The 60,948-nt window shown below is 39.1% G+C and overlaps 5 protein-coding genes across 6 annotated transcripts; 2 read left to right on the plus strand and 3 right to left on the minus strand.

The window, feature by feature from the left end:
- The first annotated feature begins 17,487 nt into the window (after positions 1 to 17,487).
- cabp7b (calcium binding protein 7b) lies at positions 17,488 to 43,273 on the plus strand. Its single transcript, XM_072455468.1, has 5 exons — positions 17,488 to 18,346; positions 40,324 to 40,467; positions 40,536 to 40,648; positions 41,548 to 41,695; positions 41,850 to 43,273. The coding sequence occupies exons 1-5, from the start codon at positions 18,238 to 18,240 to the stop codon at positions 41,975 to 41,977; spliced, it is 642 nt and encodes a 213-aa protein (XP_072311569.1). The 5' UTR covers positions 17,488 to 18,237; the 3' UTR covers positions 41,978 to 43,273.
- A 2,324-nt stretch (positions 43,274 to 45,597) lies between these two features.
- Positions 45,598 to 47,418, minus strand: zmat5 (zinc finger, matrin-type 5). The gene is made up of 6 exons (XM_072455474.1): positions 47,272 to 47,418; positions 46,796 to 46,938; positions 46,641 to 46,703; positions 46,488 to 46,568; positions 46,109 to 46,217; positions 45,598 to 46,003 (listed from the first exon to the last, which is right to left on the minus strand). The coding sequence occupies exons 2-6, from the start codon at positions 46,920 to 46,922 to the stop codon at positions 45,862 to 45,864; spliced, it is 522 nt and encodes a 173-aa protein (XP_072311575.1). The 5' UTR covers positions 46,923 to 46,938; positions 47,272 to 47,418; the 3' UTR covers positions 45,598 to 45,861.
- A 37-nt stretch (positions 47,419 to 47,455) lies between these two features.
- uqcr10 (ubiquinol-cytochrome c reductase, complex III subunit X) lies at positions 47,456 to 48,133 on the plus strand. Its single transcript, XM_072455473.1, has 2 exons — positions 47,456 to 47,639; positions 47,826 to 48,133. The coding sequence occupies exons 1-2, from the start codon at positions 47,499 to 47,501 to the stop codon at positions 47,874 to 47,876; spliced, it is 192 nt and encodes a 63-aa protein (XP_072311574.1). The 5' UTR covers positions 47,456 to 47,498; the 3' UTR covers positions 47,877 to 48,133.
- Positions 48,134 to 48,219: 86 nt separating this feature from the next.
- gal3st1b (galactose-3-O-sulfotransferase 1b) lies at positions 48,220 to 51,144 on the minus strand. 2 transcript variants are annotated; one of them, XM_072455472.1, is made up of 3 exons: positions 51,092 to 51,144; positions 49,825 to 49,978; positions 48,220 to 49,711 (listed from the first exon to the last, which is right to left on the minus strand). In XM_072455472.1, exons 2-3 carry the CDS (start codon positions 49,944 to 49,946, stop codon positions 48,553 to 48,555), a joined length of 1,281 nt encoding a protein of 426 aa, XP_072311573.1. In that variant the 5' UTR covers positions 49,947 to 49,978; positions 51,092 to 51,144; the 3' UTR covers positions 48,220 to 48,552. The 2 variants fall into 2 exon arrangements, with proteins under 2 accessions (XP_072311573.1, XP_072311572.1); XM_072455471.1 differs by lacking the exon at positions 51,092 to 51,144 and having other exon boundaries at positions 49,825 to 50,332.
- Positions 51,145 to 52,632: 1,488 nt separating this feature from the next.
- On the minus strand, positions 52,633 to 57,924 carry prodha (proline dehydrogenase (oxidase) 1a). Its single transcript, XM_072455470.1, has 14 exons — positions 57,576 to 57,924; positions 57,250 to 57,458; positions 56,437 to 56,471; positions 55,872 to 56,021; positions 55,736 to 55,800; positions 55,529 to 55,645; positions 55,362 to 55,441; positions 55,198 to 55,279; positions 54,993 to 55,085; positions 54,770 to 54,916; positions 54,499 to 54,674; positions 54,318 to 54,416; positions 54,159 to 54,247; positions 52,633 to 53,555 (listed from the first exon to the last, which is right to left on the minus strand). Exons 1-14 carry the CDS (start codon positions 57,897 to 57,899, stop codon positions 53,365 to 53,367), a joined length of 1,857 nt encoding a protein of 618 aa, XP_072311571.1. The 5' UTR covers positions 57,900 to 57,924; the 3' UTR covers positions 52,633 to 53,364.
- Between the last annotated feature and the right edge of the window lie 3,024 nt (positions 57,925 to 60,948).

A 60,948-nucleotide genomic window follows, 5' to 3' on the forward strand; every position in this document is an offset into this window, starting at 1 on the left:
AACTAGAGTAGAGCCAAGTAACTAATAGAAAAGCCACAATAATTACACATTTAACAGTTACATGCACCATTGCCTTGGCTTGTAGAGCATTTGCCCTGTCTAGAAAAGCACTAATACAAATAATTATTAATTTTGTGTTTCCCCCGAAGACTAGTTGTCTAAAAGCAGCACTTTGTGACAACATGCAGCTAATAATAAAGATTCTTTATTTATTTTCAAAGAAAGCTGTGCACTTGTCTGAAAATGTATGCATGTGAATACAAAGGGGTTTGAGAGTTAGGGACAAGTAGATTTTAATTCAAATGTACTGCTTTTGCAAATCAGGAACCTCAGCTTTAATTTGGTGTTTATTGCCAGAATCATGACATGTTTAAAATCTTTAAAATGATTGCTACATCTAATCCAATGCACCAAATATCTCAATATAATGTATAACAAAGGTCACCTAATAGAAATATGCTGAGTGAGTTCAATCTGTGAGGCTATCTTAATAAAGCAACAAACAAAAATCCATTCATGCCTCTCACGTCCGATTACAGCTGGAGGAAATACCATTTAGCTCCACGGTCTGGCCTCTGTCTGTGCAGAGAATGACAGCATATTTAGTGTCATCGCCCATCAAGCCTTTGTCAGAGCGCGCTGCCTCTCAGGCTGATTGATGGTGAGCCACTGGAGGATCTGTGGACAGCCAGCCACCGACCACTGTGCTTCTCCTGCTGCTTAATGACTTGCTCTCAGGCTTCCACACATCAACCCTGAACTGGAGTTTACCACACATCCACACACACAGTCACAGCTACAATGTACAGACACACGCGCAACATGCTAATCAATGACTGATGGGATTAGTACACGTTTGCATGCTACTCGTGGCATTTATGTTGCAACCATAAATAATCCAAACTGTCTTGAAAAGGAAATGAGTTTCTACTTTAAAAAAGGTCTTTCAGATGCAGGGTATTTCTTCGTGGGAATATCATGACAAATGTGTGAAAACTGACAGGCATTCAGCTTTGAATATATGCAGTGACTGTGTTCAATGCATACAATAAATGCATATGATTTTTACTCAGCAGAGTATATTGTTAATGCTCAGTAAGTGGGAGGTGTGAAAATGCACTATACAGTGTTAAAAAGTTGATCACTGGAAAGGGTTTTAACAAAGTTGTGTTGAATACTCAAATGCAGAGGCAGATAGCGCGTTGACATCTAGGGACGGTCAAATCAAAAGGTAAATAATCAATCTAAAAGCGATGTGCCCATCCCGAAGATGCCTGTCATGCTGGCAATGTCAAATGAATATGTGAAAGACTGTCTGGAGTGTCTGCCAGTGTGGGCCAATAGATTTGGTTTTCCATCTGGCGGATCACTAAGCACAGACAAAATGATTCATGCCAGCAAAATAGTTAAATTTAATGAATAGAAATGAAGGTTTTGAAATTTCATGTCTTTGTGATTTTAAAGCATTTTTTTTCCCTATTGTGTGAAACATTTTGAATTGCCTTGTGAACGGATTGTGCTCTACAAATAAACTTACCTTGTTCTGTAGAAAAAGCGGTCATGCTTTTGTGCAAATTGAAACAAGAAGAATGCATGGGAATCTGTCTGGCACACACAATTCTGCTAAACAATATTATTGTCATCAACCAATATTCAGGAAATAACTGTTCTATTTTATCCAAATCTTAACAGCAACATTGAAACAACAACCAGTAGATCTCATGCTGCCTTTTCAAGTCCAATTCTTTAATTTGGTCGGCCCTGGTGCCAGTCCATCCTGCTGTGCCCAGACTGGACACACACACAGTCTAATTCTACAACTCAGAACAATTGAAAATACAAGCTGCCATGTTATATACAGCTAAAAAGAATAAGGGAAGTATGATAAATGCATAATATATCTAAGTTAATTTACCTGGTAACACGTTATAATGACATTTACTCTTAATAGCCTTAATAAAGCATGAACAAAGACTTAATATATGATGAACAAATAGTTTATTGAGAATGATTCAGACTGTTTCTACTTAATTAATATCATAACCCTGACTCCTTAGAATAAAGTAGTAGGTATGGTTATTATAGTTGTACCATTTATGTTTTTTTTGTCAAAGATGAAGTAAGCAAAACACATTTGGTTTGGAAATCGCTCCTGGAGGCTATAGGTTCTACACTGCATTTTGCACCTACGTTACGCCCAGACTATAAATTCTGGAGGACAGTTAATACTTGTTTCAAAAGTTCAGTGCAGTTGGCTTTAGATGAAATTGTTTAAGACAACATATTTCAGTATTTCTAGACACATTAATTCATGGACACCTCTAGTGATATTATTAAACATGTCTGCTTCTTCTTGCTGTCGTCTTGCTGTCGTCTCGCTGGCACCCTGAATATTTTTGTGATGCTCAGTTTAAATAGACTTGGCTAACTGTCACTGCTCGCTGCATCTTTTCCCGGTGTTTGACAGTCTGACCACACCTTGACACTTGCCGCAGCACTGATCAGGCCTTGGGACAATCAGATGTTAATTGGAACCTGTCAGCTGTATGTGCAATTTACACACCGTCCGCCTCTTTTTATGGACTGTGGGCTTTTATTTGAATTCCACTCTTTGAATGATTTACAACCTTTCAGGGTTTCATGTTTTATGTAAAGTACTGCCTTCATTTATGTCCATTGAGTGAAAAATGGTGGCTATTATGTGTGTATAACTGCTAAATTTACACTCTACATACAGCTTTAGCATGCATTGAATGGTTACAGTGGCAGTTACTCTTAATGTTTACAGTGGCAGTTACTCTTAATGTATCCAACTGAAATTTAGTTTGCTTGATTTTAAGGTCTGCTATGTCATTTGTGGCGGTCTGCCATCTAATTGTCTCCATTTCCTTCCTGGAGACAAGCCTGATGCACTTTAAGTTCATTTGATCTAAAATTGATTTATGTATTAATATTGCACTTAATATTTGGAAAAACAAATCTCAAAGTGTTGCATTTCAAAGAGTCCCATTGTGTTGCTTGTATTGGAGTCAAAGAGGTGGTGTGCCCTTGATAAATCAGTTATTATAGTGATATTTCATTGTACAGCCTGAATAGATTAAACTATTTTCAATTTTTTTTATACATGCACTTCTACTTGAACAGTGGCAGAACATGCAAACTCAAAACAGATTGTCGGCTTTTTTCCTTCAAAAAGACACTGTAGGTTTTTAACTTTTTGATTTAGCTCTATTATTATAGAATGTTTTACAAACCTCTCCTTTTTATTAATTTACAATGGTTTGTGAATAATAATGAATGGTTTCTGAGGCTTTGATCCTGGAACCCCAGACCAGTTTTGCTCAGCCATTTCTGAGTCCCAGTGCACTTTGGTTGCTATTTTTTTTTTTGCCACACCACCCAATAAAACATTACCAAAGCACACCTTTTATAAAACATCCTTTGTCACCGGTTCTGTTCATTGTTTTTATGGACAGAATTTCTAGGCTCAGTCAAGGGTCGGAGGGTGTCCGGTTTGGGAACCACAGGATCTCATCTCTGCTGTTTGCAGACGATGTTGTCCTGATGGCTCCATCAAACCCGGACCTGCAAAATGCACTGGGATGGTTTGCAGCCGAGTGTGAAGCGGCTGGGATGAGAATCAGCACCTCCAAATCCGAGGCCATGGTTCTCGACCGGAAAAAGGTAGCTTGCCCTCTCCGGGTGGGTGGGGAGTCCTTGCCCCAAGTATCACGAGTGAGGGAAGGATGGAACATGTGATTGACAGGCGGATTGCTGCATCGGACTGTTGTGGTGAAGGAGCTGTGTCAAAAGTTAACGCTCTAAATTTACCGGTCAATCTACGTTCCTACCCTCACCTATGGTCATGAGCTTTGGGGAATGACCGAAAGGACAAGATCACGGGTACAGGCGGTCGAAATGATTTTCCTCTGCCGGGTGGCTGGGCGCTCCCGTAGAGATAGGGTGAGGAGCGCAGTCACATGGGGGGAGCTTGGAGTAGAGCTGCTGCTCCTCCACGTCGAGAGGAGCCAGCTGAGGTGGCTCGGGCATCTGTTCTGGAGCATCCTGGGCGCCTCCCTGGGGAGGTGTTTCGGGCATGTCCCACCGGGAAGAGGCCCCGGTGAAGACCCAGGACACGCTGGAGGGACTATGTCTCTCGGCTGGCCTGGGAACGCCTCGGGATCCCCCCGGAGGAGTTGGAGGAAATGTCTGGGAGTTCCTGCTTAGACTGCTGCCCCCGCGACCCCGCGGATGAAGATGGATGGATGTTCCTGAGAACACTGGTTGAAAATCAAGGACTCTCTTTATCCAGTCTCATTCCTTTATTTCCAATTTACCTTATGTAAATGTGTAACCTGTTTGTTTTTACAGTCAAACTCAACAAAAACAATTGCTTTAAGGAAATGTTTACCTTGTTGACATGAAAAGGTTTTGTGACTGTTGATTTTTGCAATGATCGGCTGACGTTTCTGGGGACTAAATATTTTCTGTTGCAAAGAGGCAGAGGTCTATGAGCACTTTTGTATTGTGTATTGCAATCAATAATACGTTCACATTTTTGAGTGAAAAACCAATGAAATCTGAGGATCACTGAAGCAAGCCTAAAGACAAACTGGCAGTCACACACAGTCAGGAGACCTGCAATTAACACACTCATTATACTTTAATACATCATTTGAATATGTGATGATGTTAAAATTCAATAAGTCGTCCTGTGTGCTGCAGCATGGCCCTCTCATTTGGCCTCTACACACAGCAAAGGAAAATGAATTACATTAGCATTGGTCATGAAGGTTCATGATGAATATTTTATCGGGACGGTGGTGAGTTCTCACAGTTCCTGTTAAGGACAAAGGCTACCATCTGCCGCAGCAACAGATCATTTAAGGAATCCATCATCTTTTGTTATCAAGGATTTGAGCCCGGAGTTGAATAGAAACATGCCAAATGAGCAAGACACAAATGTCTAATTACCTTGTAGAAACGAAGAGATGGCTAAAATCACAGAACAAATCATCAGGAAGTACATAGCTTCAAGGTTCATATGGCAAACATTGTCACTAGGAAGGACACCTGAGTCATTAGGAGCAACAGTCACAAATACTTTACGACAAGATCGCTCCTTGTGCAAAGATTTCAGGTTCAAATATGACCGGGGGTCTGACGACTTCACGTGCTGTTGGATTGAGAGGAGGTCCAAAGTCAAGGAGAAGAAATCACAGTTGTGGGCTGTGCCTCATTACCTTACAATGAAAAGGTACAAATTGCAGGTAATTTATATATAATTATGAAGAAATTATGTTTTCAAATTAATCGCCAGGTTTAACTCGACCGTGTTAGACAGGCTGACCTTTAACCTGCTGTATTAATGCGGACAGTGGCCATGCCCAACTTCAACAAGGACGCTTTAGAAGGGCTATATGTCCTATTGGAAATGTGATAAGGACTTTTACTATCGAATATTCATGAATCACCCAAGTCTGCTTTGTCTAATTGGCAATTATCCCTGTGGTTCAGGAGTGAGATGGTGAATGTGATTTCGAGGCAGGATCATTTCTATCAAACACATTAATTCAGTTCAAATGATAGCTTGTGTTAAAAAGACTTCATCTCTCACACAATGCATAAACACCGTACATTTACTTGAAGGAGATGCATTAAATTCAAGGTGACCTTGGTTCTAATAGAGGTGTTGGTTTCACTGTGGCTGACATGTGAAGAGGCGCCTTTATGACACCGAAATGAGAAAAACAGCTCTCCCATGCTGTCACTATAGTGCTTTTATGTATTTCCTCCACAGCTCAGTGATTCTCATCTGCGTCTGATACATAACGCATATAGTCCATAGATTTTACAATAAATGGTTTCATGGGGTGTTATTTTACATGGGCAACCGTTTAACTGTGACAGAAATGGTATGTGTCATTTCATTTGCAAACATGTGGAAGATGCTGATAGGTGGCGTAAAAATAAACTATAGCCTCCTAAAATTATGAAACAGATAAGTTTCCAGACATTATTACTACACAAATCCAATTCAAACAACATATCATATGTCGGTTCTGAAATCATTATCACAAAAATAACTGCTTATAAAAACTCGACTATAAAGTAAAATTAACTCCTTTGCGCTTTACCAAACAAAAAAAACAACCATCAACAAGATTTTGACTGGAAAAAAAAAGGAGCCAATGGTAATATGAATAAATCAATGAATTAATTTCATTCAGACAATGAGGGGAGAAGAAAGGGGGGGGAGAAAAAATACAAACAACTATGACAACAAAGAAAAGGCAAAATATATGTTTTTCTCATCCAGTTACATGTCATCCAGTAAATGCATCTAGAGACTGATAGAAGTTTCTCTCTCTGTGTGTGTCTGGTTGCCCTTTCAACTCAATAAAACAAAATGAATTGAAACCCCCAACTCTGTATTTTCTTATATGATGCAGTCTGCACTACTGTCAAAATACTTCTTCAATTGTCAATTGTCAATCTCTGATATCATATTAAAAAATCCTTTTAAAATTTATATTTGAACGGATTTATATTTGACATGGTTTAAGTTCATGTTATTCACAGTTTAACTAATGAAATGTACAGAAGTGGATGCCGTTTTGGGGGTTTTTGGCGATGAGGGCTGAAGGCTCCCGGGCCTTGATACCCCCATTTAGGACATGAATTAGAATAATAATTAGAAGAGGGTGGGAGGGAGGGGCACGAAGTCACAAACGCTGATGTGTGTGACCTGGATGCTTAAATAGTGTAGCCACTGGAAGGGGAGTGAAAGGGGTGTGGTCCTACTCCTAAACTTAAGGTAACACACTTAGCTTAATTAGGCCCGAGCCCCAGCAGGGGGAGGGCCTATTGCTCCCGCAACGCTGCCGAAGGCAGCGTTGCAACTGTCTGACCAAACATGCGGGCACAGCCCGCATGTTTGGTACCCCGTCGCCCCTGGCAAGTACAGTGAACTAGCCCATGCCGAAGGCATGGATCATGCATACTTACTCCTGCTATGACAGAAATAGTCAACAATTAGTGAATGGGCGTAGCCCATTCACTAATTGTTGACAACAGCAGCGCGAAGCGCTGCATTCCTCCAAAAACCCTCCTGGCATCGTCCCGTATGCGAGAATCCATGCCGCAGGCATGGGCCATGCTTGTATCTGCTCAAATCAATGGAAGTCTATGGGGAGTGGGCGGGGCATCCCGACGGAATAGGGAGTGACGAGCGCGTAAGCGCTCGTAATGATAATTCCACCCCATGGCGGCATCGGGAAGGCTTAGAGCTTTCAAACGATGTATCATTTGTTGTTATAGTAAAAACGGCTATATTGTTTTTGCTAAAAATATTATTATTATTATTATTATTTTTCTTGTTCTTCTTCAGCGCTTTGATCTCTAATTTGACCCCCTGAACATGCTCAAAAACTCACCAAACTTTGCCCAAAATTCAGAATCGGTGAAAAATTTTATTTTTTCTGGGCCATTTTTTTTTTCGTTAAAAAATGGCGCGACAGCGCCACCGACAAAAGTCAAAATACATTGCGCCTATGGGAGACGCCCCGAGGTCAACTTTGGCGTAAAGCTACGAAATTCGGGACACGCATTCCTCTCGTGAGGATAAACAAAAAAAAACATTGTGGCCACGCCCCCAAACTTACCCTATGGCCGCCATCTTCCTTTGAAAATGAAAACAAGCTGAGTTAGCCATTTTGTTTACGTCAAACTTTGACGAACTCCTCCTAGGGCGTTTTGCCCACCGACTTCAAAATCGGCGTACGTCCTCTGGACAAGTGGGGCATCTAAAGTTATTCAATTTTTTGAGATACCTTTTACGGTCTGTGTGCGGCGCAGCCGCAAAGTTGGACAACTTATTTTGGAATATTGCAGGTCTAAAAATTGCTCCCATTTGATCAAAACCAGTCCGATTAGGACCAAATTTGAATCAGTTGTTAAACTTTCTAGTTTGGACCAGTTTAGGCTGACAAAATTGAAATGGCAGTGATAGCGCCCCCTACAGAGTGACCTTTAAATTAACATTGAAGGTCAAAAATTAGTTTTACCAAAATTGTCTAAACTTTACCCAAAATTCTATTTTGCCGTCCCGATCACAAAAGCCAATCACAAAAATGCCTAAATTTTTACGCCGTAGTCGTAGCGATGACAGAAACCTCCCATGTTATCCCTATGGGAAAACCACAAAATCTCTCAAATTACCACATTTTTATGTTTTACACTTTAACGAAGTCCTCCTAGTGCGTTTTGCCCACCAACCTCAAAATCGGTGTACGTCCTCTAGACAAGTGGTGTATCTAAAGTTATCCAAATTTTAAGGATAACTTTTACGGTCTTTGTGCGACGGAGCCGCAAACGTTTCCCAGAATTCTGACTATTTGGCCTTCAGAGTGGCCTATAAACAATAGAGTTTTTCCAAATGACATGATATTTTGAACAAAATTCTAATTTGCCATCCTGATCATAAAAGTATGAGAGCCAAAGTCATATTTTGTACGGCGTAACCGTAGCGTTGACAGAAACATCCCATGTTATCCTTATGGGAAAATCGTAGAATCGCTCAAATCACCACATTTTTACGCTTCACACTTTAATGAACTCCTCCTAGGGCGATTGTCCGATCAAGTTCATATTTGGAGAATATCATCTACACAAGCGGGGCATCAAAACTTACCCATATTTTGATTCTAAGTGCTACGGTCTCTGTGTGGCGGACCCGCAAATATATGTCAGAAATGGGAAAACAGCGAAATCTCTAAAATCACCACATTTTTACGCTTCACACTTTAACGAACTCCTCCTAGGGCGATTGCCCGATCAAGCTCATATTTGGGGAAAATCATCTACACAAACGGGGCATCAAAAGTTATCCATATTTTGATTTTAAGTGGTACGGTCTCTGTGCCGTGGAGCTGCAAATATACTGTCACAAATGGGAAAAACGCCAAATCCTTGAAATGTTCACATTTACGCTTCACACTTTAACAAACTCCTCCGTGGGCAATAGCTCGATCAAGCTTTACTTTGGGAAAAATCATCTACACAAGCGGGGCATCAAAAGGTATCCATATTTTTATTCCAAGTGCTACGGTCTCTGTGCGGCGGCGCAGCAAATTTGACTGACACTTGTGTTGATTTGCACTGGATTGGCCATGTCCAATGTGTCGCCGTCTGTCAAGTTCTTTTTTTATTCAAGACACAATAAGGGCGCCATCTTTATCAAGTCAAAAGCGCAGAGTCGGAAGGCCGGCGGCCCGCGAGGGCCGTTGGATGCCGCTTGCGGCTTTAATATTCTTTCTTTCTTTCTTTCTTTCTTTCTTTCTTCTTCTCGGGACCAACCCCCCTATTTTTCACCCAGTGAACATTGACGAAAAGTCACAAAAATTTGCACACCTCTAAAAATCGTGCCTCTCTACATTCTGGCTATTTCCCTTTTCTAAAATAAAAAAAATTGGCGCGTCAGCGCCACCAAATGTACCAAAAATGCATTGAGAGATGGGAAATGACCCAAAAAAAATCTGATCGTAGAATCATGAAATTTGGCGCAGAGGTAGATGGTGACAAGAGAAGTAAAAAATATTATTACGGCAATGCCGTCCGCCCAACCAAATGTCGGCCATATTGCTTCAAAAATGGCTAAACATGACTTCGGAGTTTTTCCAAACGTCGTACTTTTACGAACTCCTCCCAGGGCGTTGGCCCTAAAAAGCTGAAATTTGGTGAAAATGCTACTGAGGAGTGGGACATCAAAAGTTATCCAAATTACATTGATACCTCTCACGGTCTCTGAGCGGCGAAGCCGCAAACTGTAGCTAGAATTTCAGAAATCTCCCATATTTAAAATTTCTGCCGTTTGCGCAGATAAAGTCCGAATTGCGTCAAATTAGAATCAGTTGTTAAACTCTTTGCCCTAAACCTACTTGAAGTGAAATAAATTCATTTGGCGCCACAGCGCCCCCTACAGATTTTATATGGAGGTTAAATGTTTAGTTTTGCGAAATTATATGAAATTTGACACACAACTCAATTTTAGCATCCCCATCAAAAAAGTCAATGACTCATGTCATAATTGTTATGGCGTTGCCGTAACGATGACCGAAACCTTTCATGTTTACACTTTAGACTTTCACAAACTCCTCCCAGGGCGTCAGCCCTATTAACCTGAAATTTGGTGAGACTCATCTTCAAGACCATCAAAAGTTATCCACATTTTCATTCAAAGAGTCACGGTGTCTGTGCGGCAAAGCCGCACATTTTGCCAAGAATTCAAAATAAAATAGCTTTTTGATGGTAAAACAAAGGGGAGAAGATGTGACAGCGTCACAGATTCAGCAGTAGGCGTAATAAAAGGACAATTGGGGCTCCTCTTGCGGCGTGGCGGTGGCGTGGCGGCGGCGTGGCGAGGGCCGATCATTGCCGCTTGCGGCTATATTTCTTTCTTCTTCTTCTTCTTCTTCTTCTTCTTCTCGGGACCAACCCCCCTATTTTTCACCCAGTGAACATTGACGAAAAGTCACAAAAAATTGCACATCTCTAAAAATCGTGCCTCTCTACATTCTGGCTATTTCCCTTTTCTAAAATAAAAAAAATTGGCGCGTCAGCGCCCCCAAATGTACCAAAAATGCATTGAGAGATGGGAAATGACCCAAAAAAAATCTAATCGTAGAATCATGAAATTTGGCGCAGAGGTAGATGGTGACAAGAGAAGTAAAAAATATTATTACGGCAACGCCGTCCGCCCAACCAAATGTCGGCCATATTGCTTCAAAAATGGCTAAACATGACTTCGGAGTTTTTCCAAACGTCGTACTTTTACGAACTCCTCCCAGGGCGTTGGCCCTAAAAAGCTGAAATTTGGTGAAAATGCTACTGAGGAGTGGGACATCAAAAGTTATCCAAATTACATTGATACCTGTCACGGTCTCTGTGCGGCGAAGCCGCAAACTGTAGCTAGAATTTCAGAAATCTCCCATATTTAAAATTTCTGCCGTTTGCGCAGATAAAGTCCGAATTGCGTCAAATTAGATTCAGTTGTTAAACTCTTTGCCCTAAACCTACTTGAAGTGAAATAAATTCATTTGGCGCCACAGCGCCCCCTACAGATTTTATATGGAGGTTAAATGTTTAGTTTTGCGAAATTATATGAAATTTGACACACAACTCAATTTTAGCATCCCCATCAAAAAAGTCAATGAGACCCATGTCATAATTGTTATGGCGTTGCCGTAACGATGACCGAAACCTTTCATGTTATTCCAATGGGGAAATCGCCAGAACATGTTTACACTTTAGACTTTCACAAACTCCTCCCAGGGCGTCAGCCCTATTAACCTGAAATTTGGTGAGACTCATCTTCAGGACCATCAAAAGTTATCCACATTTTCATTCAAAGAGTCACGGTGTCTGTGCGGCAAAGCCGCACATTTTGCCAAGAATTCAAAATAAAATAGCTTTTTGATGGTAAAACAAAGGGGAGAAGATGTGACAGCGTCACAGATTCAGCAGTAGGCGTAATAAAAGGACAATTGGGGCGCGTTAGCGCCCCCTCCTCTTGCGGCGTGGCGGCGGCGTGGCGGCGGCGTGGCGAGGGCCGATCATTGCCGCTTGCGGCTATATTTGGTAATTGTTACCCCAATTTTCTGCACAACAATACCAAGGTGAAGTAAATATTTGTTAATTTCAGTGTTTTTTTTAACTAGTTTAGTAATGTCTAAGTCTAGTAATGTATCTGCATTACTTTTTTTAAGGTTTCATTTATCCTTTCTATACAAATTCAAGTTTGAATGCGTCTGCTTTGTTTGATTGTTGTATTTGCCTATCCAGCAGTTTCCACTCTAATTGAAACTTGTTTGTGCAGCGTGAAACAATTTGGATGTGCCCAATAGATCAAAGTAAAATTATTTAATAGAACCCAATGAGAGCTAGTCCCAGTTCTAATTCTGATCACACCTGCTGAAAACCACGGCACATCAGCCAGTTATAAAAGCCATCAATTACTCGAAATGAATGCGTGACGGGGGATGTTTTGAGGATTGCTTTCAGCACTTCTAGTTTTATAGATTGCTTTTTGCTATGCAGAGGTAATGCCATTTAAGTTTATTTGTTTTAAAAAAGACCCTCCTGATAAACAAGGCACCTTTTTTGAGACCTACACAACCTGCTGCAGCTAAAAAGAGTGGGTGCATTTAGGAATATGAATTGGTGGTTAGGGAATAAAGAATTATGCTATTTTAAGTGTGTCTATTTGGCACTTAAAGATTGCTGATTGTAGTGGTTTGTAACGGTCTTAACTTAAAGGTGGTATGGACGATTTTTTTCAGCAAATTTTTTGTCATATTTCCTCGTGGCGTGGATAAATCATTTGTCCTGCCACGTATCAATCATAAAACGCACCTATCGCTCACCTGCAGCCGCGTCAGGCTCGTCCCCACGTTTCCGTGTGCCTAAGCGCATGGATCTATCATAATATAGTTCCCTCAGTGTACGGGGCAAAATGAAGACGGAGAAAGACAGTTCGAGCTGACGCAGACGTGGACAGAAATCTACGGGAGACGAGAGATGCGATGCGCTCCGTTGCGCTAATAAACAAACGCACGTGTGTGTTTTTCGGCGATTTGAAAACGCAGGCGGAAGTGCGCATGCGCACTTCCGCCTGCGTTTTCAAATCGCCGAAAAATCGTCCATACCGCCTTTAAATATTGAAATTACAATGTTTTCCAACTAGAACCAACTCATTATTCTTAAGACAATCGACTATTGGCCTTGAGAAAACAAGACAAAGATCAGGTACCTGAAGCCAAAACTCCCCTGACTCAAAAAGTTCAACAAGCAGATAGCAAAAGATTCTTGAACTTGTGACAGCTGGACAAAAGTTGTTGCCATTAATCCAAGTTACTTCATTGGTTCATCTGATGAACCAATTTGCTGTGATCCCTCATTGTGATTCCCCAGGAGCCATCGTAGACAAAGTTTCAAAGGTATGTAATGTTTTAAAAATCAAGACGTAGATAAAATGGTTTCAAATCTAAAAATAAAATGAATTCTGAAATGTGATTTAATTTAATCTTTTATCTGATTACAATAATTTAGGTTTCAAAGGGCCACACTAATTATTTGCAACCCTCCATTTAGATTCCCAACCAATATTTTGAGGGCCATTCTATGTAAGATGTCAGCTGCATATACTCACATCATACCAAATCATGTTGATGGAGGTCAAGCCATGACAATAGTTCAGTTGCTCTTCAAATTGCTGTGTTAAATGTGGTTATAAATAAGGGAATGCAGTATATCATGTTACAGCTGAAACATGACATGCTAGGATAAGACAAGATAAAATAAGAGAACCTTTGTTCCCTCGACATGTGCACCATCACAGATTTTAACCTTTTTAAATCCAGGCTAAAAACATATTTATTCAGACTGGCTTTTAACACTATGTAATGTAAAGACACTTTATTTGGTACGTTGTAAAGGGCTCTATAAATAAAGGTTGATTAATTGATTGATTTTTTGTCACATAATGGAGACATTTCAGTTTGGCCCAGGATAAGCTTCAGTTTGTTCACCAGAGCACCACCAGAGTCTAAAGATGTATTTTCCCTTAACAAGTGACTCTGGCATGACTTTCATCTGCCCTTTATCACCGCTTCTAGTTTTGATTAATCGTGCAGAGGCATTTGACCACACTTTTAGACAGTCCTACAAACCATTCTTTGACCATAATCAACCATAACATGGTTAAAATAATCAAATGAGATAAATTGTGGTTTCCGTTTGTCATCTTCAACTGCTTCTGTTGTTAATTTCCTGTCCCTGGTGTATCCTTGAATTTCCTTCCTTCCTTCCTGAGTTTGACCTGTCTGAGCTTGGGATGTGCGCAGTGATGTTTGCAGCTCGTCTGGCCGCTGCGTTTCAGGTCTGCTGCCTCGATGGACACCGCTCTCCCCAGACTATTCATCTGACACAGATTGATGGTTGAAGGCAGTGCTCGCCATAGGAAGCCCCAGTTCAGTCTTCTCAGTGAGCTCCTCAGCAACAACCTGGACTCAAACCTCCAATTTTCACAAACAACATCCTCCAAATTGACAGTTTTGAGACGGAAGTGTACATGAATCTTGAATGTGGTGACATGGGTTTAATTGGCATGAGGCAAAATGAAGACATGTGAATACATTATGTTTAAGTTTGAGACATGTTGAACTAGGACGGGCATCCAGTGTAAGATACATGTAGTCATTTTTATTTAAGCAGTGATTGATAGGTATTCCAGTCCCCATTTTATTCACAATCACACAGAGAAGGAACTAAAGAGTGTGACTTATCTAGTACCTGACTTCATTGATTCACAAGAACAACACAGCAGCTCCAAAAATAGAATTCTTAATTAGTAAGTAGTAATAAAATCAGGAATAACTGTGGTAATTTTGTGTGTGTGTGTGTGTGTGTGTGTGTGTGTGTGTGCGTGCGTGTGTTTTATGTGTACAATTTTTAGTGCTCAATGGAAGAGTTTTTGTTTTCCTTCCCTCACTAAATGCTAATGTTAAAGCAGTTAGACACTCCATGTCAGGGAGGGGGACTGGGTAGTTCCTCTGATTAAATAGAGACTGGGGGATTACAGGGACTTAGTGCTCAAGGATGCTATGTGTGAAAATGCCTACTGTCGCTTTATCTCGAATGTTCCTCAGTGTGTCTTGCATTTATTTCATTACAGGTGTTTTTACTGCTCAAAATACCACAAAAAACATCTCCATGGAGATAAGAAGGTGGTGGACTCTTCACAGACTCCTCAACAGAAAAATTACATAGTGTACTTTTAAAACATTTCAATCCAATCTATTTTGTTGATTTGGGTTGGATTCTCTCAAGACAGAATCAATAATCAATTATGTAATTAAAAATAATTTCAATTGTTGAGACCTGAAGGAAGTCTCCTCTGTGTTTAAATGTAGACCATGTGCCTATTGACCTTCTAGGTATAGATTAAAAATGTTTTCCATACAAAATAATAATTTTCCATGTTATTGGTATTATAACTTAATTTGATTTACACAGTGAAAAATACAGTGCCCTATTTATTTCAACAATGCTTTAAATTACACATTAATTCATGTTCTACCACTTGTTCCCATTGGGGGTCTTTGGTAAACCCTGGACAGGGGCCAGCTCGTAGACACACAGACAAACATTCACTCTCACATTCACCTGGGGACAATTTACAGTTACCAATTTGACCTAACACATGCATGTCTTTACACTGTGGGAAGACGCTGGAGAACCCGGAGAGAACGCACAGTAACACGGGCAGGACATGCAGACTCCACCCAGAGAGATTATGTGATGTCGATCTGGCTCGGGAATTGAACCCATGATCTCCTTATTGGGAGGCGACATATCATACCAATTGTGTGGTGTTGTTTTTGTTTTTTTACACTAGGCAATTTAAGGCCCATCTTTTTGCGTGATGTAATCATCAAAACTGCAGTAAAACCTTCATTTGTTTGTTTTCTATGTCCAGATGGTGTACAAATATTAAACTCGAAGATTGTATGCCAGAAACCGGATTCCATATTGGATCAAATCTGGGGGAAATATGCTGTTATTCATTTAAGAAGTTTTTTCTGGAGCCAGCAGGAGGCTCAGGTGCAGCGCGCAGAGACAACCGCTTCACATTCAAAGGGGAACAGACCTGTCAGCGCTGTAAAACCTTCAAGAAGCAGCCAGTGGAACCACAAGCAGTGCAGGATACACACGACACACTTATCTGCTCCCGGGCAGGCTGCGGAGATATCAACACCGCGCCATCGTTGTGCAACGCTCTGAATGGAGGACGTGTGCGTATACGCCTGATGGAAAGCTTTGACAGTTTGTGCGCTTATTTGGAGGCGTCACAGGCGGCATTCAACATTTCAGCAACTCATCCAACTGATTTGTAATACAATATGGCAAGTGTGGACTAAATGTTAAAGATGGTCTTATGGCTGAAAACGTGAGGTTAAGGCAAGGCAAGGCAAGTTTATTTGTAGAGCACATTTCATACACAAGGCAATTCAAAGTGCTTCACACAGCAGGAAAAATACATTCAAATCAAATAAAGAACACCTAGTCACAAAGGGTAACGTGTTTTCTGAGTCCAACTCCTTTTTAAATCAGTCCAACTGACTGTACATACAGTCCAACTCCCTTTTAAATCAATCCAGGTTAAGATACCAAGGTTAAGATACCACAAATATCAATACAGTATGTACGGTTACTATGTTGACAAAATGCTTTACTAATTCCTGTTTATCAAATGAATAACTTTATTATATTTATATACCAATATAAATAAATATATATATATATATATATATATATATATATATATATATATATATATATATATATATATATATATATATAATTGTTATGTCATGATTTTTTTTAATCAGTCACACTTTACAAATCAGTCTGGAATCATATCTGAATGTTGTTGTTTGTAAGCATGTATGGCCCATGGCAACTCTAATAGCAAAATACAGAAACATATTTAAATTAAAAAATGACCTTCATTACTTTTCTCATCAAAGCTAAAATTCTCCACTTTTCTGTCCTTCTAATTCCTAATGACCTCTGTTGCTGCACGCGTATAACCCACAGAGCTTTTTCTGATCTTATACACAATACACTGCTCTACACTTACTTACAAGATAAATTCCACAACAAATACCTTATTTCCTTGACACATGATTGTAAAAGTATATTTTCACACCCAAAATCACAACAGCAGTTGCCTCGTCGACAGTGAGAAAAAATTAGACAATGTTCATAGGGACTTGGCAATGTCCCGTGTCCTTAGACAAAATATGTCCCAAGCTCCCCTGTCCTTACATCCTCCTTCTCAGCCAGGAAAAAATACCAAACCTTTTTGGTAAAAAGTAGAAACCTGGAGGAGTTCCACAGTGAAGAAGAGATCCGATTCCCTCAGACAGACAGGCGGACTTGAGATAGAACAGTGGAGCTGGAGCCACTCAGGAGGAGAACCAGATGCAGATGAAGAACCTCTTGCCTTGGTGCTGTTACACCAAGCTGGTCTTATTGGAGCATTACTTATGAATATATTGTTTTCTTGGACATCTGCTGACCTTCAGTGATGTGGATGAATACAATCTTTCAAGGATTGTTGATTCAAGCACTTCCCATAAAATCCCATTTAATTTATTTCAGACATGTGCTTTTCTTCTTATTTTTTCTTGTATTTATTTTTTCATCATCAGCAACATAATGTTGATTTTAGAAGCACGTTGAACTATCACAGTCGAGTGAAAATAAACTGCATCAGGAAACACGGTAAACGGCTCTTCACCTGTTGCATTTTAACCTTCATGTTGCAATCACGTGACGCTAAGCCAGCGCTTGACAGTCGTGTGGACTACACCAGCATGTGTTTGACAGAGCACTGTGGAGGCGTGAGACGCGCGCGTCTGGAGAGCGAGCGGATGAGGCGCATAGCGCGTGGTGTTTCCGAAGAAAAGGGGGTTACGAGGACTCCCTGAAGCCGCGTGAAGGCGACAACATACACGCATGAGCCGGGCTTTCCTCCGCCCCTCGTGAACTGGATACGACCAACTCCACGCGTGTCACTGATGCCTTTTCTCTTTTCTCTGATGTGTTACCGTGACATCGATTGCTTTTTTAGAAGATGCCAACACGAGGAAGAAAAGTGAGACAGACTATGCGGACAATCCACTTTTGAAAAGAACAATGCGCGGTGCAGAAGTCTGGAAATCAATAGAGAAGCGATCGAATAAGTGCGATACCTTATCCTGGTTGTTCTTTATGCAGAAGCTGGACGCGAAAGCAGCCAATTAGTCAGGCAATAGCAAAGGACGCATTGGGTTTTTAATGAGCCATTTGCTCAGTAGCTATTTTTCAATGCTTACACTGGAAAATGATTAAATCTATACAGGTTTCAAGTAGAAGTTTACCATCCCTACATATTAATTAACGCAGACTTCAATTCTAACAACTCAACGTCTACGTATCTGAACCACATATCGTACGTGATTCATACCCATTTTGACTTACACGAACTTCACAAAAGGACGTGTTGCTTAAATTTTAATTTCAAGTCAAGACTTTGTGGACAGCAGGGCTTTGTGGACAGGGTGTTTGTCTCAAACTCCGGAGAGCAAGGCTCTATGAAGAACGCCACACAGTTGTTGATTCCCCCTCGCAGAAATGCCAGTGCGTGCTGTGACCACCAGGTTCATGTACAAGGGACTTTGTACTATTCCAGATGTCCTCTCCTACCGGACCCCTGTTAACCTGCCTGAGGATGAGGTGGAAGGTATGTATGCTTTTTCCTTAATCTACATGTCTCTGACTTCATTTTAAGGAATGTGGTTCAGGGGGCATATTGGAAAGAGCAGTTCAGGACCACAGACAGCTCCAGTCACTCTCTTGGTCTTTGCAGAGAATCTGGTTTATCTTTTGAAAGTTTGCATTTATGCTTGAAACAGGTTTTTTAAAAAACAATAACATATCAACTAAACATAACAGTCTGATATTCAAACTGGTGTCTTCACAGTCATAACTATAATTACAGTTTTGTCATTTTATATTTATTGAAATGGTATTAATGCTCAATGGAGTCACAAGTTTTGACTACTTTGCATTCTTTTCCAAATACATTTCAGTTTTCATAGGCGACTTCTGTGAGAATTATTTGTCCCTGATTTATTTAATTTGTCCTTAAACCAGTGGGACACATTCAGAGTCAAGTGCTCGGTGTGTGGAGTGAGAAATGTGACATTGGAAAAGCTAAACCTAGTGTGGTTTAATGTTTAAATTTACCACATTCAATGGATAGATTGTGTCTTTTTATCAATGCATAGTCGATAACCATAAAGATTCATTGAAGTCTGCTGGATAATTGTTCCTTTACTGAAATGGTTTGCCAGTCACAGGTGAATTAAAACCCACAAGTGGCTGCCTGCCCTTGCACCGTTTGACATTGAAAATCTGTCATCTCCAAAGACTGTCTAAATTTAATTACCAAAAAGGCAAGAATGACAACAATGACATAAAAGTTATAACAGCGTATGGTGCACTGTTTAACAAGTGCGCACAGACTAGAATCACAATTTATACATAGATAAAGTATTATGTTATATAATTGACCAAACAAAGTGTTGGAATGACAGTGTTGGGAAGAACCAAAATACACAAAATACGCATTCAGAATACACAGATATTTATTTGATACAGTTAAAATCAAAAGAAAACGTGTCAGTATTTAATCATACAATTTACGCTTTGAGCTGCACTGCGTTGGATAAAAGCAGGTGAAATAAGCATAAAGCTGTAAGTCCCATATCTACTGTATAACATAATGCAATGCAGCATAAATGTTTTCAGAATACACTATTCTGATTGGACCATGCAATGAATTATGCAACATTTTAATGTATTCAGTATTCTGTATGTAAATACATTATTCTTCCCAATACTGTGCAGCATTGGCAGTCCAGTATGAAATCCAAAAAATCCTTTAATTACAGCCTTGTCACTCCACTCATTTTATCCCTAATCGTATGATAATTGCCATCACTCTGCACAGTGTACACATGCAAGCATCATGATTATCTCGAGAGTATACCCATCAATGATGTGCAAATATGTGTAGTTCTGTATTCATTCCATCCATGCAGAACGATACTGCAATGCATTCAGTGTGACACAAAAAAACACCAGAATGGTTAATGCCACTATTTTAGTCCTGGCTTGTGCTGTTATATGCAGGAGTGACTTTAATCAACACATTTCAAGGTGACTATAGTATATAGAATAATTCATTTTCCACAATGATTTTTGTACTGAGAGAGAGGCTCATGTCAGACTGGTTTGTTCAGAATCACTTCTCAGCCTCAGCCATGTTCAGAAGGAACTTTGTGGATACTCCATCTACCTGCAAACATTATTGCTGTTAATTAAATAATGCTGGGGAAATCAATTAAGACTTAGTAGGACTGGAAGTTTAAGTCAACATATTCATTCATAAATAATATATAATGCACTATTTTTCCTTAGGTTTCCCCCTGTGGTGTGGTTTCCACTTTTTAATCTTTAGTCGTTGGATGTTTTGGACTTCCTTAAGTTGGCGCATTGGAGCCTTTAAATACACTGCAAACAGCACATTTATGTCTAACAGTCTTTTTTTCTTTTTTATCCTAGGAGTAACTTGTTCAGACATAGACGCAGCACGAATGCAGTATTCTTTCATTCTTTATACAAATAAAAGCTCTGGAGGACGAAAAAACATGCAAAACAGCAACATCCATGAAAATGTAAATAAGCAAGAAACCTGAGCATGCCATGCATGTAATATATGCTCCACGCCCTTAACAAACACAGATGTAACTGTGGTGGTCATTTATAAATACCATAAATTTGAAAATCTCTGTGACATTTATGAAACTTTTATCCCTCTCTTGAAGAAAGTCGGCTGAATTTAAACCCTGAGGCTTGAGACAAAGCAAACTCTCCAGAGCAAACCTGCAACAACACACCGTGAATACACTTTATGTAATGATATAGTAGGACATATTTTATTTATGTATGTCTTAAGTACACATGCAATCATCAGGCAAAATAATTGCCTTGTAATCAAATGACACATTCAGTTGTAATTGTCTTTGAATGTTTTGTAACGATAGGAGCCTCTGCAAACCACATTTTCAGAATCAGAAAGGGGTTTGTTGCCATTGTCAGTGAACAGAAATCTGATTTTGGCAATAAGCTGCAACATAGAACAATGAATTGTAATACTAGCAAAATACATCAAAAGGGCGTGAATAAACGTTTGAATTTACAAAGAAAATAAAATAGATTTGGTCTGAATATATACATGTATTAATTATAACCATTTAAAGGCATAATGATTTGAGGAATCCTTAATACATCATGGTTACAATCAATTGTAAGTTATAAACAGTGCAGCCCGGTGCCCCAATGATTAAAGAAGCAGCACATATGCCATGATATGTGTGGCCTAAGCATTATGAGTTCAATTCCCAGCTTCACCAATTTGCTCAATGTCCTACCTGCTCTCGCCCCCATTTCATGCTACACTGTCCAGTAAAGCCTACGGGCAAAAACATCATGTAAACAAAAAACAAACACATTTTAAAAATAGTTTGCAATTGTTGAGTAGGGATGAGATTGCGCTCCCATTACACGTATAACGTGTAGTGCGTAGGGCATCAAGTGCTTGAGGGACACCAGCCTGACAAGGCAGTGAATTGATTGAATGACATAATAGGCTATTTGTGCAGCAGCTGCACTTCCTTTTCGAGTTCCATAGCGAGTTTGAGATGTCCAGGGACAGTTACAAACCACAGTTTAAACAGATGAAGACAGATCAAGTGCACAGCTTTAGACAGTTTTAATTCACATTTGTATTTAGCGAACCCCCGAGGAGCAAAACGGTCTGTAGATGATGAAAATTGGCCTCATATTCGTTTAGAAACTGTGAAAAAGTGAGAACGAACGCCGCAGTATGCGTCCAGCTGGCGCGGCTCTGCGTAGCTGAAACCACGGTTAGCGCAAAACCAAAATGGATAAACCTTTTACATACATCTAAATCATGTTTTCATTATTGCACAATAAAGTGCCAATAGTTTGCAGCCTGTAGTGTTTTCTAAAGCTTTGATGTGAGAAGAGCAGGAGAAGGGCTTCAGTTGACACTGGAGCAGGGGCAGAGCAGGGGCGGAGCAGGGGCAGAGCAGGGGCGGAGCAGGGGCGGAGCAGGGACATTTAGGGAATAGGTTAATAATATTGCATCTAAAATGCACCAGAATACAGAAAATGTTTTTTGTTATTTTTGTTAAAAATGTCTTAGTTCAGGGCCCATTTACACAATTCAGTTTATTTAAAAGAATAATTAAAAAAAGGTCAGAAATAGTAACTTTAAGGTTGAATCATAGACATCAAACTCCGACATATGTTCTACACGTTCAAAGTTGCTTAGTTGCATTTCTGCTTAGGGCACCCAAATAGCTAGCTAGCAGAGTGTCTAGCACTGCTACAACTGCTCCTTCTTGCTACTGATGTTTAGTGCATGTCCTTATTGAAAAATATCAATTACTTTACTAAATTCTTCCTGGTTCCAATTAAATCTGACACAAAAGGGTGAAAACAATTTCAGATCGCATTAAGGGATGCTGATAAAGTGCTTGTAGTTTTATCTATCAGCACTAGTTTCCAGGGAATGGTCTTTGAGCAGATGGCAGTCTGGGTAGAGGGGGTCAGTGGTGCTGCCCTCGGTTTGTCCTCATGTCTCCTTCCTGTTGTAAAGCCCGATAAGTATTCAAATCACTGCAGCATCTCATGACTGTGAGGCATCGAAAATATCCAAAACATCTATCTGTCCTTAATAATGTTATCATTGATAGAGTAATCTTAAAATTTCTCCATTCCCCTATAACAGTTTTATCTGCAATTGTATGAGTAAGGTCGTTAGACTCGCAGAGCTGTGTTTTATGTTTGTGGACAAAAAGCCAATTGTCTCCTTTTAATGAGTGCAATATTAGACCACTTTTCAGAGCCAAGTTTGGACCATTATGCACAAACCACTTTGAAATCTATTATTTACACTAATACATGCCGGTGTTGTGTGAGTTTGCGGTTTAGGTTATAAGCAAAGCTAAAGTGGTACATTTAAAGTAACAGATTTAACTATTTTACGATTTATGAGATTATTTATTTATTTTTATAATGAAATGTTTCCTATTTAATTTAGCTTTTACAAGATGCCCCTATATTTTTTTTTAGTTCAAAGTATTTCCATAATGATAATCGTACAATTTTATGTCAATCCAGAAACATGTTAAAACAAGTCTTTAATAGTATTAGTTGAGGTTTAAATATCAGACAAATGTGAAATTTGCATAAACAAAACTGCATAAATATCACCCATATACGCATAAACAATATCAGTTGTTTCATTTTATTATTAATCAGCTCTTTTTTAGTATTTTTTTAAAACTAAAAAGGGTACACTTGATTTTCGAAACAACAATATTATCTAAATTTCGATATACTGCGCACCTCTACGTCTAAACCATTAAAATACATGGGAAATCTGCATTTGCGTTAAGCCTGCAAGACTGGTCTTATGACTTTACGATGGAGGTCTCTCTAATGAATGTGTACACACTTTAAAATTCTTTACATTCAGCAACAGATCATGTCAGTCTCACAGCTGTCTGCATTTCTGTGCTGATAAGTGCAAACACCTTAAAACAACATTCACACACATTATATCGGTGTCAAAGTGTCAGTCCCACCGTTTCATCAAGACATGAGAAATGTAAAGCGAACAGTCCGAGCCATTCGAATGAACATGTGCTAACGGAGATAAGGCCAGGGTTTTCCAGCTCAACAATCACAAAACACTGGCAGTTGGACACTTGGAGGTCTCTTCCGCTCAGCCCCGCCCCTCAGTGCAGCGTAGACACACAGCACAAACATATTTATAGATCACAGCCGACAGAGAATCCCCAGACGTCAGCCATTGTAGTAGAAAACACGCTCTTCCACTCGGTATGCAAAGCTGTCTTTTTGCTACTGACAAACGCAATGGAATTTGGAGCCGTGTTGAACAATTGTGCAGCTTTGTAAATATGGATGCGTTGTTTGTGCATTGTCTAACAATAAAATGGCGACAATTAGACAAACGTAATCCTGCTCTGAGTGACACAGACTTACTCAACTCTCTGCAGTCAGACAACATGTTCATTATGAGTCACGTCCTCTCAGTGTCCTTGTCTAAAAGTCTGCTTCAAGGTACAAATTAAAATCTTTTTTTTTTTCTTTTTTTTTTGCAAACCTTACAAAATGAAATTTCCCCATGTGTGGACAATAAAGGATTATCTTATCTTATCTTATCTTAAAATGATATGTCATGCTCTTACTTTGACCTATATGTATTATATATATAGTAAGAATAAGAATAAGATTAAAAATAATACTGTTATTGTAACTGTAGCACTTCATTATTTTAAAAGCTGAAGAATCCTAATCCACCATTTAAATATAAACGTGTTATGTTAATTAATAGGCCTGTGAAAATATATTGTTTTGCTTTATACTGTCATATGATGATGAATCACAATTCTTAAACAACATCTTGTTTATAATAAAGCTCTAGCGCTTCACTACTTTCACAGTGAGGAGAGAGAGAACAACTAAAACTGGATCTGCCAAACATTATGACATGATTAAATACTGTAAAACTGACATGCATGTGTATGTACATGTACAAAGTTCATAGCTACACACAAGACTGATTTACAGTCGAGCATTTTCTTTCTTTATCATCTTTTATTGCAATGTATTTAAAATGATGATATACATACATTGTATCAGGCTGTACAGTTAACAAAAGCGTATTGTTCCAGCCGTGATGTTTTGGCCATCTATGTCCACAAAATAATTCTAAACCTCGCCACATTATTAAATAAATATATATGGTATATAGGGTCATCAGAAAAAAACCTTAACTGTCAAGATAGTGATCAGACAATCGACTGAATGAAAGTTGAAGTGTGAAGATGTCCCATTGTTCTGCCATTTTATTGCTTAAGGTGTTAAATTTGTTCTTTATCAGAGTGTGATCCCTCACAGACCTAATAAGCGTCTCTGAAACCTTTATCAGCTCATAGCCTGTGGTTACAATGAGCCTCTTGTTTTTCCTGTTTCACTATCAGAGACGCTAGTGTCATCATGCTGCTGCTGATGTAACCACGTGGGAATAGATCTTTTTAATGAAGGTACAGATTGATTTAATGCATGTACAGTGTCCCCTAACCATTTTACATAACCTCCTAATTAGACATATTTATTACCCTTCTACGCGCCCCATATTAAGCATAATGAGCAGTGATAATAATGCTTCACAATAAAATATTGCAACTTCCATTTCTATTTTTTGTTTTGTGGATTTAGGCCCTGGTTGGATTTATATGCATAAAAATGTAAAGCTGAGGCAGTGCAGACATAGACAAATGACACTCTAAGCTTCCCAGATATTGGCTAATACAAGTTCACCTCCAGATTCTAAATTCAGGGTGAAAGAAAACAATATTTGTCTTGAAATACAGGCTGACAGAGCAGAGACAACTTGAGGTGTAATAAAGTCAAATATGTTTTGCCCAGCACACACATATATATATATATATATATATATATATATAGGCAAGGCAAGTTTATTTGTAGAGCACATTTCATATTCATACACAAGTCAATTCAAAGTGCTTCTGCTGCTGCAGAAACAGAAATACAATAAAATTAACTAAATTAAAAATTATCAATCCAACTGATTGTTTAAACTAATAAAATCACAAACAAAAGAGAAGAGTGCAAAGAAAAAATCCTTTCAGTCATATGCGCAGCTAAACAAAACTGTTTTTAGCTTAGATTTGAACATTGTCAGAGTCATTGTCTCACATCTTCAGGAAGACTGTTCCAGATTTTAGCTGCATAAAACTGAAATGCAGATTCCCCATGTTTTGTCCTGACTCTGGGCACCAGCAGGAGGCCGGTCCCTGAGGTCCTCAGAGTCCGAGATGGTTCATATGGCACTAACATATCCAAGATGTACTTTGGTGCTAGGCCATGTAGAGACTTGTACACAAGCAGAGCTGCTTTAAAGTCTATTCTCTGAGCCACAGGAGCCAGTGCAGAGACCTGAGAACAGGACTAATGTGATGGTATTTCCTGGTTCTAGTCAGGACCCGAGCAGCAGCGTTCTGGATGTACTGCAGCTGTTTTACAGCTCGTTTGGAGAGGCCAGTGAGCAGGCCGTTACAGTAGTCTAATCTACTGGAGACAAACGCATGGATAAGTCTCTCTAAATCTGGTTTTGACACCATATTTTTGATTTTGGCAATGTTTTTTAGATGGTAAAAAGCTGCTGATGTTATTGATTTGACGTGGCTATTAAAGTTCAAGTCTGAGTCCATTATTACCCCCAGATTTCTAATTTGGTTTGTAGGTTTTAGAGCGAGACTCTGGAGGTGACCTCTAACACTTTCTCTTTGTTTCTGTGGGCCAAAAACGATTATTTCAGTCTGGTATTTCAGCTGGAGAAAGTTGTTTTGCATCCACAAACTGATCTGTTGGATGCAGTGACAGAGTGAATCTACTGGTCCATAGTCACCTGCCGATAGTGAAACATAGATCTGAGTGTCGTCTGCATAATTGTGATAGGACACATTTTCACTGCGTATCAACTGACCTAACGGCAGCATGTAGAGGTTGAACAGAAGGGGACCCAGGACTGACCCTTGGGGCACTCCACAGGTCAGGGTCATGTGGTCTGAGACACAGCTACCAATTTCAACAAAGTACTTCCTGTCTTCCAGATAGGACCTTAACCAGTTTAGGGCAGTGCCAGTGATGCCCACCCAGTCCTCTAGTCTCTGTAAGAGGATCCCATGATCGACAGTGTCAAAAGCAGCACTCAGATCTAACAGAATTAAGACTGAGGCTTTGCCCGTGTCAGTGTTCAGGCGGATGTCATTTGTCACCTTGACAAGAGCAGTCTCAGTGCTGTGATGAGGTCTAAAACCTGACTGAAAAACATCAAATGAGTTGTTTATTAAGAGGAAATCTGTGAGCTGTTGGTAAACAACCTTTTCAAGGACTTTGCCCCAAAATGGCAGATTAGAGATGGGCCGGTAATGACTCAGTACTGTGGCATCAAGACTGCTTTTCTTTAGGTGAGGCTTTATGACCGCAGTTTTCAAAGACATTGGGAATGTTCCAGATTGAAGCGACATGTTAACTATGTGAGTGAATGGTGCTAACAAACTGTTCAGCACAGACTTTAGAAATCTGGTGGGTAACACATCAAGGCAGCATGTAGATGAACTCAGACTGGTGATGATCTCATGGACAGTTTTGTCAGTTACTGGTGCAAAGTGAGTTAGCTCTAAGTGTCTTGGTGGTTTTAGGGTAATTTTTTGCATTGTGGGATTTATAGCATTTGTAATGCCCTGAACTTTGTCATTAAAGAATAATGCAAACTCATTACACTTGGATGTGGAAATGAGTTCTAACGGCAGCTGAGCTGGAGGGTTTGTTAATCTGTTTACTGTGGCAAACAGGACACGCGAGTTGTTACTGCAGCTTCCAATAATTTCAGAGAAATATCTTTCCCTAGTTCTACATAAGATTAGGTTGTACATGTTCAGCTTCTCTTTGTAAATCTCTTTTTGAACCTGGAGCTTTGACTTGCGCCATTTCCGTTCGGCCCTGCGGCACTCCCTTTTCTGTGCCCTGACCGAATCATCATTTCTCCACGGCGCCTTCTGCTTATTTTTAACCATTTTAGCCTTTATAGGGGCAATGGTGTCCAGAACGTTCAAAACACTAGATGTAACAGAGTTCAACAAATCATTTACATTAGAACATGAGACATTTTCAAAGTTTATCATTTCCATAAACAGTGCACCTGTGCCATCACTTATGTGTCTCCTCTGAACAACTGCAGGACCAACCGGTGGTTTGGGAGAAACAGACAGGTCAAAGAAGACACAGAAATGATCAGACAGAGCAACATCGATCACATTAACATTTGAAATATTTACCCCTTTTGTAATTATGAGATCTAGAGTGTGTCCTTTGCTGTGGGTGGGGCCTCTCACATGCTGAGTAAGACTGAAGGTTTCAAGGACAGCATCAAGCTCTTTAGCGTTTCTGTCACAAATATTATCAACATGCACATTGAAATCACCTGTAATTACCAAACCATCAAAGTCTGTGCATACGACTGAAAGCATCTCAGTAAAATCATCAATAAAACTTTGGCAGTGCTGGGGAGGCTTGTATAAAACAATGAAGAGAATGGATGGAGACCGTTTTAGCTCCATTTTAAAGGATACATACTCAAATGATGAAAACACCCCAAAAGACAACCTGCGGGTAATTATTTCATCTCTAAAGACAGCACAGACTCCACCCCCTTTTTTGTTTTCTCGTGTTTCAGATTCAAACTTAAAGTTGGGTGGAGCAGATTCTATCAGAACTACATTTCCTGTGTTTTTGTCAAGCCATGTTTCAGTTAAAAACATAAAATCAAGATTATAAGAAGAAATAAAATTATTAATTAAGAGAGATTTGTTACATAAGGATCTGACATTTAGCACAGCAAGTTTCAGACTAGTTTCAGTGAGACTGGGCTTTATCTTTTCACAGGGAATATGAATCACATTTCTCAGATTGGGCCTGACTCGCATTTTGTTTTTCCATCTGTGTGATGATGTGACTACAGAAATAGCACTAGGGGGGGCTCTTTTTACATAGGGCCCCGGGTTGGTTTGATTTTTAATGTGACAATAAGACCAGGCAACGCTGAGACCCAGTGCATCCTAGCTATGGGAGATACCAGGTGAAAGGCGAGGTTGGATGGGTGGTGGGGCTTTTGTAGCCAAGGAGAGTTTGGGACCAGGTGAGAGGCGAGGGGGGATGGGTGGTGGGGCTTTTGTTGGTGTAGTCGGCTTGTGCAGGGAAGAGTTGATAAGTATTGACATAGCCCTTGCTATATTGGGCGTGAGTGGAGCCATCTTAATGCCTGATTTGATCAGACTTTCAAAATGGTTGGGAAGGCCCATGGGTGAGACTGGAGATGAGAAGGAGAATGATGAATCTTTAGTGGGAGTAGATGTTGCAGGGGGAACCCAGGGCTGGTGTGAAAGCAGGGGCGATGACAGGGATGTTGTTGGGCTTGTCACAGATGGGTCCAAGGCCTTTGAAGATTGTTCCTTTGCTGGAGGCGGTGGAGGTGAATGTGGAGCAGCTGGAGCTGAATCCTTTGCTGGTGGTGGTGGAGCAGCTGCTGATGAATCCTTTGGTGGAGGCTGAGGTTGTGGTGCTTTTGATGTTGAAACATTGGCTCGGTCTCTGGCTGATGGAGCAGGAATTCTTCTCTCATTCCTCTCTTCTCTAACTATCTGCTCAGGACCCTGTCCAGGCCCAGTCCAATGCCTGAGAGCGTGGAGCAGGTTCTCTGTCAGCACCCTCACTCCACCTCTGCATAGGTGGGGGCCATTTCTCTTAAACAGGTCCTCTCGTTTCCAGAATAGATAGAAGTTCTCAATGTAGTGTAGTCCTCTCGGGGAACACTCTTTGGACAGCCATGTGTTCAGCTGAAGAAGCCGGCTAAACTTGTTTATCCTCCTGTCGATGTTTGGAAGAGGTCCACTTATGAATGTTTTGATTTCCATTTTATCAAGCACGTCGAATAACTTCAAGAAGTCTTTTTTCAAAACTTCAGTCTGTTCCCGCCGCATGTCCACTGCACCCACGTGCACAATCAGCTGTTTAGCTCCTCCATGCTTAGCCATAATATTTGGAAGGAGTGACGTTATCTCAGAAACAGTGGCGCTTGGAAAAGAATGTGTGTTTATCTTTTCATGCGTCACGTGACTTATCGCGCCGTCCCCAACCAAAACAATCTGCGTGACCTTGGCTCCTGGCACAGATCCTCCTCGCTGTATTTTGGCCACGTCATCTTTCCTTTTTTCATTTAATTCCATCTCTGAAAGTGGTAAAAATCGGTTTGTGAGCTGTATTTTAGGTGACTTCACGTTATCTTTGTATCGTTTAGGCTTTGTTCCAAGTTTGTTCCAAGAAACAGCCTGGTCTTTCTGGTTTTTAGACAGTTTTGGAAACGACACAGAGTCACTGCGGTTTAGGTTGAAAGTAGCAGTTTTTCTTGTAAAAAGTGTGCTCTTCTTACCATCGGTTGACACAGGAATGGTATCGTGAAGAACTTTTTCAGATTCCAAAACTTTTTCAGATTCCAAAAATATATATATATATATATATATATATATATATATATATATATATATATATATATATATACATATATAGGTTGAAATGAGACTGAAGCGTGTTGTATAAGTATCTAATTATAAAGCGTTTTGTTCTCCATAAAGTAGGAAGCACGTTGTTTGCATGTCCATGACGGCAAAAATCGCTCTGGCCTCAGAGAGTTGTACAAAGTGCCTATATAAGGTTGTAGTTTTTCAGAGAAATACATTATGGTAGTTAATTTGAATTTAGACTTCGAACATCACGGAATAATGAGAAAAATGGAAAATACAGCACTTGTGCATTGCAAATGTTTTTCTTATCTTATAAATCAGAATCAGAATCAAAAAGGGTTTATTGCCATTGTCAATGAACAAAATTCACAAACATAGGAACTTGTCTTGGTGATCGGTGCAACATAAAACAATGAACAATGGATAAGTCAAAAGAGAACAATTAAAATTATGATTTTGTGTTTTTACACTATAATCTAATGCAACTCAATGTGAAAAAGTATTCAGAACACAGTACTCCGATTGGACCTTGTAACAAAATACATTTTATTGCTAGTATTCTGTAACTAAATACATTTTCAAAGTATTCTTCGTATGGTGGTGCCTCCTTTTCGTAAGTGTATTTTAATTAAAATCAGGACCATATCTTCTATTTCACCTGCACATTTTAAGGCTCATTTTAAGTTTTAAAATGATGCAAATCATAAAATGCAGTTAAAAAAAAGTCAATTTACAGTGACTTTGGTAAGGACTTTTTTCTTGTTTTTTGTTCCTGCTGAGCGCTGAGGCCTCTTCATTTGCCTCCCACTGTATTGACTCTATTACCGGATCCTGGTTGTTGTTCTTTGTCAAGGTGAATCAGGAGACTTGTGTTCAAGAAGCTGGACAATCACGGAGCCGCTGCCTTTTCTCAAGGGGAACCATTGTTGCATCTTGAATAGTGCACCTGTTTTCTTATTCCCTCTAACCTGTTCACTGGGTTAGGGTTAGCCCTAACAGCCAAAGACATCGGTGGGGTTCTTTATTGCGCGTTTCTGTTTGTGTGCACCTTCATTAGAAGTCACTGTATGGAGCCGCACAGACGAAGTACACTAGTAGGAAAATGAAATTCTGTAGCTGGATCAACAAAATTGCTAACGGAAAATGAAAAAGTTGGAAGTAGCACTGAATTCTAAAAGGAATCCCTCTATGCAATCAATATGCACAATTCTATCAAAAATACAGGAACAATTTGTGCTCAAGGATTTTTTCCCCTGTATGTTTGAACATGAATTTAAGAAAAATCTTATGTTTTTATATGGCAAATGATAAAGTTGTTTTAGTGAGATGAGTAGTCTAATAAGTCATATGCATTTTATTTTCTTGTTGTTGTTTTATCACCTAGTGGTGTCTCACACTTGTCTCCATGGAGATAGATAAGTTTAATAAAACCATGAAACATTCCAGGAAAAGCAATTGCAAAGTTACATTAAACAAAAAATAGTTTTATAGTTAATAGTTTTTATAAGACGTATATATAAATACAGACACACAATATATAGAAAAGCTCCTTCCCTGCATGCTCCAGTGTAGTCACTGCACTGAAGTGGCCAAATCTTGACACTCTGGACTTCGATGTGTTCTGCCAGACAGCTGTCCTGCATAAGCTATCATTGGACTTGTCCTTGGAGAAACCAAGGCAAAGGGCCGTCCAAGTTATACACTGAGCCGTCCTCCCTGTGGAACGACGAGCACTTGTCACGACATCACCTCCAGAATCCCAAGACTAGAATCCCTTTTGCATTTGGGCTTCTGGGAAATCTAGTTATCCACAAAGGCATATCTTCAAACACGAGTCATTCTTAGTTTATGTCTCATTCAATGACACCTCTTTGAGACACACTTTGATCACAACATTTACCAAAAGCTGAGGAGACAGTACAAATTGGACGGAGACATGAAGGACAAACTTGGCCTGGTGTCATTAAATCATCCATTAAAGCCATTCGTTTATCACAATCAGGAGTGGAAAAGGGAGGTTTGAACCAGTTCTGTTTGGTGAAAAGATTGTTTGTCCCATCCTCGCTTCCCTTGGATCAACACTCACTCCCGTTCGCTAAATTGCTGGTGGTCACAGAGCTAGGAATCTGCACAGTAGTTAAATCACTCTCCAGGCTTAGCACATCTGTATTCTTTGCAGATCCCCATCTCTCTCAGCCATTGGCATCATATCCATCAGTATTATCTTTACCAACCAATGTGCTGCAGGGACATCTTTTGTGTGGTTCGTCACATTGAAACAAGCACATTTCCCTCTGCCGTTGTCAAACCTGTCACTTTAACTATAATTTAATCAACAACCACTCATTGCACTGTTCACTTTCTGCACTACATCTGTAAATTCAACTGTACATTTTGTGTACATACTAAGTCTATTTTTATCCTATTATTAAATTTAAATCGTTTTTCTTTAATGCATGCCGTATTTGATATATCTTGCTTTTATTGTTGTTCATCGTTGAATGTTGCACTGGATCACCAAAGCAAGTTCCTAGCTTGTAAATTTTGGTTCTTCTTCTGATTATTCTGAAGTCCCTAATTTGGAGCAATGAAGGTGGCACATGCAAAGTTTGTTTGTTTACTTCTGCTTTAATTCTGTTAAAAATGATCATGTAAATCCTTGTTTTGTTTGTGCTTTGTATATTAATAAGACCTACTAATCCTGCGTTTTTTATTGTCACCGCGATCGTCTACTGTGCATAGAGGAAATTGAAGTGATGTCCTTGGCTTTACTGTGAACACAAGCAGTGCATAAACAGTAGGTAAAAGCAATTAAAAATGGTGTTGCTGAACCAGACGTCACAATATCTGGTTAGATTAGATTTGTTCAGAGCGTTTCCTTTCCCTGAACACACGCACATGTTATGTTGGTCCCGAGGTGCTTCACTCTCACTTTGGCCTGCAGCCACAGCTCGGGATTTCCCTCATTATTTACTGGAGGTGGAAAGTCTGGCATTTTTCTCATTGCCTGTCACACTTATTTTGTCCCAGCTGCTGATGCTGCTGCTGCGGCACCTCGGCTTCGCAACATGCCATGGTCTGTTTTCATGGCTGTTTGAAGGTGCAGGGACAGTCAAACAGAAAGGTCACTGTGTTCAGTTCAAATTTAGCCCACATAAGGTCACGGATATTCAACTGTCTTTGGAGATACACAAACACAAAGACAATTCTGTAGATCTTTAATAGATCATTTGATTTGGGCTTTGGGAAGGAGCATGAGCAGATGCAAGCTGGTGAATGAATAAAGCTGCCCAGCGCTGCCTACAGAAAGTCCAATAATTTAAAACAAACAGCTGTGGAAAAAAGGCCAAAATGTCTGTTTACATTCCAAACAGTGTCTGGCTTTGAGGACAGCTGTTGCTCTAAGCTGCCATGAAATTATTCCTCACTATCTTATCCTCTCAAATCAAATTAAAATATTTCTTATGCTTCGACACAGTTAAATTTAAAGTTATTCTTATAAAATATATTTTTCTAAAACACAAGTAGAACACTATGGCAATAGAAATGTTCAGTTGACTTCACATTTTAGCATCCAAGTACTTGAAGAATCCAGTCCCAGTGAAAGGTTATTGTTTCAACACATGGTAAGGTGGAAGATTGGATTTTTGACCTGCGTGGGGCCTCTGGGTGGAGTTATATCTTCTCTACCTGTCTGTTAAGGTTTCCTACCACTAAAAATATGTACAATAGGTTAGGTGTTAGGGTTAAACAATGACAACAACAAAATTAAGCTGCAAGCGACTTTGATGGCCCACTCCTTGCTACACCAGCGCCCAGGCCTCTATCTGCCTCCAAACTCACAAAGCTTGTTTACCTTCCCTTTTTGTCAAAGTTATGCACAGAGCTGATGTAGAGTGACTGCACCCCATTTATTGTATCTGTTTTAGTGAAATAGAACTCCCCCAAAAGTGTGTGTGTCAATATAGTTCCACGGTGCAAAATGACTATGGGAGTTCATGTGGCATTGAACCAGCAACCCTGAAGAATAGAGCCGACTTTTTGCCGACGTACAGGGGATCAAAAATGCAATTGTCTACATCCATCCATCCATCCATCCATTTTCTACCGCTTGTTCCCTTTCGGGGTCGCGGGTGACTGGAGCCTATCCCAGTGACTTCGGGCCTTAGGCGGGGTACACCCTGGACAGTGGCCAACTTGTCGCAGGGCCAACACAGAGACATAGACATTAAAGACAGTTCACGCTCACATTCATTCACTAAGGCCAATTTAGAGTTACCAATTTTTGCCTAACACATGCATGTCTTTGGACGGTGGGAGGAAGCCGGAGAACCCGGAGAGAACCCACGGTAACACGGGGAGAACATGCAGACTCCACCCAGAGAGATCATGTGTGTTGGTCTGGTCCGGGAATCGAACCCACGATCTCCCTCCCAAGAAGGAGATCGTGGGTTCAAGAGCGCTAACCACCTTTGCCACCGTGCACCCCCAATTGTCTACAGAGAAAAATAATTAGAAACAGGGCACACATAAATTGTGGAGTATTATTCAGATTTTAAAATGTAATTACTACTATTAAGCAATGTTTGATGTGCTGTCAAAATCTTGTTGTCATTTGATTTGACTAAATTAAGCATTGAATTATAAATGGGAGGAGGCTGTTTCGACTGAGCTTACTTACATTTGCGACTCAGTGACCAATGGCTCAAACACTCACTGTGGTGAGTATTACAGTGGCAATGAGAATTCTGACAGTCGAAGTTGATGCACAGCTATACCTATAACGATTCATACTAGAAAAAGCAGTTTGCACTAGTAAGACCAGGACATTTGAGACAAAAAACAAGATTTCTGAGGGTCAAAACCATGACCCCTCTTGTGACAAATACAGCCTGTTAACCTTATTTTTCTGAATTAATAATTAGCTTCACTCTTCTCCTCAATATTCAATTTAGACAATGTTAAATATTTTTGGAGTAACATGATTTTCTTTTCTTTCCTCTCATCAAAAACTCAAACTACATCTAACTTTGTTTTTGCGATGCAGCCCCGAGAAGTAACATCACACACACCTGAAAAGAGCTGCAAAGGGTTATTTTAATCAATTGGACTATGACAAAGTCGCACGCTAAATTACACCGGCTTTAAACCGGCTTGCCTTCAGTGGATAACACACATCTATAAAAACAATAAAGAACCCAGATGTAACTGTGGAAATGTCTACAGTGACCACCATTAAATATTAAAATGGTAGAAATAAACAAGTCTGGAATCTCTTCTGAATTCATGAAAAAGAACCTTCATGAACACCATCTCAGGTCAGACAAAATAACAAATGAGATTCAATTCTCATTCCTATCATGTATTATAGTGGCGTCAGGGGCTGCTGTTGTCCTCACAAACCATTGAAGGGGATCAAGCTCTATACCGGTAGTTACTTCAGTCTCATCACTGTGTAGAAACATGAACATGACATTTGGAGTGTAGCAACTGAAGAATATGGATATTAAGAGAGACATTTGTTGTGAGCGTATTCTCTCTTTCCCCTGTTTGTGTGTTTCCAAGGCAAACACACAAACAGGGGAAATAACTACAGCAATTACAGGAGATGGGGCATCAATCAAACTTGTAAATCAAATAAATCATCCCAAACCCGCCCAAGAAAAATTACTGACCTTGATCTTATGGTACAAAAAAAAAGATTTGAAGAGATGAAAATGATTTTAGGAGATGTCAAAAGTACAATAAGGTGTTCTTTTGTCAGTGCTGCTTTCCAATATGGCCAAATTTCTGCTGGGGTCATAATATAATTGTTTGCATGTTCTCGTATGAACTATTTTTTTGAATTTGTGTCATACAATTTCAGCTTGTCCCTTACTAGGTAGATTCTCGCCCTTCGGCTCGGGCCAAATAAGAGAACATGTATCCTAATGTTGATTTTTCATTATGACATACATCATGTGATCATTTTCATGATATGACAGTATTTTAATGAGCAGTATGGTACATGTAGAGACAATGGAGAATAAAAATGGTAAATTATTGTTCTGTTTGCATGAAGTGAAAGGCTGTTAATTTTTTGGGCTTTAGACCTTTAGCATAGACAATGGAGACCCTCGGGTCCCCTCAAGGACAAATACCTATGTGGAATAAAGGAGAGGGAAAGGAGGACTGTCAAGGCAATTTATTTCATATAGCTGCTATGTGCAAATAATTGTGTAACCAAGGATGCGTTTAAAAGGCTGATTGTTTTGATTTTGTTTGAGGGACACTTTGGTGCATTCAGATTTCTCCCAAGGAGCACACCAAACAAGCAGAATGTTCTTGCCTCTTTCCCAATTTCAGTTATTGATGCCGATTTCCCATGTCGGTCACCCTTTCACCAGAAAGTGTTGTACATGCACTTCCACTCTTGTTGGTAAAACAACACGCAAACTCAAACTGCGCATGCTTTAAGTGCTAAAAGTGCTATAAGATGCCAGGATCCTGACTCTCTGGCATAAACAAACTAAGCGATTATTTAGGGCCTTGGTCTCCAATAGGTGGCCTGCGGGCCAACTTCGGATGACCAAGCAATATGGTCTGGCCCATGGCCCAGTTTCACATAATTAAATGTGTATATACCAGTATTTGAGTAATGTGTATATATTTTTTATTGTGACGCTACGCAACGGCATCCTTAGAGTAAAACAACTCCCTACGCTGCTTTGCGGTAGCTCCGCTGATGTTCACGGCAGGTCTGATAGCCCCGGTTCATCTGAAACACTGCTCTGTCATAGCACAAACATGTGACGCTGCAGACACAGTAAATAACAGCTTCATTGATGATTTGGTGTAAATGTAACACACGTGAGGATTGTTTGTGTCGTGGGTTTGGAAGTTTGCTCATTAACAAGGAACATCATGTGCAGTGGCATCGGAGGACAGAATGATTTCCAGGTTTTGTTGTTAGATTGAAAGACCTTAACATGCTCAAGTGCACAGTAGGTCAGACAGCTGTGAGTGATGTGCAGGTTGTTCCACGGGTTGAGTTATAAAAATTGGACTTCTGTCTCATCCTGGGACATGCGCACCTTTGTCTTAGGCACGTCTAAATTCATGCCCTCTTAAGCTAATTTCTCTGTGACTATGCGTTGGTCGGATTATAATAAAACACATACAGCCTCTTTACATACAGAGAACTCTGGAGGCAAAGGAAATACTCAGTTGTTACTGCTATTTTTAAGAGACGTGAAATAGGTCTATTAAAAGATCCATTGGCGTTAGCGGGTCAGAGAATGCCAAAAACATGCACGATACTGTGCATGTGGCCTAGTGACCAAGATGTGTTTGTTCTTAGTGCAAAGTTACCTCCGTTTGTGGCAGCCTACTGTAGGCTTTTAATATAATTTGAATCAAATGCTGTAATGAGAGAGAGAGAGTGAGAGAACGTTTGAGCAACACAAATTATCTGTTGCTTTGCGGCCGCATATGGCAAGCTGCAATATAGTGTGATTAGTAACATGTCCCTTAGCAAGAGTGGAGTGTGTCGCTCCAGCATCAGAAGAGCCACAGACTGGTCCGGAGCATGTTGAGACCGTTTTACGGATGTGTTCTACGAAGCTCAAGCAGTAAAACACTATTTGACAATAATCCACCTAATTTTTATTTAGAAACAGCTTGAGTTAAAATTGTTTACAGAAAACTAAAGTGCATTTGTATTGGCCAAGTGCAAAAGAAAAAATAAGTTCAGACAAAAGAGTTTGCAGCAGATTCTCTCACACAGAGGAGGAGAGTGAAGTCTGTGAGTGCCAAAGTGCGTGTGATTCTGGGGGTGGCACAGACAATTGCCAACATAAACATAAACATCATGAATTAATGTACATAGATGTCGTTTTTGACTGTACATAAATCTTCAGCTCTACTCTAAAACTCATCGCCTGGTTTCATCTGGTCAAATAAAATATATAACAATATAGTTATAATGTTTTGTGCATCCTGTATTCAAATGGGTATGAGTTCAAATATGACATCTAAAGTGCATTAAAAAGAAATTGACTTGTGATTTGTTTACATTTTCTTGGAGAAGAACCCCAAACCCAAATGCCAAACATGTAAATGCTGATTAATTAAGTATGAATGATGTATCTGCTCCACTAGTTTTCTCACTTCTCACTTTTTCTCCCCTTATTTAATCATATTTCACATTGAATTTAGATACCACCTTAAGTCTTTATTTTATTACAATATTTTCCATTGTTATGAGTGTTTGTTATTCGGTGGGCCACAATCAAAATCTTGTTTAGAGCCACCAAATGCCTAGTACAGGTCCTTTTGATAAATTAATGAGTGAGACAGTGTGCGGGACATGTCCTATAGTGCAACAAAATCAGTTGGACGTTTTGAAGAACAATAATTAAGCAATATTTTTAACACATGTGGATGCATCGCAATATTGTGGACCTGTATACTGCAAGGCCAACAACAGTGCCACCTTTGTACCTCTCTCTTTGTAAATGTATCACTTCAAAGGTCAAAACACTGAGTCCGTGGTCACTCTGAAGGGGAACGACCAAAGTTAAGTCGCCCTGTAATTTTAACAAATTAAAACATTAATTCGGTGTCACTCAGGTCAAGGTTCTTAAGCAGTGCTCACTGTCCGCTGCTGTGACTGCAAATGTGCACTATCACTCCTAAAGTCACTCATTGGACTACGGCGTGATGGATGATTGCTGCTGTCCTGTCGTGGCTTTGCATGTAAATAGCAGATGGCAGTGCACCCATGTCTACACAAACATGCAAAGTAAATGTCCCGGTGTATGTACCGTGTGGTTGGTTACGTGTTTTGTATCATATGAAGTTGAAATGACATAAACGCAGTAAAGGTGGAACTTGAGTTTTAGGCTTATTACTTTTTAAACATTGTGCAGATTGTTTTAATTTATCGCCGTTAATCACATGTTGGCGATAGGTTTTATTAAACGGCACCACAGCAAAACAGTATCCTATTATCAAATCAATAAAAAAAACTATATTGGTTAAGTGTAATCCAGGAAGCTCACTTGTTATAATAATTTCTTAAAAGGAAAGTGTAAGCCCAAATATATATAATTGATTTTAAACAAAACAATCAATTATCTCAGAATCGTTAGATGTACCTCAATACAAATGTATATTAAAGTTATTTATTTAGCATAATTCAGATCCATTAAATAGTTTTGTGCCTGTTTGGCTTTAGCTCCTCCCGTGTTGATGGTGGTTTTCTCACGTGGGGGCACCTGAAGCAAAGGTCAGTAAAGGTCTTTTGCTTGTATTTGAGGATCTACGCCTGTATATGAGGATCTACATCAAAAAGAACGGCACAGGTTTGAGCAGCTTTGATGTGCAACTGCTCTTTTTATCACTTCAAACAGAATATTGAGATGTACCACAGAGGAAAGGTGTTTCTGTTTGTGGACTGCTCACCTCAATTTGCGGTTAATTATAAATGTAAAATATGCTCAGAGGCTGTGACTTCCTCATAAAACTGTTTAATCCAACAGGTGTAATCCAAAACTTCAGATGTGTGTTCAGGACATTAGTAACCATAATTATTTTCATTCCAAATGCACCCAATTTATTTACCATATTTTATGAATAAAAACTGTTTACAAAGTGCAGCACTATCCAAACTGAAAAGTTATTAAATAAAACATGTTTTTTTCACTCAACATTTTAGTAAAAATTGCAACATTGTTTATACTATTTCTATTTTTTGTGACTACAGTCCATATAAAAATTTAGTAATTTTAGATACATAAAGTGGACCTGTATTAAAAGACATTTCCAGTGTTTTAGGCATGGATTTATCACATTTACACATGTAGTCATCGTGCAGTCAGTCCGCTAAATCTACAAATTGCATACGCTGGAAGAGATAAATTATCTGCATCCCATCCCATTGACAATTGATCAATACATTCATAATAGAAACACTAACAACTCCGGTAATTGACTAAACATGTATTTTTAGGGTGTGAATATGAAACTTTGCAGCCTCCAAGAGGTCTAAATACTTCAAGGACTTGTGTGTTTTGGAAAAAAAATAAACTTTGAATCTTTAACTGCAATAAATTAAAACAAACTACAATATGCACTTTGACCCTTGAAATGTTTTACAGTAAAAAGTACTACTTTTTGTTGTTCGGACAAACTTAGCAGGAAGACGAAGGGCGAACAAAAATTGGGCCGCATTTAGCCCGCGGGCCACAGGGGAGCTTGGGACATTTGTCTAAGAACACGGGATGCTGGGACATTGCCAAGTCCATATGAACATTGTTAAATCTGCTTTTTCACTGTCGACAAGGCAACTGCTGTTGAGATTTTGAGCGTTACAAAAAGAAATTGAACTGAATTCTTTATTACAATACAGTTTTAAATTTAGCACTAACCTCTCTTTCATTTCTCTGAACAGAGATCCGCGAGGCTTTCAAGGTATTTGACCGAGATGGGAATGGCTTTATCTCTAAGCAGGAGCTGGGGATGGCTATGCGATCGCTGGGTTACATGCCTAATGAGGTGGAACTGGAGGTCATCATACAACGTCTCGACATGGATGGTGTGTCATCCAGTTATTTACTGAGTTTTTTATTACCTCTCAAGTATAACTTGTCTTTGTTTTCTTAGGTGATGGTCAGGTGGGCTTTGAAGAATTCGTCACATTGCTCGGTCCTAAACTGTCTGCTGCTGGGATGCCCGATAAATTCCACGGTGCAGATTTTGATTCAGTCTTCTGGAAGGTAACCACCAATAGTAGGCTTAAAGGTTGAATAGAGGATTTTTTGCTGATTTGAGAAATCAGCGACTGTTAGTCCCTAGTTAAAAAACAATGCGCACACTCACCCCCTCCCTCCTGTTCTTTCCGAGAGGCCGCCACCATCAACAGCCTCGCTGCTACACGTGCGTTTGTTTATTAGCGCGCATCACATCACTTGTCCCCGCAGATTTCCGTCTCTTCTGAGCTCGAACACAATCTTTCTCTGTCATCATTTTGTACTGTACACTGAAGGAATTTGCTAACACACACCGGCACATCAACCACGCATGCGCAGCCAGGGAAACGTGCTGATATCCTGGGAACGAGCCAGAACGAGCCTGCAGAGAATGATTGACATGTGGGAGAACTAATCAGCTGTCCATGCCACGAGGAAATGAGACTCTGATTCGTCGCCAAAAATCCTCTATTCATTCAGTATTTCAGAGTCTATTTGCATATAAGAGATTCCTACAAGAACATTTCATAGTTACTGTGATCCATCTGGTTTATATAAAATGACAATGAACAATACAATGCCCTAAAGTCATATAGTTATTCTGGTTTGATTATAAAAGGTATTAAAAATTATTGAAATGTGAACTGTTGGCATCTGAAAACACAATTGTATTGAGTATGCAAACTACATACATATTTTGAGTTATTTTGGAGATGTTTGCTCAGGTAGTTCACACTAAACACTAGTATGACCTGTACATTTGTTTATACTGCACTTGGTTGTATTCTTCCTGGGGCCCATAGTTGATGCTTCGTAGGTACCTGGTTACAAGAAGGATGAAGAAGATGAAGGACCTTTTATTTGGTTACTCCAACCAGGACTTCTTTTTATTTGCTTTAAAGTGTCTTTGTGCCTTGAATCTTCAGTGTGACATGCAGAAACTGACAGTGGATGAACTGAAGAGGCTGCTGTACGACACTTTTCGAGATCACCTGACTATGAAGGATATTGAACACATCATCATGACAGAAGAGAACCACCTCAACAGTCCTGAGAGCCATGTAGACATTGATAGTAAGTCTCATTTATTAAATTTCCACAGTCCAGTGAGTGTAAACGTTTTGTTTTCGGAATTAAAAGGTAAAATAATGAAAATGTCTTACTTTACTTTCTTACTTACTTACCCCATACTGTTTTTCTGTTAACATTTACTGAAATGTGTCCACAGCCAGTCCAACGCAGCAGGAGAAACACACGTGTGTGCGCAAAAGTCTGATTTGTGCCTTCGCAATTGCATTCATCATCAGTGTCATGCTTATTGCAGCCAATCAGATGCTCCGCCGAGGGATGAAGTGAGGACACATGCACTTGTTTATATGGACTTTTATGCCAACAAAAACAGCTTGAAGTAGCATTATAATTTATCCTTTCCCCCAACAAGATGTCATGTACTCTAAACAATAAATGCCTATGTCGTAAAATATACACTGAAGGGCTGGAGAGAACAACCAATTAAGACATGAGTGGTTGTTTAGGATTAACTGTGATGTAGTTAAAGCTATGACTTGTATGGTATTGTTGCTAAAAGGACCATCTGAAGGTAATACTCTGACCACTGTGTAGCTTTTCTGAACAAGACAACTTCCTCTATGTTGATTAGCTTTTTTGCTCCATACCTCTCATAGATGAGCTATGTTGCTGACAGAAAACAAAGGCTGTATGCAAATATCAAATAATTTATTATGGGGCAAATATATTAATTTCCGATCTATTTTTATTTGCCAAAATTATGTTAACAGAATGTTTAATGTTGTGCATGCTCAGGCTCAATGACTTATGTCGTCATATAAAGCTTTACTCCACTCAGCAGTGAATAAGGGGTAATAATGTGGAAACAGGTAGCGTGCAGACACTGTGACTCTTATCTGTGCTTTATATTCATGTAATATTTTGCACCGACAGTATATTAAAAATTAAATGTAGTGTAGGTTTAGACTGAAGAAAACATCAGCATCCAAAGAGACATGGCTGGAAACCCTGCAGAGACCAGCCATGTGTATGCAAATGTCCTAGCCTATTTGACCTAAATACATACATCTCTCATCATCAGAAGCATGACAAGTTGCCTCTGTGTAGCATCTGCAGCATCCTCTAGATGAAGCACTAAACAGTGACATGTATTTAGTAGCCCTGTGTGTGTCTGTATGAGCCTCAGTAACAGCTGTGAATAAACAAACCCAGGGTAGTAGAAACTAGATCTTGAATGTAGTGTTTGTGGCTTACAAAGTGAAGGATGTTCCATTCCAAAACAAAGATGCATGTAAAAATAAATGTATTTTGAAATTATCAATATGTGTTCAAATAATATGCAATTTGCTTAGTCAGCATTGCAAGAAACCTTAATCTCTGTTAGATTATGTTTGCAATGTTGCCATGTTCTTGAATTGTATGCCATAACCTCAGGTGGAGGGCAGGATTAGATCCACTACATTGCCATTTTGTGGCACTGTGGCTGAGTCGCTAACACTCTTGCCTCACAGCAGAGGGGGCCAGGTTTGACCCAAGTGGGGCCAATCTGTGCAATCTTTGTATTTTTCTCTTTGTTTGGGTTTCCTTCAGGCCCTCGAATTTCCCTCGTCAACCTAAACATGCAGAATCTTCACTTAATGGGTCCTTTCTCAAGTAAAAGCTAAGTAAAAGCAAAGTATTAGGAGAAGCCAGTCAAGTAAGAGAAACTGTCTGGACGCAACATCTGATTTATAATTTGAAATTAATGTAATTAGAAGGACAATACATTAAATAATGCACAAAGTCTAGTATTTCCAAAGGATAGACACAAACATGAGAAAAGGTTAATTATATCTGAAGAAGTGGTGCAAAAAAATATATGTTATATATATATATATATATATATAACATATATATATATATATATATATATATATATATATATATATATATATATATATATATATATACAAAGTACAAAGTTTTACTCAAGTAGGAGTAAACTTATGCTACTAGAAAGTACTCAAGGACAAATTATTAAAAAGGTTACTCAAATGTAACTGAATCAATACCCACCTCTGCTCCTGACCAAATCTAGCTCAAGATCTTAATCTTTCAACTGAAAACAATCACGTTTTTGCGTTTTTATAATCCCTTCATACTATTTAAATTTATTTCATCAGTGCTAACAGACAAGATCTTTAACTTTGTGCCAATTTATATTTCCTGAACAGCCCTGTAATAAGTTAAAAATGTCTTCCATAGAATTCTACCCTGCCCTCCAGCTCAGCATTTATGACAGGGCAGTTTAGGATGATGTGATGTCGTGTCAACGCAACCTGTGTCTGCTGTCTGTTTTGTGAATGTGATGAGTGTGATGACGTTGAGATTTTCTTGAGCCACTCATGTTTATATATATTTTTTTAACATGAAAACATGATTAATTGAATCTCTGTGATATTATGATGAATGTAGGCATAATTTTTTTAAGAAAATATTTTAAAAATCACAAAAAAAAGTCTGATGTAAACATGATTTCTTGTCCAGCATTCAGGACATTCATATGTGTGTATTAAGCCCATGCATTTATAATCACTTGCTTAATATTTTAAAAAGTTCTTATTTTAATACATATATATATATATATATATATATATATATATATATATATATATATATATTTATTTATTTATTTATTTATTTATTTTTGTAGCATTTTTTTTTAAATCAAATGTTTATCATTCTGGAAGGAAAGAGGGTATAACTCATTCTGGCAATAAAGTTAAATTTTACATCACACCTTGTAGCTCTATAATATATGTGGGTTATTATGTCAAATATTGTATTCAAATTAAATTATAAGCATATATAGTGTCCTGTGTGTCAGTATTTAAATTAGCAGATTTACATGCACATATTTTTACACCTGCTCTGCCTGAGGTTAGTTTGTCCTTAGTTCTGTGCCTTTGTTGTCTGTGATATTAGATGTTTGGTCCTATCAATCTTAGCTTTGTCATGTTTGCCCTTTTTTTCTCTTCATATTTTTTTCACTTAAATACCAGTATTAGTAGCACTTTCAGACCCTCTAATTCTGTGATCCATTCTTTACATGCAAATTAAAGCATTAATTATACACTAATGTAAGCTGTGTCTTGATGCATGTTCTGCAATAAAACCATTTAATCAACCTGTTTAGTCTGACTTAATATCAGCTGATCAGTGACTGTGTAACAATAACCTCAATTTAATAGTAACTGTCATTATACACAAACAGAAAATGTTGGGCTTTCTGCACTTTCAGGATGAGAGGTGTTGATAAGCTAGTCCCTTCGTAGCAGCAGCATGTAAAGCACCTCTGACGCTACACGGCAGTGAGCACAGGCCATTGAAAACACCAGTAGCTTAGTACTACAGACGGGCAAACTTCCTTATAGTTTAAAGACAGTGATCATCATTCTCCATAACTGTATTTGCTCAAGGGAAATGGTGAGGTGTAAAAATGAATACTGTAAAAATCTAGGACAATAAATCAAGTGACTGATACAATATACAAGAATTGTTTGCTTCTTTTAAGCAAAGAAGTCTTTCTTTAATTCATAAACAATTGTTACTACAAAACGTTTCACAGAAAAACATGGTAATATGAACAGACCGTTGAGATGTCAAACATCCCTTATATAAAATGTATTGTATTTCAACAAAAACAGTGTTTCCACCACCATTCAACAGAAGAAACAGAACTTAATTGTTGTAACTGCAAGAGATCAATCCTGATGTGGGTTTTTCCATGGCTGAAACCTTTACCAATATTATAGAACCCAGAGCAACCAAAAAACTAAACCATAAAACTCAATACAATAGATTTGGTTCTTTTCCCCAAGATTTATGATTTAAAATCAATACAATCTCAATTTGTGTCTATACAGTGCACGACTCTACACATTAAGGTATAATATATAGAAGATATATTATTTTTTGACATCCACAACCATGTTTATTACTAACCCATAATGGAGTAGAATAATCACATTTTATGCTGTGCTCTCTTCACACTTAAGTGTTAAAATTAAGATTTATATTTTACCTTTAAGCAGTTAGTCGGCCCAAACAAAATATCATCTTATGCTATATATTTAAAGCCGATAGTTGATGCATTAAAACCTGCAAATATAGGTCAATCTCTAATTTCATGATCATCATTCTTCCCAATTATCACTAATACAGAGTATCTTTCAACCCCATTCTGTGGTTGCACTGGCTTTCCATCCACCAGGAGGAGGAGGCTGGAGTGATGGTGGCAGGTCAGGAACGGTGAGGAGCTGCTGAGGTACAACGCTTTCTTCATGGTATTCTTTCACATCCGTTTTCAGGTCTCTGTGGGGTGAAACAATAAAGCAGAATTGTGAATTTTAAATGGACATGGTTGATTAGCAATGCAAAATGTGTCTCAATTATTAACAAATGACCATGCATGCATACTCTTTGCTATGAAGGGTGTTTTTCATTTTTTCCCTTCTGGAGAGCCAGTCTTCTATGCTTCGGTCAGCCAGAATTTTGTCCTCGAAATGCTCTTGGAGAGAATTTTCTCCTAAGGGAAAATAAATGTAACTCCTCTTAGACTTGATCCAACAGTGTAATGTAGGGTAAAAAAAATCAACCTTCAATAAAAAAAGGTGAATGAAAGGCTAAACTGGACCAGAAGATGACTCAAAACGTATTTTTAATAAAATGTGTCTGAGTGTACTGATTTAATAATAGGCATGTATTTTATTCAAGAAAATGCACAATCTTTTGAAGAGGCACAGAGTTTCAATTTAGAATGCATTCTTTGCAGAAAAAATCTCCCTAAGTTACCAACCTTCCACTTGCCGTTGAAGATAAAAAAGGTCTTCCTCTGACATGTGTGAGAATCGACAGTTTGGTCCAAAATCACAAATTCCTGCCAGATAAACATAAATTGAAGAAAGAAACATTATTACACTGAGGTTAAAATTAAGAGAATGGAGAATACCTTTTTGAAGAAACTTTCGACAAGGTTTTTTTGCTTGTTCTTCAAGGAGAATAGCTCTAGGGTCTGCAAACATTAAACAAAAAGTAAGCTGTGTGACCATCATTTTGTTTAATATTGTAAAATGTCAAGATAGTTGAATAGTTGTTTGGTCTTGCCTTTAAATATGTCAAACCAGGCCTTTTTGGCTCTGTGATGTTGAACACCATTCAGATGTTTCTTTCTGTTGTGCATATTGTCCTGGAAGGACCTCTCACAGTAGTCACAGTAATACCTCTTTCCCATGGCTTTATTTTCCAAACTGTGAAGTAAAACAGCATTTAGTTATTGTTTCTTTTGGTATTCATTATTATAACTTAGTTTAGCTTGAAAAAACATTAATGTTTGATTTGATGCACACTGACTAAATCCAAAAACAGCTGAATTTTTAAAGCATTCCATAGTGCCACCTTTTGATATACAATGTAACTACAGTTGCACTTGCAGTAGTGGCAAAACCAATTCAGAATGTACATGGGTTACGTTAGGATACAGACAAATAGAAAATATGATTAGACAGGGATTATATCAGTCTTGGGTGTAATCGAACCCAGCACGAAAACAAAGCAACAAATAAAGATAGGAATGAACTCACTACAACTGCTGATAGTAAAGCCAACCAGTTATTGTCCTCGCTTGCTTGATATTTCGTACATTTAAATGCAAAACTCGACACTAAATCTTAAATACCAAATCATTGCTGTTTGTTGGTTAACTTCAAAGCTCGTGTAATGTACGGAAAGCCAGAGGTTATTTGGCTTAAAGGCGGATGTATATCTATACTACTTCCGCTTCTGCGCAGTGCGCTACTCCTCCGCCAACATGTCGCTGACCAAGTCCGCCTACAATTTGCTCTTCAGGAGAACTTCTTCTTTTGCTATAACCATTATGGTTGGGGCTGTTTTTTTTGAACGATTTTTTGACCAAGGCGGGGATTTTGTATTTGACTCGATGAATCGTGGGGTAAATACAACAACACTTGTATTTATGGTCGTTTTGTTCTGACCTTGTCAAGAGGGCGATAGCAAGTTGATGCTAATGTTAGCCAAATACGCAATTTTACCGATCAACTAGAACTTCTGTCATGCATGTTGTATTGCATCTTTATGTTGACCAGTTTAGCTAATGCTGTTTTGTTTGTTTTTACAGAAACTTTGGAAACATATAAAACATAACTATGAGAACAAAGATGAAGAATAGGACGCTGCGGCTCGGGTTATCTGGGGCCAAACAAAATCAATGTCATCCCACTTCATCCTCCATGGACCTCACCTGGATCAGATAAATTAGACTGTTGTGTCTCATGCCCAGGCAGCCTCCTGTCTCCAGACATCCAGTGGAAGATGGCGAAGAACACCATACTACCACAGCGGCTTTGTTCTGTCACTGTTCATGTGATTCAAGCTTCTCATTCTTCTCTTTGTAAAATACTAAATTAAATGTGAATGTCTTATGAATCCATATGTTTTTTTCTGGCTTAACAATACACATCATGTCAGTGTTTTTTTTTGGAGTCAAGGAAATGGGTTACAAAAGGGTTAAAACAATTAATTTATTACGGAGCTTTAAATGTAATGGGGCATGAATGCATAATATTAGCACATTTGATACAACTTCTAGAAAATATTAATAAAGATAAATGTAGCTGGGTATATAGTGTCCCATTTTTGTCTTTAAATCAGTGCATTCGTTTTTGAGCTAACATAACAGGCTGAATTGGTTGCAGAGTAGAGGTGCATTTTGAAATGTTACATAGACCACATACAAAATATATACCTTACGGTTTTTAGGAGAGTAAACAATGTACTCTGTATACACAACACAATATATGTTCTTCTGTAGCACTTCTTTAACACTTTTGTTCCCCTTAATATGATTATGTAGAATTGAATAAATCTTTTAGCCAACCCCAAAGTCCAGTAAGCCACAGGTTTACACCCAGGTCAGCTAAGTACTGAATCTCTGGTGTAACCATCTTCCGACAGATGTTCTTGTATTTGGGCTCAATCTCTTTTTTCGTGTTGTAACCAAGGATAAATGACTCTCCAATTGGCTGCCATGGCTGGAAATGCCTGTCCTTAATGTTGTGGGCTTCCACAGCCTGACCCCCCTCAATACATATGGACTTCATTTCTTCAGTTCTCCTCCCCAACTCCTTCACATCCTCTTTCACTCTTTCTATGCCATATTTCTCAACCTTGTTCCAGAATGTATTATTAAAATGCTGATACAGTTCCCAATCAATGGCATTCCACTTTTGAGCTTTAGCTCTCAGTTGTGGTGTCAGTCGAGAAACAGATGAGCTCCTGCGGACGTTGAGTTTGAAGTACAACACATCTTCCATTGTCCAGCAAAGCAGCTCCTTCAGCAGAATGAGGGACTCATCAAAGTACTCAGCCAGGAGGACCAGGTGAAAACGCTTTGACAAGCTTGCAATGGCATCTGTTACGAGAGGGTCATCAACTGCAAGGTTGTTATCAAATCCAAAGTCAAAAAACAGGAGATTTTTAAGATAGAATGAGTTAAATGCTTCTTTGTTGTAAAACGCCTGGGGATTGTTTAGAAAATCAGCCAGTTTATTTGCATTTGTGAGCTTCCATGTGAGTGGCACTGCACTGTGGTAGTAGTGAAAGGACGATTCAAACAGGTCCACTGGGTCTCTGAGGATAGTAATGTACACTGCATCTGGAGGTAGGAGCTTAGCCAATTCACTGTGGTCAAAACGCATGTGGTTACACACAATATTGAAACAATCTCCAGGTTTGTAATCCTTAACTTGGGAACACGTGAAAGGGGATGGGTAGAAGAAGTCATTGCGTCCGTCAGGAAAAGCAAATCGAAGTTTATGTTTCTCGCCAAATCGGAAGAGAATGTTGAGGATCGTACTGCTGGCTGTTTTATGAGTCTTCATGAACATGATGTTCATTTTAGGTGAGCACTTGTTCTTATTTGATTCAGAGTTTTGAAAAGATGTGGTCACATTGTGCACCCCTTGTATGGACATGCTGAGAGGACAAGTCTGTTCTTCAGAATCTCTTTGGTAAGAAAAAAAACATTTAGTATACATTAATATAACTCATTTATTTTTAACACTATTATTTTTTTATTTGTGAACAATAAACAAATAATGACCTTATATAATACTTACACATTCTTTAGTTGAGGTTTGCCTGAGTAGTAGTAGAGCAAAACCATGATGTTTGTCAACAAAATCCACAGTATTGAGCGTCGTTTTATAAGCGAACACTTTCTTCTCTTAATGCCGAACATCACTTGGGGCTCCAGAAAGGCACAAAGTAAACCTGCATTGAAGTGAGCCAAATTAGTTTGCACCACTGCACAATGGCATCCTAAACAAATATATGCTTGCAGCATCAGTTAATCCCTAAATCTATATGGTTCACAAAATACCTTAAACAAAACATACACCTGGAGTTGTTTGCTGATAATATGCTCTGCCACCTGGGCCTCCACCCTGGGAGACAAATGTGCTGTAGTCTACATATGTTGACACTCTAAACATGTCAACATGGTTCTCATGCCCTTCCTATGGGCTATCAAAAGACCTGTGTCAGTGTTTATGAACAACCACGTTATCTGATCCTGCAAAAACACAAGAGGAAAAGTATGAATGGTGCTTCTCTGAAGTCTGTAGAACTGACCGCTTTGATTGTATGAAATTAACTTTTTAAATTATTATTATCTTATTGGAGTCAAGTGTAAATAAATAAAAAATAATAATGATAATAATAATAAAAAAGACCCATCAAAAGAGTAAACAATACACTTAATAATACTTAATTGAATAGCCACAACTGGAGACAAGAGTAATTTCAATGGAGAAATTAGCCTCAGAATATCATGAAATGTGAAATTTTGACATGCTAGAAAACATCAACATATGTGCTATAAAACATCAACATATGTGCTATAAAACAACAACATATGTGTAATAAAACAACATATGTATTTGAATTTTTTGTGGTTATAATTATTTTTCGTAAAGATGAAATGCAATTCTGAAGTTAGAAAGTAGTAAACATTTAAATACAACGTTCTACGGATGTATTAAAAGTATTGAGTATTGACATTTGTACACCAGGAAAAAAAAAAGAGTAGTTTATTTTTTGTTGGTAATAGATAAAGTTTTGATCTGCTGTCAGGTAATTATTGAAAATGCACAATGGACTGCATCATTTTGCCTCCATCGCTTCCAATCAAGATTTTCAATTTTTTTAAACTTTGTGATGACACGATGATAGCATTTTAAAAGGTCGATATTGGTCTATAAGAAAGAAAAACAATGCTCAGAGAGTGGCGCACGTTTGGGCTTCATATCAACAAGTTTCTGAAATGAAGATACATTTTCAAATCATATTTTAACATCAGTAGATAAGGTAAATCTTAATTCTCACCTGGATTCCCAGAGGAGCAGAGGCCAAGTGTCGCTGAGAGGCAGTTTGTTTCTCCAAATGACAACGGAAAGTCTGGTTGAGGCAGTCTTTAAAGGCCTCACACCCACAAAGGTGGGGAAGCAGGCGTGTGATCATGTCCCGAGACACCTTTCACATTCTCCAAGGGGAATGTTGCACCTGTCGGATCATATACTGTCTGCATTTTACACATGATTATACGGAATAGTGGTGCCGCAATAGTTATACATAGATTCTGACTAAGTAGACCCACACATAGACTAGTCTTGTTAATGTGTGTTTTAAAGGAGACATAATACGCCATTTTTCAAGTACCAAGTACGTATTGAACTATAACATTAGAAAATTCACATTTTAAATGTTGTTCATTGTAACCGTCAATATTGATCTAAAACAGCTCTCTTCATAGTGGCATTTCATCAAACAGCAGCTTGTCGGTTGATTTAATTTTTGTGGTTACGTGTCATTTTAAAACCCTAACATGTACTTTAATTCTTAATTTTTCAAATAATTAAGTAAGTTTAGGGATGTGGGCTGGGCTAGGGCGTTGGTGAAAACAGGAATTTTCAAAGCACTCAAGATTCAATGGCAGGACAATACAGGATTATTAACATGAATGACTCAATTAAAAGACAACTTTGAGTAAAAAATACTTTTAAAAAGCTCATTAAAATTGATTTAACATAATATGCCCCTTTTACGCCTAGGACAAAATTATACCTCAACATATAACCCAACCAAATACTTAAAGTTGGGTAACTACACTTTAGCCTACGTGAGATGACAATGTTTTGAGGATGAGCACACCAGGGGCCAATTTACACAGATGGGTTGGACCTGCTGCTCTCAGCCTCGAAGGGGCACACAGAGCGCTTCACACTCTGTTGAACTCTTGAATCAGCCAGGCTTATCTAACCAAGGCATGTAATGTCAAATGAGCCTACATAAGCCAAGAAAGACAACATCAGAAGGAGAACTAATGAAGTTGAAGTAATGAACCCAGCTAAAACCAATTCTTTCAAATAAATATTTGACACAGCATATTGACTTTTAGGTCAGATGCCCCTCCTGACAAACCTCATCATCTGAACTTGAGATCAATACAATAGCCTTCATATTCTTTTTGACTTGTAAAGTTATTCATATTTTAAATAAATATGTTTCTCAATCTGTTATCCGAATCAAATCTAAGATACCGTATCTAAGATATCGCCTCTAAGAGGCGACATGTTTTGAACCCTCTAATAATAGCAAACAGAATCACACCCTTTTCCTTGTGAGCACTGGTTTTCTTGGAAGGCCAAAAATAGGGAATCACATATTGTGCTTCTGGAGTGCACACATTGTTGCTATGGGGCCACAGTGTGCTGACACACACCAGCAAAAAAAAAAAACACATTTGTGCCTCAGGACACAGCCCTAACAAGCTGTACGTGAGAAGGTGTGAACAGAATAACAATGTTATATCTGATATGACATTGTTATTTGGCTCTGTTTTAGAGTTGTAATAGAAAACATGCAACTTATTTTTACAAGTATGTTTATTAGTTCCAAATAATGCACAATAAAAAAATAGCAATAAAAAGGACCAAACAACATGCAATCATCTCCTGTAAGGAGGGCATCAATAATACAGTCGCTACTCATTTGCAGATAAATATAAGACAATATGGTTTACAGCTACTTTTAAAAGTAGATTGTGACAGCATTGGGTCAATTAAATTACATTTTACATACAAATGTGCCACCTAAACAGCCATTTACAGACCAGCAAATTTGGTCAGACTGAACAGAAAAAAAAATAAAACTGATACAAAGCATTCAGTCATCATTCATCTTCTACCAACGTCGCGGGTGACTGGAGTCTATCCCAGTGACTTTGGGCCTTAGGCGGGGTACACCCTGGACATGGGCTGGCTCATCACAGGGTTAACACAGAGACATAGACACACACAAACATTCACTCCACATTCATTCACAAGGGGAAATTTAGAGTTGACAATTTCCCTGACACGTGTGTTTGGACTGTGGACTGTGGAGAAAGCTAGCGAGATCCTGTGATGCTGGTCAGGCCCGGGAATCGAACCCAGGATCTCCTTATTGGGAGGCTCCGCCACTGTGCACCCCTAAACCATTAAAGTATGAGGGGTCTTGTAAATTTAAAATTGAAACTGTAGTAACTACACCACTTCCTCCATGTGTAGAATTAAAGTCACGACAATGGAATGATAGGTGTTCAGGGCTGTGAATGTTACTCAGTACACAGGTGTGTAGAGAATTTGTCCATTGAGCAATCTGCGCTTGAGCTCCTTCCAAAGCAGGCTGCGTTCTCTTTGGGAGCCCTTCATGAAGCCACGGTTCTCCTGGGCACGTCGAGACAGATAGGGTATTACCTCATTCACTGGGCCGTACGGAACATACTTGTAAACCGGGAAACCAGCCTGACCTGTATTCACATCAACAATAAAAGCCTTAAGTATTCAATATTTTCTGTACCATTTGTGAGAATCTCAGCAGTATGAAGTGAAGGTACTTAATCATACTTAGTTGTTACTAAAATTAGAATGCACAGATTATGAATGAACTTTTTAAAGCATCAGCAGAAAGACATCTGTTGTACTGTTTGTTCCTGTTTGGTGATAATAAAATATATATATATATATATATATATATATTCATAATACTTTTTTGTATCATGTAAAAAAAATGAAGTAGAGGTAGTTCTACCACCACTGGTAAAAGAGATCAGGACATTTAATACATAAACAAATATTGAGCAAAAAAAAATCTATTGAAGTATGTGTTACTAACTACTGCTCTCTGCTGACGTCATACGGTCACAACTTTAGTTTTGTTTGCTCCTGACAAGATAAAATTTGATGTAACTGCCAAAGGGCAGTAGTCTTGCACTGTGCTTAAAAGTTGACAAATTTAAGATCCCACGTCAATGGGCCCCAATGAGACAAACATGTCATACAATTGTGACGCAAGAGGTCGTGATTACACAACCCCATGTTTACTTTAAATAACCACGCTGAGCACCACATACCTAGAGGGAAGCTGATCTGGTCACACATGCCGAGCAGCTGTCCAAAGTAAACTTTATTTTCAGTGGGTGAAAGGGCCATTTCATTCATCCTAAGAGTGTAAAGAAAATTGTATTTTTTTACATACAATTACTTAAATTAGACTGAAAGAAGTTACTTACTTTTCTAAAGTGAATTTAATAGTGTCCTCATTGTGGGTTGCAACCATGACATTGGCTTTTCTGTTGTGTTCAATTTCTTCGAGCACATAATCCAAACACCTACAAAAACAAACGACATGACTTATACTGTCGTCAGATCTGCTTTAATTCAAAAATATGTAGAGACAAAATAAAAACATGCCTGTGGTACATTCTGTTTGTTGACTCATAGTCTGGGTTTATAGGGTCTTCATAACCTATCTCCTCGGCCCTGCTTCTCTCTTGATACATATAAGCTCCACGGACAAGTTTGGCTCCAAAGTACCATCCTTCTCTGCGTGACAACTCAACATCCATAGTGACATTATCATACGCTTCCTTTTTAAAAAGAAAAGAGAGGACAGGAAGTAGTAGTTATAGAGTCATATCCTAGACTTATCATGGCCTTATCAAGATCACGGCTGTGTTCTGACCTTAAGGTAACACTGGTAGGTGTTGAATATAATTGGTTTCTCTCTGTTGAACTTTCTCTGCATTTCCAAAGTCAAACGGCTGATTGCTGGCTGAAAATATGTCTGCTCTGCATCCACCATGAGCCGGACTCCATTTTCCACAGCGTGCTAGACAGCGTGCAAATTTTATCTTAGAGAATATGCAGCTGCCTATTGTTTCCCGAGGTGTGAATGCAATGCTTACCTTGGCTAAAACATCCACTCTCTGCAGCATCCTTTTCATCTGCTGCTCCTCTTCTGCAGTAAACATGTTCAACAAAGGCTCAAGATGGCCGGTCTGTTTGCATACACATATTTTATTTTGCATGATTTAAAAAAAACCTTGAAGCTACTTTTACCTTTAGTAGCAGTGCATAATTTTGAATGATAAAATAGTAACATTGACTAACCGTGAGGTTTGGCACCATAAGAAGGTTGGAGATTTTTGTAGTGTCGTTAATCAAACTGTTCCAATCTAGAAGATCAATTGCTCTGAAAACATAAATAGCACATCCAAATAGCAAATTAGTAACACTTTAGTTACGCTTTTTGTTGTTTTACAAAGACTTTTTACCCTGAGCGGCCCAGTCTCTCTCCAGTGAACCAAGTCTCTATTTCATCTTTTGCTCCAACCCCCATCTCAGCCAAACTCTCCTAAAATAAAAAAGCAATTATATACTTTGTTTCAAGCAGTAACAATACAAAAATGTTGTATGCAATGTGAACAATTTAAATACAGACCTTCAGCTGTTCGAGTTCTAGTTTTTGATCCAGAACAGTCATTTCAGATTTGCCCTGACGTTCTGCAAGGAGGTTAAAAAACCGTCGCCATTTAACTAGTACTTCCGAAAACTGGAGCTATTCCAAGTAAATAGAAACATGTTACAATGCGTCACTATGAGCTAATGTTTAATTTTTAAGAATGAAATTTGCAAATCTTTAACCTACAAGGAACTGTGGCCGTCCAAGTGCTGTCATTTTGATAGCTGAAAACCCATCAGCAGAAGCTCCTCCTAGAATTAAAAATTAAAATAAACTTCTTTCTTGTTTAACAGCAAAACCGTGTTGTTGTTACAAGGCTCACCAGATGCTCTGATACAGTTTATGAAGGTCTCCATTTGTTTGTCACACTTTGCCTCATCTGCATAGAAGTAAGTGCGAGCACTTATGACTCCTCCACGTCTGTCTCCAAACTGTCGATGAGCTTTGAATTTCTTTTCTCGAAGTCCATCATCTAAAGAATAGGAGAGCACATTTCCTGAATGGCACAGTCTAAGTATCTACTAAAGAGATGGTAAAGAGCTCAACACTTCCTGTTTATAGCTGTAATCTGCAGCTCAATGTATTACTTAAAAGTGTAAAAAAAAAAAGAAATTCTTTCAACTAAATCTACAAGTGGGATCCATATTAAGTTATGTATGGAAATGAAGAACATATGGAAAATACATAAGTAGTACACATGTAATACAATCTCTTGTGCAGAGGACATTTTCAGCATCACAAAATCCAGATAGAACCAGTCCCAGCCTTTGCAGACGCACAGCACACCTCCGCACACTCATATTACATCCACACCACTAACCAACTCCCAATGTTAAGTAGAAGCAGAGACCACCGACCACCGAGTTCAACGATTGTGGATTACAAACCTGGACTTTCTTTTTCTGCTTCAGAAACACACGCGCTGCAAAAGATAAAACGAAATAAAATACATATATATATATAAAAAGAAACACAAAACATAGAATAATTGAATGGCAGATAACAAGAGAGAAAAATCCTTGAATCAATGGCTATGTTTATATCAAGTTAGTGTTGTGAATCCTGCTCAAACACACTCCTCATTTGAGCGTTACATAACACCGTCTGCCAGTGCCATGCATGGTAAGTTATTCCTGAGGCCTGGCAGTCTGTTGACGTTGTACTTCTCCCACCATTCAGCCTATTAGACAAGAGGGGTCTGTCCTCACGCACCAATAGTCAGGCTCTGGACAGCTCTGAGTGGAAAACACATGTGGTTTTGATTTCTCCTCACATTAGAACCGTGCAGTCGAATAGGGAACTCTAGGGATATGCAAACATTAATAATTTGCTCTGTCGTAGTGATATTTGCACAACATACGTGTTTGTTTGAGGTTGTAGGGCGTGTGCCAGCGGCGTTTGTGAATGATTTAAGGGAGACTGGTTAAACAGACTAAGGAGTACAGTACATGTTTATATACTGTTTCTTTTCTTACAGAATAAATCATTGACATATTGATACCGACAGATTATCCCTGACATTTTTCATCATGTGTGTACAGTTTGTGGTCAGCGTGTGCTCTGCTCCACAGTCTTGTGAGCTGCACCTGATACACCCCAAAGGTCACAGCATGCGGTGCCAGACAAACAAAGTCAGGTGTTTGATGTGTCATGTGACTAATACGCACTTTTAATCCTTTGACTGAGCATGTTCTACTCACTCCATTTCCTTCTCCACGGCCTCCTCTTGTGTCAGGTCCTCTTCCACACTGTAGTCCAGAACGGCTCCAACACCAAACGCTTCATTCTTATGGACCAGCGGCTTGATCGAGTTGTGATCTTCACCGGCCACAAACTGTCCGTAAAACGTCATCTTCATCATCATCTCAAACAGCCTCTGGCCAAGCACCTTTCTACTTAGATCGATCAACTGAAACACAATCAAATACAAGGACATATAACACACACACACACACACAGCCGGTGCAGATTCACAACTTCACTGTGCAGAATGATTGAACTTTTAAACTATATAACGCGCGCGCACCTCTTTATTCTTCTCAACGAGGACGTCAATCGTGCAGAGCTTGAACACCAGCAGACTCCGCAGCAGCTCCACGCTGTTCTTGCTTTTGTACGCTTCCTCCGTGTTGTCGAAGTCAATCTTGATCTGACGCGTCGGTTGTTTGGCGGAACTTTTCCTCTGGATGATCAAGTCGACCGCTTCAGCCTCGATCACGGCGCATCCGCCCGTCTCCTTCTCCTCCTTGGGCTTGGTGGATGCCACAGTGGATCGATAATTGCCCGGTGTAACGCGCACTTTGCTGACATTGCCCCGAAATAAAGCGGATAAGAACTTGGTGTACGACATGGCTGGATATGGCTCAAAGCCTCCGTTGAGTCTATGTGGACGGAACTGTGCGCCGCTGTGAGTCTTAAAGGCGAGGGGTTGGCTTTGGCAGGGCCGGCCCAAGCCTTCAGGGGGCCCTAAGCGAAAACATTTTTGGGGGCCCCTCACCACGTCATCAGAATCAGTTTTATTGCCATTGTCAGTAAACAATTCACATATGGGAACTTTCTTCAACGCAAACAAAGCGCACCAAAACTCCAGGGCATCTGTTTGACAGTTAGTTTATTCTCAACACCTCACAAGCTCAAATGTTGCTAACTTAAATCCCACAATGCAACTTGGTATTCCGCTGACATCACCTCTACTCCCTGTACAAATAACACACGTCCCAGATATGTTTTTGGGCGTATTTGTGGGCGTTAAGGGTCAACAGCCACATTAGCACATTAGTTTAAATTAATGAACAGGGGGGGTCTGGGGGCCCTCCCCCAGAGATTTTCAGATCTTTTTTGGGTCTTCTGGTGCATTTTAATGTGGTCCAGCCGGCTAAAGTAAGAGTAAAATGTTGAGGTTGTAATGCTATAAAATGATGATGTGATGAAACTGTGCCAGGAGAAAGTGACTAAACCCAGTTATTAATACATTATGGTACTTAATTACTCAATACAATATTGGCTATGAAAAATAATTATGGTCAAATTGATTCATTTTAACTGAAAATGTAAAAGTAATAGTTATCCTTACTAATTTATCTTTTACAGCTCCCAACTGTTCCTGCTTGCCAAAGTGACAAAACAAGTTATATTAAATTAAACAAATGGCATAAGCATTGCTTGATAAACAATTAACACTGATAAAACAGTGCAAACATGTTATTCCCAGAGAATGAACAGAACTAGAAGTGAAGGTCCAAACCTAGCTGTAGTGAAGAGACTGCATTTCTGCAACTTTGCCACTTTTGTAAAAAAATATATAGTATTATTCTATAACAGACGTAATCATAATATGTCTGGTTATTTTTCACTATCAATTTATTATAATTTATAACAAATAGTCTAATGATGCTTTTTAAATAAATTGTAATGTTTTGTTGCTCTATTAAAAGTTAATTACAATATACAATATCAGAACATCACACACTGGACTCCTGCATGAAACAATGCTGCGATGTGATTGGCTGAAGGACCTGACATACATAAACCTTTACGTTCCTCTCATTGCACTTTAAGAAGTCAAAGTAAAACAGACATCATGAGTCACGATTGATCTCACACATGGTGATATGAGAGAGAGGGACGTAAACTCAAACCGCTCATCTCTGACTGAGGCTGCACAGGGGCCCGGGACAGGGGCCCAGGACAGGGCCGCACACTGTTCACTCCAAAGTTTCACGTCAAAGGTTCTGGACGAGACGGCGCTCGTCCGGACCGGATCTCCGCCTCTTAGTGACCTGGGGCATAGACGCCGCCTCACCGGCCTCACCTGCAGCTAACACTACCGGGCTGGTGTAAATGTTAAGCTTATTATCTTTCATTCAGACACATATTGTGCGCGGGGCAGAGCTCTCTTCGCCTCCAGCCTGAGCGAACTAACGTGACAGACTCGTGTTGTTTCAAACAGCAGCATTAACCGTCTCTTTGTAAGAGAAGTTCAATACCTGGAGAGTGTTGTTGAGTTTGCAGTTTCTTTACATCGTCAAGAAGTTTATTCTTTCGTTTTTCGGCATCGGGGGGATATATTCCTCTGGACATGAGGACCACGCAGGGACCATGTTGTGTTGTGTTTATGTTTTGCTCTCGTTCTGCTCGCGCACAATGAAGTTGCCCAATCAGCGCAGGTTTGGTGTCTTGGTTGCCAGATTGTCATTACAAATAAATGCGGTTTGTGCGTTATATGTTACCGCTGTGTGCGCTGCCGCGCCAGCAGCGCTACTACACTAGTGGCGCACGCTGCGCTTGCACTTCGCATAAGACGGGTTGCCAGATTGGGGGCCCTATTAACGCCTCGGGGCCCTACACGGCTGCTTAGTTCGCTTATAGGCTGGGCCGGCCCTGGGCTTTGGTGAGCGTTACGTCACAAAGTGAAGCTACTGTATCCTCAGTGTAGCCCATGACGACCATCGGTGTCTCTCTTGTGCGTCACGGGCCAGACAGAAAGATCATCAAATATCGAGATATTATCATAAGCCCCAACTTAGACTATTAGACTTGAAATTACGCATGGAATAGAGGTTCATATAAAAATCTATAAAAACGCTTATAATAGAACAATTCAAATAAATTATATAAAGTTAACAATCTGGATGAACTCCTCACTAGTCAGAAACTCTTAGTTATGTATTTATGTTTTGTCTCTCTTTGCTATTGTGATTCTTTTAATTTATTTGCCAGAAGAAGGAAAAAGACGAAGAAAAATGTTCTATTCTGCTGTTAAAGTCGTTAAAAACAGGGGGAATCCGAACCAACGCAAACAGGAGTTGAGAAAGTAAAATCTGATCCGAGATTCAAGTTTGAGGAGAAGAGGCGTTTCCTCGCGTCCATGAACATGAATATGGGGGATATAACTGGGGAGGATTTAGATGGCACTGCACAGGAGGGACAGTTCACACAGTCACAGGAGATACGGGTGTAAAATACATGTTTTAAGCTGTTAAGATAGAAACTTAAACTTTATTGGAAGTAAAAGTAAGATGAGTCTCTTGGGGTCTATGAGATAGTAATCCTCATCAGTTGATGAAGAAAAGGTTAAAAAGTCTAAAGTCTAAAGTTCTGATAATTTTTCTGACCAGAAAAAGCAAGTATAGGCTGAAGAAATAAGTCATAAAATAAGGGAGCGTTTTCAAGGAAATATGATTTTCAAGGAAATCTGATTTTTCCCCATGTGGGACAATAAAGGAATATCTTATCTTATCTTATTACGATGGACCAGAAAATGTTCCTTTCTCAAGAGGGCATTGGATAAGACAAAACGTACTGCCCCTGGAATTGATCAAATTTCTTACTGTAGGATAAATCATTTAAGTGAAGACTGTTTGAACTATTATGTGTGGCATGAAGGGATTCCAGCAAAC

Source organism: Eucyclogobius newberryi, unplaced genomic scaffold (genome assembly GCF_026437365.1).
Source record: "Eucyclogobius newberryi isolate DKJ021-1_F unplaced genomic scaffold, fEucNew1.0.hap1 SCAF_2, whole genome shotgun sequence".
In the NCBI taxonomy this organism is placed as follows: domain Eukaryota; kingdom Metazoa; phylum Chordata; class Actinopteri; order Gobiiformes; family Gobiidae; genus Eucyclogobius; species Eucyclogobius newberryi.

Excerpts from the sequence above, each read along its gene's own strand:
- gal3st1b (XM_072455471.1), bottom strand. The coding sequence starts at position 50,051 with ATGCTGCAAGCATATATTTGTTTAGGATGCCATTGTGCAGTGGTGCAA. Across the intron at positions 49,712-49,824 it reads AAACCTCAACTAAAGAATGT|AGATTCTGAAGAACAGACTT; the intron begins GTAAGTATTATA and ends TTCTTACCAAAG.
- cabp7b (XM_072455468.1), top strand. The coding sequence starts at position 18,238 with ATGCCAGTGCGTGCTGTGACCACCAGGTTCATGTACAAGGGACTTTGT. Across the intron at positions 18,347-40,323 it reads GCCTGAGGATGAGGTGGAAG|AGATCCGCGAGGCTTTCAAG; the intron begins GTATGTATGCTT and ends TTCTCTGAACAG. Across the intron at positions 41,696-41,849 it reads GAGCCATGTAGACATTGATA|CCAGTCCAACGCAGCAGGAG; the intron begins GTAAGTCTCATT and ends ATGTGTCCACAG.
- uqcr10 (XM_072455473.1), top strand. The coding sequence starts at position 47,499 with ATGTCGCTGACCAAGTCCGCCTACAATTTGCTCTTCAGGAGAACTTCT. Across the intron at positions 47,640-47,825 it reads TTGACTCGATGAATCGTGGG|AAACTTTGGAAACATATAAA; the intron begins GTAAATACAACA and ends TTGTTTTTACAG.
- zmat5 (XM_072455474.1), bottom strand. The coding sequence starts at position 46,922 with ATGGGAAAGAGGTATTACTGTGACTACTGTGAGAGGTCCTTCCAGGAC. Across the intron at positions 46,569-46,640 it reads TCGAAAGTTTCTTCAAAAAG|GAATTTGTGATTTTGGACCA; the intron begins GTATTCTCCATT and ends TTTATCTGGCAG. Across the intron at positions 46,004-46,108 it reads AACACCCTTCATAGCAAAGA|AGACCTGAAAACGGATGTGA; the intron begins GTATGCATGCAT and ends TTCACCCCACAG.
- prodha (XM_072455470.1), bottom strand. The coding sequence starts at position 57,899 with ATGTCGTACACCAAGTTCTTATCCGCTTTATTTCGGGGCAATGTCAGC. Across the intron at positions 55,086-55,197 it reads TTATGGTGCCAAACCTCACG|ACCGGCCATCTTGAGCCTTT; the intron begins GTTAGTCAATGT and ends GTATGCAAACAG. Across the intron at positions 54,417-54,498 it reads ACAAACAGAATGTACCACAG|GTGTTTGGATTATGTGCTCG; the intron begins GCATGTTTTTAT and ends TTGTTTTTGTAG.